Here is a 72,089-nt window from a genome sequence, read left to right on the forward strand (position 1 = left end):
CAAGCTGCATCTGTGACCTACACCACAGCTCACAGCAACACCAGATCCTTAACCCACTGAGCAAGGCCAGGGATCAAACCCACAACTTCATGGATCCTAGTCAGGTTTATTAACCGCTGAGCCACAAAGGGAACTCCCTCAGCCACCATTTCAATCACTTCATACACAATGTCACATTGTCTCACTAAATGCTTTCAATAAGCTGTAAGATAGCTCTTTTAAAAGCTGAAGAAACTGGCTTTGGTTTTTCAAAACCGTACAGCTAACGCATGGCAGAGGTAGACGTGAACCCAGATTTATCTCATGCTCCTAACTACTTCTCTGTGTTGTTCCTAGAGAGACTAAAATCATGCTAATTTGCATGTTTCACAAGTGCTGGGCTAAAACAACCGGACCTAGATTATTGACAGATTTACCTAAAGATGCTCAAGCCACAGCTTATAGGGAAGCAACAGTACCCAGGGAAGGCTGAATATGGATAACGGAGAACCACATACCTGGTTCAAAGCAGCGTAATAGAGCTTAGATCGTGCTTTGACAGAAGGACACGTTGGAGTGTGTCTTGAGATAGGATGACTCTGAGCAGAAAGCATTTTGACAGCTACTAGTGCAAAGGAGCAGAACAAAGTGACAAGTGACAGGCAGAAGTTGGCATGGCTGCTTATCAAGGATGTGGTGCAGGGAGGTCAGATGCTGCACTCTTAGCCTTGGGCGCTATCAGCACTCAGAGAAGTAACAGCACCCTAAAATGTCAACTTCTAATTGAGTTCATACATGCTATACATGCATTTGGAGCAGTGATTGTTGTTCACTAGGACAGGTGGCTGTATAGAACACAGAATAACCAAATTTTATTATTTTTCATAAAATAATTTCTGCATGCTTACGTTAGATTCAATGTAATTCAACCACTGGCTTCTGTCTCTAAAGACTAAATCTTGAGTTCCCACTGTGGTACAGTGGGTTAAGGATCTGATAGCAGCAGCTTGGGTTAAACAGAAGTAGGGGTGTGCGTTCTATCCCCAGCCTGGCACAGTGGGTTAAGGATCCGGTGTTGCTGGAGCTGTGGTGTACGTCGCAGCTGTGGCTCATGTTTGATCCCTGGCCTGGGAACTTCCATGTGCCATAAGTGCAGGAAAAAAAAAAAAAAGACTATAGAATCTAGCGGGGAGTTAGGCGCATAATCAGCTACTGGGGTTAGAGTATTGTAGTTGAATTTTTTTAGAATCACTTTCTTAAGTTGTGGTTGACATTGAAATAGCTGTACATATTTATTGGATACAATCTGGAGATTTTAGATTTGGGTGTACACCCACGAAACCATCATCACAATTTATGCAGTAAAGCTATCTCTCTATCTCACAAAGGTTCTCCAAAGACTTGGAATAATAAGTATGTATTGATAACCTGGGGCGAGGATTTATTATTGTGTGACACAAGGTACCAAGCATAGCCCAGTTGCATTTTTTCAGCCAGTATGTATTTCTCAACCCTCTATTAAATGTCAGATACTATGTTTGTCACTGGCATAGCCTTACAGTCAACATAGAGTGGCAGGGAACAGACATTTCAAAAGTCTCTGTTTAATTATAGACATGATTAGTGCTGCAAAGGAGACGTTCAGGTTGCTATGGGAGTGCAGTGTAGGCATTCTACAGCAGGCTGAATTGTGTGTCATGTAAATCAAGACTTGGATGACAATGTAGCATTTATTCTGTAAGAAAGAAGGTGAGAATAGTCCAGGCAGAGGAATAGAATATGCCAAGTCCCTGAAGGAGAAAGTTGAGACTTCTGATGAGTGGAAATAGGGCTGGAGTAAGAACAGAGCGAAAGAAAAGGGGTGCCAAATGAAGCTGGACAGATGGGTCATGGAAGACCTTGTCAACCATAGAATAAGCTAAGGGCTTTATTCTAAGGGCACTGAAAAGTCACAGGAAGGATTCTAAGCTGAGGTGTGACAAGCCAGGAATGTTTCTAAGCACTGTACATATGTTAACCTACAACCGCACTAGGCAGAAATTTGATCATCCTTCTTGACAGGTGAGGAAACTCAGCTTTAGAAAATGTCAATCACTGGAGTTACCCTTGTGGTGCAGCAGAAACGAACCTGACTAGGAACCATAAGGTTGCGGGTTGGATCCCTGGCCTTGCTCAGTGGGTTGAGGATCCAGCGTTACCATGAGCTGTGGTGTAGGTTGCAGCCGTGACTTGGATCCTGCATTGCTGTGGCTGTGGTGTAGGCCGGCAGCTATAGCTCCGATTAGACCCCTAGCCTGGGAAACTCCATATGCCACGTGTGCAGCCCTAAAAAGACAAAAGACAAAAAGAAAAAAAAAAAGAAAAGAAAAGAAAAGAAAGAAAATGTCAACCACTGGTGTCAGGCAGCCAACACAAACTTGAACTTAGATTCACACCTGGGCAGTCTGGCTCCAGAATCCAGCTGAGTGGTTATCTGATACTGCCTCTGATGATTAGCTTTGTGTTTCAGAAGAGAATCCATTCATTGGTAAGAATGTTACATACATCAGTCATATCCATTGGATACATGAGTAAATAAGAGTAGACTAAGATCTCAAAAAGGAATCACTGGTCATCTATCTGCCATGGGAGCTTCACCTGGAGGAGGCCTTTTGACAAATGTGACCATCACTGGTAGAAGTAATTTCTGCACCTATAGGACATTTTGCACTTAAGAGGCTCTGCAAAAAATGGGAGGTAGTTTACATTACAACAACTTCCATTAAGCTGTCATATACCTTCCTTGCATTTCCTGCCTTATAGCAAAAAAAAAGAGGGATTAATAAGACCTTTTTTATTCTATAAAGACACATAATTATATGTAAAAAAGAAAAACGAAGTCAAACATTAGTTGGAAGTTAATGGTATGTATGTGGGAAGTGGATGGGGAGAGTTAGGGATTTCCATTATTAGACAGACTATAGACTGTTAAACAAGTAAATGCCTAACTAGAGATTGTGTTGGGTTACAAACAAAATACGAGATTATAGATGCAGACTTCACACAAATTTAAGTCCGGGGATGTTGTGTGTAAGAGTGAGATTTAAGCTAAAGATTGAAAAACATGGAGAGATGGGGACATACCATGCCCGAGGCCCTAAGGCTGGAAATGGCTCAAATTTTTCAAGAAAATGAACAGACCATTTGGTTGGAACATGTCATCAGTTGGAAAATGATAGCACGTTGAAACTAGAAATGCAAACAGGAGACACATTGTGTGGTGTGTGTTGAAGATTCTGGATTTTATTCAAAATATATTTGAAAGTTATTAAAAGTTTTAGATCACTTTATCCACAATCAGCATTAGTAGTGAAATAGGAAGCAAGTGAAAAGGATCATTATTTTATAAACTCCAACTACTGCTCTTTCCAGGGACTTTTTTAGGAGGGGGGAATCTTCCCTTGCTTCTTCCAAGATTCTGGTGGTTGCTGGCAATTGTTGACATTCTTTGGCTTAGAGACATATCCCTACAACCTCTGCTTCCTCCCCACATGATGTTTTCTTTGGATAAGATCTTCTTTACTTAGTGAGAGTTCTCCCCTCTCACCTACCCAACCATCCTGCATCCTGCCATCACCATCTAACCATTTTAAAGTGAGATGCACAAGGTCAAACCCATTTCTTGGGTCCTTGGGTGATTGGGAACCATTTAGCAACTACAGCCGATCTTTAATGATGACTAGAAAGTACTGCAAGTTTTAAGCTTTTCTCTTCCCCAAATGACCTGGGCAATAAAGCAGTAATAATCACTCTCATAAGCAAATATGCCTTTTCTGAAATTTCAGATAAAACTCGGCCCTACCCAATGTCTGAGTGCAAGAGACAAGGTGAATACTGTAGAAAAGCCTCATCATTTAATTTTGGCTTTGTATGTTTGTGTATGGAAAATTCAGAGACTCTAGATGTAAGTGTATTTTAACTAAGCACTTCAAGCTATTGAGAGCGACTAGTTTTCAAAGTTAATTTTCTTTTCCTTTGGCAACTTTTATTCAAAATTTTAAGCATTTCAAAGTCATATGAAAAATATTAAAATGTTCATGTGATTGAAGTTGAAATGTTTATTTGCATTTTATATTGCATTACATGAATTACATTCATGTAATTGAAGTTGAAAAATATAAAGCATTCATGTAATTGAAGTTGAAATGTTAATTTGCTTTTTAAAAAATTTTTATTTTGCTTTTGCTCACAGTATCTGGAAGTTCCTGGCCAGGGACCAAACCCATGCCACAGCAGTGAGAATGCAAGGTCCTTAACCTGCTATGCCACCAGGGAACTCCTATTGGCTTTTTGTTTTCTTTCTTTCTTTTTATTACTCAAATGAATTTATTACATCTGTAGTTGTATAATGATCATAACAATCTGATTTCACAGAATTTCCATCCCACAGCCCACGCACATCCCCCACCCCCAAACTGTCCCCTCAAGTTTTTCAATGTCTGTGAGTCAGCATCTGTTCTGCAAAGAAGTTCAGTCTGTCCTTTTCAAAGTTAATTTTTTTTTTGTCTTTTTGCTATTTCTTGGGCCGCTCCTGCGGCATATGGAGGTTCCCAGGCTAGGGGTTGAATCGGAGCTGTAGCCACCAGCCTACACCAGAGCCACAGCAACCTGGGATCCGAGCCGCGTCTGCAACCTACACCACAGCTCACGGCAACGCTGGATCATTAACCCACTGAGCAAGGGCAGGGACCGAACCCAAAACCTCATGGTTCGTAGTCGGATTCATTAACCACTGCGCCGTGATGGGAACTCCTCAAAGTTAATTTTTTAAAATAAGTAATATAGTCACATAAACACAATTTTCCACCCATTTCACTTTACATGTATACAAATATATATATATGTATATACAAATGCACATAAACAAAATTCTAGCTCTTCATTCTTTAAGTAGAAAAAATAAGGCATGTTCAGGACCAATAAGTTTCTTTGGCTGTCATTGTTTTTAGGACATTGTATTTGTAATTCCATAGCTAATGAACCTTGATAATATTTTGAGCATTTTTCAACAGCTGAGAAAATTTTCTCTCAAGCTTTGCAAGTCATGATCATCATTGTAATGATGAGTATAATTGCCTTTCTCAAATGAAGCAAAATTCACTGCTCCTCAGGGTGATGGTTTCAGGAGACAGAAAGAAAAAAAAAAAAAAAACGAAAAACAACAACAAAAAACAAATAGCATTACTTCACTTTCTTCACTTCTGGTCTGCTCATTCCAGCCCCCATCACATCACCTCGCCAAGAAATTTTGCTCCTTTGGTTCCTAATAAAGGAATTGAAGACCCCCTCTTGACCCTTAAGCCATTTTTTCATAAGGTATAGCCATAAAGAGCTGGGGAAGGAGTATAGAGCAACGTTAGAGACCATGTGCTTTGGAATGTCACAGACTTGGGTCTGAATCTTAGTTCTATTATGTGTTTGCTTTGGGAAAGTCAAGCCCTCTGAGCTGTTTCTCACCCGTAACATGGAAGTTTGAGGGTCAAATAAGAAAATGTATTTAATTTCTCAACCCAGGACCTGACACCTTGCCAGGCACTATTAATGATATCATCAGTATTGTATCAACAGTATATCACTATCGTGATTGTCCTTTTTAATGAGCAGAAGATTGGACCTTCTTTTCTCCCTCCAGCACTCAATCCAGTATCTCCTGTCCCCTATCCAAGACTTTTGAAGGGATATGCTAACTTTGGGCTGTTTGTTGCTATTTTGATTATTTAATATTCACTGAGCCCTGAGATGGTGCAGCATCTGTGGGGCACAGAAGGTGGTGGGGGGCAGCCTCTTGTGCTCTGACTTGGGCTGGGAGCATAAAGCTGGCTGGAGTGTGGCTTAGAGTAGCACAGCCAAAAAAGACCATCTGGACCAGTGCAGTCAGGGGTCCCAGGAAACATGGGGGGAGCTTCTGACTAAACCAAGTTATTTGGCTTCTAATCAACCTGACATTAAAATCCTCCAAGTCTTCCTGTCTAAGATGCTAATTCCTCCTAAAGAGGTGTGTGATATATAGAAGTCTATGTCAATCAGGCTGCTTATTTTTCTTCTGCCTCATCTCACTCCTGTCAGCTGGATTGATTCACTGCAATACAAAAAACTTTTCCTTTGTAATAAAGCAAAACCCTCATTTGAATAAACAGCACTGCCAAACCCTCACTTTAAGAGGCCTGAACACATTTGGGGGTTTATGGCTTTGTCACTCCAATAATACTTCTTCTGGAATAGATGCCAGCTTCCCTTTCTTGTTAGGAAGGTGAGCAAGCTTTTTGAACCAATTGAGGTTCTAGAACCAGGCAGCCTTTGATTTCCAACCCTTCTAAAAACTGCCTGAAGGCCAAGGGTGTGCTGAATTCCATCATGAGACTAGAACAGAAGCTGTGTCCCCCAACATGTTAATTAGTGACAGGATTCTATTCTAAGTCACAAAATGCATCCTGTAATTGCTTTCTTTACTTCATTACCTGCTTCAGCCAGGTAAATGGCATTCAGAAAAGTCTAACTGTGTCAACATTTCCACAACAAGTTAAGCAAGACCTTCCTATTAAAACTCTGTATTATAAAGTTGTTGTGGGCGTGGGGGGGACTTGAGATCAGACACTGCCTCATTTTCCATTGAATTACCTTGAGTTCCCCAGATACGGTGCCAGACATATAAAGGTGCTCAGTCTGTGTTTGCTGAAATGAGAACAAGAGTTACTGCTGGAAGAATTATTTCTCAGTCTCCATGGATTTGTGTTTGCAACCTCATGGTCAAGTAGTCTTACAAAAAGTCCTCCATAAGCAATTCTCCACCATTTAGACAAGCAAATAGTCAGTGTGTATGTGAGGGTGTGTGTTTAAGGTATGCTGAAGGTTGGGGAGGGGAGGTAGCTATACTCTCGTGATAAGAGGCAAATCTGTTACGTAATTCTACAATATAGTGTCAATGCAGCATCCGCTGGAGTTAACAGCAGTAGTAGTCCTGTCTGCTGATTATATGATGATTCCAGTTCACCAAGTGCTCCACAAGGTATCCCATCTGGTCTCCATAACAACTGAAGGGAGTAAGAAGGGTCAAGATTCTAAATCCTATTTTATTTGTGTCAAGACAAGAGCTCTAGAGTCAGCTGTGAATAATTTACAACGACAGAATTGATTCTATTGACGTCTTTCCAGTGACACTTCCTATCACTTATTTCCATCTGCTCCCTACACTCCATTTTCTTAAGAGCTTGATCAGAGATCCTGAGCTATAAGTTGTTTACAAGTTGATACAGTCCATAATTATTCATTCCACACACTATCCCAGGATGACCTAGATGCTAGGTACAATGATGGTTTCTAGGGTAGGACAATAAGCAACAGGGTCCTACTGTACAGCACAGGAACTCTGTCCAATCTCTTCTTGGATTGGAACACGACGGAAGATAGTGTGAAAAAGAAGGTACATATATATGTGTGACTGGGTCACTTTGCTGTACAACAGAAATTGAAGAAACATTGTAACTCAACTACAATTTTTTCAAAAGCTAAGTAAAATAAGGGACTCTGAATCTAATTGGGAAGATCAAGGTTATAAATAAATTTTTTGTGTGTGGAATGTGGTAAGTGCCTACCAAGTGTCAAATGAGCAAGGAAGATGGAGGAACTAACTCTTGTGAGAGAGGAAAGCAGAGAAACTTCAGAGTCTATCTTTGGCAAGACTGAAGGGTGAATAGGAGTTTTTGCTACTTTGATGTTCTTCCATTTTTATTGAGATATACTGACATCCAATATTTTATAACTTTAAGGTATATACCGTAATGATTTGATATATGTTCAGATTTTAAAATTATTACCACAATAAGTCTAGTTAACGTCAATCACCTCACACAGTCACTTTTTTTTTTTTTCTTGCAATGAGAACTTTTATGATCTACTCCCTGAGCGGCTTTCAAGTGTACACAGCAGTATTGTTAACTAGTCACTCTGCTGTGCATTATATCTCCTGAACTTATTTGTCTTATAACTGGAAATCTGTAGAATATGAGTTGTTGTTGTTGTTGTTTTGGAGGAGAAAGGAAGAGAGGATATCTCAGAAAAGGAAATGAGCCAGGAACCTGATGACCTGCTTGTGAGCAGGTGAGACACTCAGGGTGTCCCAAGCGGAGGACACTTGCAAAAAGTTGACAATAGAGGAAACCGGAAGTTGAAATCAAGCCAGATGACCTCAGTTTTAACACTGTGTATAACGCATATGTTCAGAATATGTGTTCAAAAGGCAACAAGGTTTGTAAATAATAAACTTCAAAATTCCTTCTCTGGGAGTTCCCGTCATGGCTCAGTGGTTAACGAATCCGACTAAGAACCATGAGATTGTGGGTTCGATCCCTGGCCTCGCTCAGTGGGTTAAGGATCCGGCATTGCCGTGAGCTGTGGTGTAGGTTGCAGATGCGGCTCAGATCCCGCATTGCTGTGGCTCTGGCGTAGGCTGGTGGCTACAGCTCTGATTGGACCCCTAGCCTGGGAACCTCCATTTGCCGCAGGAGCAGCCCAAGAAATGGCAAAAAGAAAAAATAAAATAAAATAAAATTCCTTCTCCGGAGAAAGGGCAAGACCATCCCAGATCAGATACCGATATGATATGGGCCTTGATGTCAGTGGTGCAGATTGGGTACCATGGCTTTTCCTTGGTGGCTGCATGGAGAAGACCAGCCCCTACAGGCCCAGAGGAAGAATTCTTGCCTTTCAAAGCCCAAATAAAATGAAACAAAGAAAAAAAGAAAACTAAGTCTGCATTTATTTTATTATGATCTTGTTTAAATGTTGATCATGGAAGACAGGAGAAAAGCTCCAAAGGAGAGATGCACCTCAGGAGCATGAAGTTGATGGGTCACCTGGTCATCTCCTGGCACAGATCGTGGGGTGTATTTCCCTGAGCGTAGTGTTTTGCTTTCTCTGTTTCTCTCTTTCTCACTCTCTCTCTCTCTGTATGAGCATTTTTGTATATGTGTTTGTTTGTTTGTTTTTAAATGAAGCATTTCTTTACAAGTGTATAGTCAATTTACAATGCTGTGTTAATTTCTGCTGTATGGCAAAGTGAGTCATACACACACACACACAAATTCTTTTTTTGTATTCTTTTCCGTTGTGGTTTATCTCAGGATATTGAATATAGTTCCCCATGCTATACAGTAGGACCTTTTTGTTTATCCTTTCCACATATAATAGTTTGCATCTGCTAACCCCAAACTTTCATTCCCTCCTTCCCCCATTCACACACCCCCTTGGTAACTACAAGTCTGTTCTCTATGTCTGTAAGTCTGTTTCTATTTTGTAGATAGGGTCATGTGTGGTATATTTTAGATTCCATACATAAATGATGTATGGTTTTGTCTTTTTCTGATTTACTTCACTTACTATGATAATTTTTAGGTCTATTCAAGTTGCTGCAAATGGCATTATTTCATTCCTTTTTATGGCTGAGTAGTATTCCATTGCATATATGGAATCTTACATGAAATCTTTTACGTATCTTCTTTATCCATTCATCTCTTGATGGACATTTAGGGTGTATCCATATCTTGGCTATTGTGAATAGTACTGCAATGAACATAGGTGCACATTTATCTTTTTGAGTTATAGTTTTATGTGGATATATGCCCAAAGTGGGATTGTTAGGTCATATGATAATTCTATTTTTAGTTTTTTCAGTAACTTTCATACAGTTCTCCATACTGGCTGCACAAACTTACATTCCCAACAAAAGTGTAGGAGGGGTCTACAAGGGATTTTTTGATACTTGGTAAATCTTTGATGAATTTATTTGAAAATCTATTTTGCCCAAACAATGCAAAGCTACAGAATTGTAACAGACCAAATTTCTACTGTCATTCCCCCTTCCATCCAGTAGCACTCTTTGCATTTACTAAAATCCCAACTTTTTACCTAGCCAAACCCAGCCTGTCCCTCTTCCCATGGCCTTGTCCACAGAACATGCCAAGTTCTTCCTGCCTTGGGCCTTTGCACATGCTGCCCTCCCTTCCCCTCCACCCCGCTGCAAGGCTGGTTCCTTCCTAACATCTAGGCTGAGCCCAAATGTCATCAGAAAGGCCCTATGGGATCACCTTGTATAGATAGCTGTCCCCTTCTATCCCACACCAGTCATTACCATAACATTTGCTTTCATTTTCTTCTTACCACTTCCCACTGTCTGCAAGTGTCTTATTTAGGTTTATATTTATTTCTTCAGTGTCCGTATCCCCCACTCGAATGTAAGTGTCATCACCACTCCTGGACCCCCAGGCCTACCACAGAGCCTGGCACATATTAATCATGAAAGTCTCATTAAATAAACCAGTGGCTGAAAAAGCAAAGGCAACTTTACAGTAACTTAACTTCTGCCACCATTGGCATTAGTATTGAAAATACCCCAGTTTGTATCTGACTTTGCCAAATTTGGAGGGAAATGGCCATCTATTATTACCCTTGTATCTCATTCTTTAATATCCTCTATCCAAGATAAGCATATTAAAGAACAGATATGCATATTAAAGAAGGATATTAAAGAATGTGATATAAGGATGATAATGGATGGCTGTTTCCCCTCCAAATTTGGCAAAGTCAGATACATATTGGGGTGTTTTCAATACTAATGCCAATAGTGGTAGAAGTTAACTTATGAATCAGTTGTCCTCTATTTTCCTCAACTTCCTACCCCTCTCTCTACTGCATCCCATTCTGCACCTCATGGCACCACCTTCCCTGTTTATTCTATTTCTGTGCACAATAGAAAAGGAATTTACATTTATCTTATTATCTGGGCTAGTGCCCTTGCAAACCAGGCACTATGCTAAGCATTTTATATGCATTATCTCAATGCAATTTACCATAAACACCTTTCAAATATGATCAGTTCCCATACATTTGCATTATAACTTCTTTGGGGGTTATATCCAAAAAAAAAAAAAGCCAATATCAAGCTTGTCCCTATGTTTTCTTCAAGTAGCTTTAGAGTTTCCGGTCTTACCTCTAAGTCTTTAATCCATTTTGAGTTGATTTTTGTATGTAGTGTGAGACAAAGTCCAATTTCATTTTTCTGCTTATGGATCTCCAGTTTTCCCCTTTATTTAAGAGACTATCCTTTCAAACTGTGTGTTCTTGCTACCTTACCAAAGATCAGTTGACTATAAATGCATGGATTTATTTTGGGGATCTCTATTCTATTACATTGGCCTATATGTTTATTTTTATGCAATACTATACTGTTAATTATTGCAGCTTTGTGATAATAGTTTGAAATCAGGAGATACAATGCCTATAGCTTAATTTGGCTTTTTGGGGTCTTTTGTGGTTCCATATGAATTTTAGGATTGTTTTTTCAACGTCTTTGATAAGTGTCCAATCAAATTTTGGTAGGAATTACATTGAATCTGTAGATAACTTTGGGTAGCATAGGTATTTTAATAGTATTAATTCTTCCAATCTATGAACACATACTATCTTTCCATTTATTTGTCTTCATCAAAGTCTGTTGGTTTTCAACATACAAATGTGTTCAGCTCCTTGGTTCAGTTTATTCCTAAGTATTTCATTCTTATCTCTTCCAGCACTAACATTCCAAGCCTATCTTACCCTCAAGTCATTGGCCAATAATCTCTATTGTACAATGAGTGGTACTGATAGCTCAGTAATTTGGGAAAGAAGTGAAGTGAAATACATCACCCATTTCTAAAATCATCAGTAAAATTTCATTAGAAAAATGTGACTAATTTCATGATTTGACTGCACCTGAGCAACACCTTTATAAGATACATTTTTTCAAGGGAGAAGCAACACAGGTGTGTTTACTTCTCAGAGTTGATGTCTAGCATGTGAGTATTAGGATTTTTTTTCAGGACCTCTAGGGTTTAGTTATTCAGTCATTTCTTAATCCTTGGTATACACAGAAGACTTCTAAACTAATATAAATGTATCTAAAGCAATATTGGACTCCCTTACCCTGTGCCTGACATGTAGTTGATTAATAAATGGTAGTAAAATCAGTTGAAAATGAATCATGTGAGTTAATGAATTAATGAAAAATTTCAGGGTAGGGAATTTAAAGTTTTTTTTTTTTTAATCTATAAACTGAAATATATATTGTGCAAATGTTTATACCAAGGTAAAACATCTTCCATAGTAGGGGTGTAAGTGGTAAACTCTAGGGTGTTTAAAAACTATCAAGGAGTTCCCTTGACACGCTGTGGCTTGGTGGGTTAAGAACCCGACATAGTGTCCATGTGGATGCAGGTTTGATCCCTGGCCTTCCTCAGCGGGTTAAGGATACAGCACTGTCACAAACTGTAGCAGAGGCTGCAGATGTGGCTTAGATCCAGTGTTGCTGTGGCTGTGCCATAGGCCGGCAGCTGCAGATGCTGCCTGGGCACTTCCATATGCTGCAGGTATGGCTGTAAAAAAAAGCTATCAAAATAATATTAATTATGATAATCATCATCAGAAGAAGAATAGTTGCATGGCCTCATCAGCTATGCTTGATCACAGTGCCTTCCTCTAAATTTTCTCTTTAGTCAACATTAAAGATGATCTTGCCTAAGATCCTGAAAAATCTTCTCCATGGTTTTCTGTCTATAAAGGATTGGAGATTGAAGGGAAAGGGAATCTACTTCTTGTTTATGAATTCAGGGCTTTCTGAGCCAAGGAAATCAGAACTGTCCTTTCCCTATCCAAATTCAAATAAAGTGCTAAACTCTATGAGAAAGTGGAAACCCAGCAAAGGAGGCTTCATCTTTCTGGGCTATTAATTATTCATAGAATGTATTGCTCTAATGAAATGTCAACACAGGGTACTCATATTTTCTGGTTGTGGATTCCATCATGTCGGAGACACATTTGGAGTAGAGAAGGGGACAATAACAGAAGTTTTTGTTGATAAATCCCAGGTACATGCCAAATAAAACCCCCATTCATCTCTGTAAAAAATAGGAGGAGGGGGATGGAAAAGAAACAGGGCATTAGTTTGTGAAGTTCCTACTGAATCCCATGTGAAGAATGCAGTTCAACTTCAAACAAGACCCCAAAGTCACATCTGATGCTGGCTCTACTGTACAGGTTAACTCACCGTGGTTTACAATATCTTCAGTACAGCCGGTGCCCTTTCTTGTTTTGTAGCACCCCCAAACACCCCTAAACTCTACAGACCTAGGGAAATCATATTTGACAGTACCTTGGATTGGGTACAACAACCATATGGTTTTAATGGTGGCCAATAGGACAATTACATTTTCAGCAAACAGGTACCCCTTGGAAGATAGGAAATATAGGGCAATTATATTGATACATTGTCTCCCGGGGCTTCTTGACCCACCTGAAAGGGGTGCAATTCAGCTTGACATCTCTCATTACTTCCTGGCCTTTATGGTCGAAGAAGCACAAGTCTGTTTGATATTTTACAACTGTTGAGACTGTCGAGGGCTCCCACAGCCCCTGACTACCACTCTCTTCCTTACTGGGGTTTCCTAGTAATGACCAGGATGATTTCAAAAGTGCCTCTGATTCTTAGATCACCTTTGATCTCTGACCGATCTCCTCCGCAAATGGGTTCTTCCCTCTAATAAAAGACTGAGGGTGGACCTGTGTCTTCTCATTACAGTCGTGATGGGTGGCATGAGAAACATTTTCTGCCATGATTCTAGTGATCTAAAGATAATGACTGAACCCAAACTCTTTTTCCTGACTTTGTGTTAAACATATATTAACATTTTAAAATAGACTCTAAACAGGTGCTCGGGAACAGAATGGCAAACGTTAAGTGTGAAATCTGCGAGTTAGGAAACTGAACCACATATGGTCACCTTGTTTTTTTTTCCCCTTAATATCCGCCTGCGCCGGACTGTTAAGTGGTTTCATCACTGTCACGCCAAGCCGGACTTGTAAAAGTGGGGATGTGGCTATTCAAAGACGACATTTGCTAGGTGCCTTTAATAATTTCTGTAAGTAGTCGTTTAAGCAGACTGCCCTGTAATCCAAAATGGGGGATCAGGGAGATGAGCTGAGAAAACCATTTCCTGAAGGTACTTGAAAGCTAATTGCAGAAAACGAGGGAAAACCATTTCCTGAAGGTACTTGAAAGCTAATTGCAGAAAATGAGGTCTGTCTCTTTGCGGGGTTCTCTGGCTCCTGTTTCCTTGGGAGAGGATGGCACTGGAAAGCAACATTTTCCAAGAATCTATAAAATGTGTACACCCAGAAGCACTTTTTTTTTTTTTTTTTTTGACACCAAAGTGCTAAAGGCCTTTGTTGGCTTGCAAAATTTAGCAAGTCACTAAATGATCCAAATATGGCAATGGCAGTTTAGAGACCAGCAAAAGACAATGCACCTGGTCAGAGCAAGTTCCCACTATAGCAGAGAAAGAGACACCAAGAAATCAAGGAGGTGATACTTCACAGGAACAGGGTAGAGGTGGGGGAAGTTCCATGATGCTGCCTTTGTTAAACTGGGCATACACATTTTGCTAATGAACGTGCTTGGAGTGACTCATTCAGCTTTTACCATGAAGATAAAAGCAGAAATTTTCAGAGCATGTCAGAAAGGGACTTGACTATTTTAATGAATCTAGGACTCCCTTACTTGGTAACTCTCAGATAAACGCCTTTATCTCAGTAAGCCTATGTTGTTGTGTGTGAGAGAAAGGGCTGTTAAGTCTCACCAATAATTTGCCACTCTCTTGTAGGAGTGTGTTGATGACTCAAAACCTTTTATAAGTGGGCATGGGGTAAATCTTTTTGGGCACATATACATACATGCTCTCTTTGTACATAACGATAAATAACAGTTAATATTCACTGAGTGCTAATTACCTCCAATGCACAAGTCCAACCCCTCTAAGTGTCCTTATTTATTAAATTCTCATGCATCTGAATAGGGAGGTTTTACTGATCAGGAAAGAGGGACAGAGCATTTAAGTAACTAGCTCGAGGGCATAGAGCCAATAAAGTGAAGAACTAAGATTCAAATTCAGGCAATCAACTGATGTGCAAAGTGTAAACAGTCTTCCCTTCATGTCCTTCAGCATTCCCATTTCCCATCTGTAACCAAACATATGGAACACATAAATTTCTTTTATGGGCCCTAACCTCACCACAGAGCCCTAGATCAATCTCGACTGGGTGCTGGATGACAGAAAAGCATATTAAAGATTGAGGGTAGTGGCAAAGTTGACCTGATTTTAGTATTCTGAAGAATAAAGCATGTTGCTTTGAAAGACAGAAGGATCATTAATGTGTCAATAGCCAGAAAGAATACAATGCCACAAAGTAAAGAATTCTGCTACACTATTCCAGTAACTTCAGTGGCCCAGAGTTCTGACCATGCCAAGGAGGCAGGAATGGGAAAGGCTTCAACACTGATACCTGGCACACGAGGTCTTTGATGGCAGCTGCTCTTTCATTTCAAATCCTTAAACTCCCCATTGTAGGCTGTCTTGACTTGTACCCCAAAATATCTGCCACTCAGAGTTTTCACTCTAGTCGACTAAAGAAGTATAATTTCAAGGAAATAGCAGAAATGGCTTAGAGCCATGGGGCCATTCCTTTGGTTAACCTACAAGCCTGTCTCTCCTATGATGACTTGGCATTCAATGGGTTTTGGGCATAAAATCGAAGATTAACATGATTTCCCAAAGAAAACAGAGCAGGTGGTGACCCTAGACCTTGTACGTCTGCTGGGTCATCTGGCCTTCAGAACTCTGTCCTGCACAAAATGCAGAAATGCAGAACCACATAGCAGCCCTTGAGATGGGGAAATGAGTTGGCATGAACCGTCCCTTCTGTTCTGAGAGCCAGCAGAGGCCAGAGCTGCTGGGAAGCTGAGCGGCTCTCATTCCGGTTGCCTAAACATGCTTTCTAAGACGGGGGACACGTCTGTTTGTCTCCACTGAGCAGGGCGAGCTGTCCGCAGAATGCTAAGTAGCTCTTTCAGCGGCGCTGACTGATTTGCCAAGATGGCACAGATGTGACCTCCTCCTTCAAAGTCAATGTTTCCTTGGCCCTCGCAATTTCAGAAAAATACAAATGTAAATGAAAAATAATGACAAGGCCCACCTAGAGCCCCAGAGTCATTGCTTCAGCAATTATTAATGCCGGCACGGTTTCCAGCGCCCTATTAGATGCTGACAAGGACATCAACAGCATCAAAGACGGAGCCCTTGGTCTCCTCCGTATTCATAATGATAAAATAGCCAGAGCTACATCATCTTAAACTTTACAGAGTTGAATGTTTTCTCTGCCACATAGCTTCTGCTTTTCAAATTAGAAGCCAGCAGATAAACACAAGCACGACCTACACAGTCTTCCCTTTGTGTAGAAAGCTCTTCTATTCATCTGCCTGGGGAAGCGCCACATGTCATTCAAAGTCCAGCATGCTCTCCGCTCAATGACATGAAGCCTCGATGGCCATGCCCACCCTGCAGTCCTTTTCTCTCCCTCCCTTCATATCCCATCCGCATGCCTGCAACTTAAGATATTATTGTAGGTATCTGTGTTATGTGTCTGAATTCCCTGGTTGAAGTTCTTCTAGATTCTGGCTGGTCTTTAGAATCATCTCTGGGTATGTTAAAAATATATACATAGAAGACCAAAGCAGACCCATTGAGGCTTGCACACCTTGAAATGCTTTTAACCTCCACAGATGAGAGCCGTACAAAGAATAATTGCTCAAGACAAATCAAAATGCCATATCTTTAATATCTAAGTCAGGATCCAATAACCCAGCAAAATGACGGTTTAGAACACACTGCTTCAGCTGGAGACTGAAGTCAGCCTCTCATTTCCTTTCCACTCTTTAAATCTAAATCTTGAGACCAGCACATTCCATTCTCCCTGTGCGAAGAGGGAGGGATTGGGTGAGATCGATGGTCTGATCTGCAGAGAAGGCCTTGGTCTAATTTATCCACTCAGCTCTCTGTTCAGAGGAGTTAGAAAAGCAAAGGAGAGAATCATGCCCAGCCTGGATCAAGGAGACACACTCTGCCTGGGTTTATTTACCAAGGAGGCAAGGAGAGAAAACATGAGATCATTTGTCCCTGGCTGGAAAGACACAGTAACCCTTCTAGGAGTGAACCACAGCCAAAGAATATCCTAGTCTCAGACAAATCATATTAAATATTCTTGCTCCCTTGCTGGAGGATCTGGAAAGTGAGCAGACATGGGGCTGGCATGTGAGGAGCAGCTTCAGATGATTTCCTCTTATCCCACTGGCCTCTTGTCGAAAGTCAGCCCTCCTAGTGCCAAGAGCTCCATGCCCCCAATCAACTGCCATTTAGCCTGTGGGCATGTGGTTGTTACAACTGGGAGTGGTGACTGGTACTGGTAGCTGGGGGGGTAGAGCCCAGGAATGCTGCTAAGCATCCTCTGATAGACAGGAACAACTTTCTGTTGTTGTGTTGGAACAATTCCTCAACAACAAAGAGTGACCCAGCCCCAAATATCAATAATGCCAAGACTGAGAAACCCTGGATTAGAACAAATACGTCTTGAGCACTCACTTTTTACCACACAGAGAACCTTGTTCTTGACACTTGCTCTCCCGTGTAATTCTAACAGAAACCTGTCGATGAAAACACAATCCCCATTTTCAGATGAATCTAAAGCTCAGAGAAAGTGAGGACCAGTTGAAGGTCACAGATCTGGAAGGGAGCAGAAAGGGCCTGGCGCTATGGTTTCTAATTCCCTCTCATGTTCATTCCTCTGCCACAGGGTCCCCTATTGCCACCATGTCTCTGCCATCTCCCTTTCACGTCCCCATTGTTATTGGCATAACTCAGGGTCAACGTCTTTAGGTAGCTCAGCCCACAACCACTTCCATGAGTTTTGATTTCCTCTTTCTTTAGCCAGACTTTTGTGTAGAGACAGTACAAACTTAGGGCTGCCTAGGATAGGACTCACAACAGAAGCACTGTCAGACCTTTCTTGTTTTTTCTTTTTTTTCTTTCTTTTTTTTTTTTTTTTTTTTTTTAGGGCCGCACCTGCAGCACATGGAGGTTCCCAGGCTAGGGGTCTAATCAGAGCTACAGCTGCCGGCCTATGCCAGAGCCACAGAATTGCCAGATCCGAGCTGTGTCTGCGACCTACACCACAGCTCATGGCAACGCCGGATCCTTAACCCCCTGACTGAGACAGGGGATCGAACCTGCAACCTCATGGTTCCTAGTTGGATTCGTTTCCGCTGCACCACGACGGGAACTCAAGGCCTTTACTTTTAAACTCAGCAATTTATTCATCCTATTCCTTTGGGAAACATAGGTCCTGTCTTTTGCATGCACTTTGGAAATAATGGCTGACTGTCAATGCAGATTACTTGGTCAAAAAGAAACAGCTAAAAAAATAAAAGGTGTTCAAAGAGAAAGGGTAGATGTGATTTTGGACAAAACAGATCTGGTTCAGCTGCTTTCTCACTTAGACTTGCTTGTTTTTCCGGCTTTGTGTTCTTCACATTCTTTAACTCACCCTTCACTTCGTTGTTCCAGCCACAAGGACCTTTCTCAATTCCTCAGACGCACCCAGTTCTTTCATCAGGATGTCCACACATCCTCTTGCTTCTTCTAGAATGTGCCTCCTTCTACAGTGCTTTGTCTATTACCTACCTTTTTGTTTAAGTCCCAACTTGGGTGCCATTTCTTCTTAGAGGCCCTCCATTGACCCTGCTGGTCTAAATCAGCCTCTCTTCTCTCATATCACTTGCTGCTATTCATAGTGCATTGTTGGTGGTGTTTATTAGTAAAATGCCTTTGTCTTCCCTCAAAGGCAAAAGAGTCCTATGAGGGCAAAAGCCACATCAGCTTAGTTTACCAATGCTCAGCCTATTGCCTGCCTCAAAAAATATTTTTAAATGAATGAATAAATGACATTGGGTAAGTTACTTGACTGTGAGCCTTATGCTCTCAACTATATGATGAGGGTATTAGTTCCAACTTCCGTAGTTATCATTACAATGAAATAAGGGGACATATCTTAAGAACCCAGTATAAGATAAGAGCCAACTTAAACCATGGTTGGTGATCTATAAATATTATTCAAGACCTGGGAGCTCTTATCTTAGTTCTTTGACTAAATTATTTTCCATGTGACTCTGGATACTCTGCCTTTTGGTGCCAGCTTGTTTTATTTTATTATTAGGCCACACCATCTGAAAACACTCAAAAAGCAACAGTGTCATCATTTTTCATTTGTACAGGCCCTTTATACTGAGAAGTAAAATATGATTCAATCATTTCAGATATATCACAACATAATGTGCAAGCAAGATGAAGAGAGGGAGGAGTTCGCATCATGGCTCAGCAGGTTAAGATCCCGACGTAGTGTCGGTGAGGATGCGAGTTCCATTCCTGGCCTTGGTCAGTGGGTTAAGGACCCCGTGTCGCCACAAGCTGTGGTGTAGGTTGCAGATGCGGCTCAGGTCTGGTGTTACTGTGGTATAGGCCGGAAACTGCAGCTCCGATTCGACCCCTAGCCTGGGAAACTCCATATTTGCCAGGTGCATCCTTAAAAAGGAAAAAAAGAAAAAAGATGAAAAGAGGGATTTCTGTCCTATTTAATGAATGGTGATGTTGATAGGGAGTCAAAAGGTGACTCCCCAAATCATGTCCCAGCTTAGGGGGAAAGTCAAGTTCTAATGGAGTATTAGGCTTCTTAGTTGTCTTCGACCCCTGACTTGGTTATTCTTATTTTTGCTTTTCATGTTTTCAAAAAATGTTGTGACTCCTTATCCCTGATAAGACTTTCCTGAGTTCAGTTTTGCCCTCTCAGCCTTGGGATGTATTATTGAAGGCAGACAAACTTTTTATTACCTGTGGTTACAGACAGCTGCTGTTTCAGCCCCAGTCAGGAATAATCTATACACACATTCCTGGAACCAAACACAGCTAGTGATGGGTTGATAATCCAATTGGTCGATGAATTTAAATGCCTTTTCATTCATGGTGGATGGAGCTCCATAAAGAAGGATAAGATGTGCATTGTACTGCATCATGAATTTCTCAAACTTCTTCCTTTGGTTTCTTAGAAACTGCAGAGCAGCATGTAGTGGACTGTCAAACTTGAGGAGCGGACAGTGTGACTGAGCTAGTCCCGGGGGTCTTCACAGAAAAGGCAGTCAGAGTCCTGGTCGGCTGGAGACTCCATCTGAATGGTGAGTGAGTGCACAGGAAAGCTACTGCTGAGGGCTTTCGCAATTTCTCTGCGGACAACCTGGCTGTCCCAGCTGGCTGCTGTTGGTAAAGAACCACAGTGAGATTGGCACTGATTGCACACACGGCAGGGGGGGATGGCTCATCTCCAAGCTTCAAGCACTTTGTCTTTGACCTGGTGGGGTGCCATGTTGAAAGGGGCCCCGTTGTCTGATAATCAGCTGCATTCACACAGACAAGGAGGGGAGCACTCTAGTGCAGCACAGCACCCATCACTATGGGAACTCTTTCTGCCCACAGTCCTCTCTGGGGTCTGAGACTCCTAGGAGCTGAGTTTGCAAGGTAAGATAAGCCATGGAAAAAGCTAAGACAGAACAATTTCTTCCTAGGATTCTCTGGCTTGTCACCCTGGTATCCAATCAGACTTTATAACAAGGATAATGATGAGAACCAGGAAGCATTCAGAGCTCCCCACAGACCTTTCTGAGAGCAGCAACCCTCACTGCCAAATTTTCTCTTGTCCCAAAGGATATCGAAGGCTGTAAAGTTCCCTCCATAGTAACCTGATTGTTTACTAGACTCTTCCATTTGCAGTGAAATATGGGTGCAGTGGAGACTGTAAATTCTCTGTAGCCAGATCCAGGCCACTCAGCAAAGATGAGGCTGTCTGAAAAAGCACAGTCCTAAATGGCTCTTCCTCAACCCTGCCTCTAAGTAACTTCTTGAGTTATTTCTCAGCAGCCTAATGTATCGTCTGTCTCCTGAGGCAGTGCCTGTTTTCTCAGCCCTTGAGCATATCATGAACAAAATCACCTTCTACTTGAAAACATAGTTTTTTTAAAGAATAAACACCGCATCCACAGAGTTATCTTACATGGTTTACAGAATTTAATGATACAGTAAAGGAACCACCATTAATTCTGATGGGTACATCTTTTAACTTTTTGGAACCTTAAGGAGGGGACCTGTGTCTCTTTTATCTTTTTCTTTGGTGACATGCAAAGCACCTTACACACCAGATACTCAGTGGAGATTTCTGGTTAAATTCATTCCTATTATTTAAATGATAGGACCCCAAGTCAAACAGACTTTAAGGCCTTGGAGTTTGGGTGGCATTTTAGCCTTTTATTCTACTCTCTAACCCTCTGCAGCTGGCCTCAGGGATTGTCTGACATCTCACTGTTGCCATGGCGACATTGACAAAGGGGATGGTTTTCAAAGGCCCTTGGTCACACAAAACACTTTACAGCTGTTTTTGATGGGTGGCAGGCGCCAAGGGCTGCTCTCCAAAAAGAAGGGAAACTACTGAGTTTACAGGACAAGGACTCAATTTTTGTCCAGGGTGTTTACGAAACTCACTGACCTGCAGCAACATGAGCTGAGAGAATCACTTGGTTCATTGTTAGCGACCAGATGTGCAAGCTGTGCACAGACACCACTCCATCCACCGCTAAGATAAGCTCTTTCACGCCATCGTAACTCAGGTTCTTTGGCACACCTGCCACGAGGAAAGAAGAGCGGGAGGCTGTTATTCCATTAAATACAACTCACGGCAATGGCTAATGGGAGCTGCAAAGTCCTTCCTAAAATATTAGCTTGCCCTCTCCATTTGTGGTTTCTTATTTCAAATGTTTACAAAGCATGTTCAGTCTGACTCTTTTGAAGGTTTTACCATCAATCAAAGGCTCACAAAGAATATTTGCAGATTATACAATACCATCATCAACAACAGTAATCCTTCTTCATTTTTGGTATTATTTCCCACAGTTATCTTTGCAATTATCTGGAATGCAAAATGAAATCACATGGGTTTTGATATCAAATTATCCTGGGTTGGCATTCTGACTACAACAGTTGTGAATTTACCCAGTGCTTGGAAGTTCTCTAATCCTCAGTGCATGTGTAGTAAAACAGAGATAAGAACAATATATAGTTAACAGAGTCCTTTGGGGAGCAAATCAGAAAATAGCCGTCCTTTGCAATCTCTGGTGCTATACAAACGTTAGCTATCCAGCAGGTCACTTAGTAAACTGTGTTAACAGGGGACACAGTTAACGGGGGGACATTATAATGTCCTAACATTGTATTACCATCTCATTCAGTCCTTAGAATTTCCATTATTTTAGGTACCTTCGTGAGGGTTTAATATCCAGGTCATGGAATGTCATAGTTTGACTGTCATTCTTGTTTCTGAAGGAAGTATGGGGGCACAGAGGAAGGTGGGGAGTCTGGAGGCCAATCAGCTATTCTTTGGGGCTGAAGGAACTGGGATGTCTCTAGCCTGGAGAAAGGAAGGCTGAGAGAAGGAGGATCACTTTTTTTCAAACATTGCAAGGAATGTCATATAGACAATGAAATGAAAGCATAAGGGAGCTTGCTTTGGCTGACTACACAGAGAGAAACCAAGGCAGTGGTTGGTTAAGAATCTTAAAAGATACCAGTCTGATACAAGATTTAAAAAAAAAAAATCAACTCCACTAGCACAACCGTGGTAAAGCCTTTTGATGCAGTAGGTGAATCTCTGTTAATTAAAGATGACCCAGCGAAGATGCTATAGAAGAAATTTCTAAGGATGAACATTTTTTAGTTTCTACTTCCATTATGTACATACAACACAAACACCTGGTGTAATTTGTTAAGAAATAAATATGCCTTGGCTCCATTAAGATTCTCAGGAAGAAAATTTCTCTGGATGAGGTTCTGAAATCTACGTGCTTTCAGAGTGGCTCTCAAGCTTGAACGCACATTAACGTCACCAGGGATTTTAGAAATCCTGATGAATAGTTTATGCCCAAAACCTATTAAATGGAATTATCTGGGGATAAGACCTAGCATCAGCATTTTCGTAGCTCATTTGTTGATTCTAACACAGCCAAGGTAGAGAACTGTTGCACTAATATTTACCAGCCACTGGGCAGCTCTACCTTGCAGTGGTTCTCAAGCTTGGCTGCATGTTTAAAAAAACATCAAAGCCAACCCTTCTTAGATAAGAATCTCTAGGTCTAGGGCCTGGGCATAAGATTTTTTAAAAGCTTCCCAGGTGATTGTAATAAGCAGCTAGTCAGGAACCACTTAAAGGGAATAGGAGACACTTAACCCTCCTTTTTGCAGGATTTACAATCCTTGCTCCTGGGGACTTTCCTCAAACTCAAACAGTTTGAGTTTGGTTTAGTCCAGTTTCATATTGTTTCAAAGACCAAGGAGCTGGTCAACATGATATTTTGCTCTATGAGATGCACAAAGCTCAGGGTACTAGAAACAAATTGAGGAAGTTCTTATCTCAGATTAGCCGTAGAATGTGCATGGAGTCAAGGGTAAAAATGTTATACAATAATAACAATAACACACCTTTATTGAGAACTTACTGTATGACAAGGTTTGTGCCAAGCCCTTTATTTACAGTGATTATCTTGTTTAATAGTTATAAGAACTTTAAGAGCTTGTTAATGAGAGTTACAACTCCAGTTTGACTGCAGAAGAAATTGGGAGTCACAGAGGTTAAGAATTGCTAAGACAGAGTTCCCATCGTGGCGCAGTAGAAACAAATCCGACTAGGAATATGAAGTTGCAGGTTCAATCCCTGGCCTCGCTCAGTGGGTTAAGGATCTGGTATTGCTGTGAGCTGTGGTATAGGTCGCAGACTCGGCTTGGATCTGGTGTTGCTGTGCCTGTGGCATAGGTCAGCAGCTGCAGCTCCAGTTTGACTCCTAGCCTGGGAGCCTCCATATACTGCGGGGCGGCCCTAAAAAGACAAAAGAAAGAAAAAAAAAAAAGAATTGCTAAGGCCATTGTGTAAGTGGGATGTCCGATTCTAAGGTACATGCTCTGGTTGTGGATGTACTCTGCTAGACCCCACAGACTGTAGCCCAAAGTCGACTATTATGCCTAATGTGTCATTTCCGAAGATGAAACCTGCTATCATTCATCTAGGACCCTTGAGATGAAGTCACGATCCCACTACCTCTTTTTCTCTTGCCTCCTTTATCATTTTACTTTTATGGAGAACGTAAGACCACTCTTACTTATTTTACTCTATGAAATAAGATTGCCAAGCAAGAGGATATGTTCTCATTGGCCTTGAAGTTCTATAACACCCTAGAAACTTTTTTCTTTCTGAAGGAGAGCCTGCAAAAATATTAATGTGTCCAGGAAAAGTCCCAAATTAGTGTTCAAAAAATAATTGCCTAGGCTAATAAGTACTGTAAAAAAAAATCATTCAATATTCTTCAAAATTAAAGACTTGCATATGGAATCAATAAGCTATAATATTCACCTGTCAGACTAGAGAAGAATAATATCCATTGGTGGTGAGGATGTGAGGAAATGAGCACTCTCATACTCCATTGGTGGGAAAGAAATTGATATGGTATCTTTGGTAGACATGACAATATGTACCAAGTTTTAAAATGTATTCTGAAACAGCAATACACTGTAAGGATTATTCCACAGATACACAAGTGCTAAAAATATAATTGCAGCATTATCTGTAATGTCCATCAATGAGTAGGTACATGCTTAGAGTCGAATACTCTGTGTCTATGAAAAAGAATGAGGTGTAGCTGTGTATGTACTAAAATAGAAAGATCTTAGTAAAAAAAGTAGGTTGGAAAAAGCAAGATGCAGAACAAAATATGTATGTAATCACATTTGTATGAAAAAAGGCATACATATGCATATATATACATATATATATATATACACACTTACATATGTATATTACATGTACTTATATGTGTAAATGCTTAGATATTTTTGGAAAGTTAGATGTCAGCTTATTAGTAAATGTTACCCCTGGAGAATGGAACTGAAAACTCAAAGGTAGAAAAATGGATAGGCTTTTTCCTATCACTTTATACCTTTCCATATATATTTTTAAAATTTTACCAACTACAAGTATTATTTTATGCTAACCTAATTTGAAAACCTGGTTTAAAAATTAAGCATCTTCCAGATAGATGTTACCTGCCAGTTTCAATAATTACCTACACTTTTCCTTAAACAAGAACCGATAATCACTAGAGAAGAACTGAACTGAGAGAGAGAAAAAAAGTGGAATATAATCATCTCGAATTGTACTCCCGTTTGTCTTTTCTCTGCCTTGAAGTCAATAAGTTCTATAAAGGCAGAAACAGCTGCAGCTTAGCACTCAGGAAAGGAAAGAGATGCATCTGTGACTCGACAAATCAAGTAGGGTCGCCTTCTGAGCAAGGATGTTCACTTGTTATTTGGTGACATTTGAGTCCATTTTCTCTTTCACTGTGGTCAATACGAACATCCACCAACAGTTATAGTTCCCACTGAGAACAAAACCCTTATGTGTGTATGCAGCAGTGAATGCTAAGCTAGGGAAGGGTGAGCTGTTGTGAAGGCAACTACATGCTGGTACTTTATCTGCCTTCTATCAAAATATGCTGGACAAAAAGGAGAAGTTCAGCCAATGTCTGGATATTTTTGGTTCATCTGAATGTTTGATGTGATGCAAACTTCTAGTTGTGACTAAATTCTTTTTATTGGAGTATAGTTGTCTTAAACAATATTGTGTTAGCTTCAGTGTACAGCAAAGTAAATCAGTTATACATATCCTTATATCCATTCTTTTTCAGATTCTTTTCCCATATAGGCCACCAGAAAGTACTGAATAGATTTCCCTGTGCTACACAGTAGGTCCTTGTTACTAATCGATTTTATCTATAGCAGTGTGTACATATGCCAATCTCAAACTCCCAATCTATCCCTACCCTCAACGTTTCCCCTTTGGTAACCATAAGTTTCATTTTGAAATCTTCGAGTCTGTTTCTGTTTTGTGAATAAGTTATTTTGTATCATTTTCATTATTTTCTACCTAATAGTAATCTCATATGATATTTGTCTTTGACTTACTTCACTTAGTATGATAATGTCTAGGTCCACCTATGTTGTTGCAAAAGGTATTATTTTTGTCCTTTTTTATGGATGAGTAATATTCCATTGTATATATGTACCACTTCTTTAGTCCTCTGTTGATGGACATTTAGGTTACTTCTATGTCTTGGCTACTGTGAATAGTGCTGCAGGGAACATTGAGGTGCATGCATCTTTTCAAATTACAGTTTTCCCTGGATGTATACCCAGGAGTGGGATTGCTGGATCATAGGGCAGTTCTGTTTTTAGTTTTTTAAGGAACCTCCATACCATTCTCCTTGGTCATTGAATTTTCCAAGGGACGTTCGCAGCGCCCTCATGAAAGAATCCTTTCAGTGGGATGAAAAAACTAGTCCAGTGGTTCTCAAAACATGGTCACTGGTCCTTCAGCATCAACATCTTGTTAAAAATTCAAAACGGGGGGCCCCATCCCAGGTCTACCATCTCAGGGACTGTCAGGTGGGCTCAGCAATCTGTGTTTTAATAGACCCTCCCAGTGAGTCTGATGCCATGAATGTCTGAGAACTGCCGGCGTAGTCTAACAAGCATTTTAGGCAAGTCTTTCATAATAGTTACAATGCTGCCTGAGGGGTAGATTTATGCAATTCTTCTTAGGTCTTTTCCATTTCTTTAAAGATAAATGTGTATTTTTGCTCTATCTCCCTCACTTTCTCTAGTGTTTGAATGTATCTTTTTAATATTATGCCATACCATTTAACAGTTGCTGGAGAAAACACTGGGGCCAATTCTTTTTATTAATTCCCACATGAATAAAAATCACAATATTCATTTTCACAAAAAATTCCTTAGAAGCTTATACTTTCCCTACGATGCAAACTCACAGTGAGCATGCCTTGAGGCCCTTTTGTGATTAGAGGGAAGAAAAAGCAATGATGCTGGAAGTAATAATAAAAGCACTCCTACCTTCCATGAGTAAGATGGAGAAGTCCTTTAAGAGGGTGATGGTGCTGGACAAAACCAGGACAGAAAAGACAAATGTGCAGATTGGGTCGGCCATTTTATAGTCTGGCTAGAAAACATAAGGATTTCAGTTCTTTGAATTCAGGTCTCCTGTGCAGAAAGTCTGATCGATAAAATAAGTCAACCTCCGTGCTTCCTTCCCTCCCTATCCATTCACTCTGCTGACACTTCACACCCAACTCAGAGGCAAGACTTCCTGAATACTTAATCCTTCTTCTAAGCTTTAAACTCTCCGTGACTGCAGGAAAAGAGACCATAGGACGTGCTCTCCCCATAATTTAAGAAGTAAAGGAAAAGATATCCTTGAGTGTTCTCTCACAGAGTCTGATTTAACCTCTCTCAAACTAATAGAAGCATAGAGTATGTGATGATACTATGCACATAGCTGCACAACATTCAATGACATTTCAGTCTTAATTATGATGCAAAGAAAGGGCATCATCTGCTCAGAGGTTTCATGTGACCCAAGTACAGCTGGAGCTTGGTCTCGGCAAACTGGCTTAGTTTATTTCTTTCACTCTTAAGTATGACATATACTGGAGGCAGGCATCTTTGATGTGATCCAAAGAGTATGCACTGAGCCTTCATTCCCTCACTGTCTCACCACTGGAGCCCTTAGCCCCAGGGTAAAACACCTGCTATTCTGCCTTTGATGAAGTTTTGTGCCACAGAAAACCCCATGCCTTATTACTTCTAAGAAACTTGGCAAGAATAACAACCTTGGTAAGAGTACTCTCAAACACCACTAACCTGTACAATTTTAAACTATTTTGCCTTAAGCTTTAAGCCTTTGGTGAGGATTTGTGCAGACATGTCTTTATCATTATTACTTACATGTTTTCATTTTTAGTAAAAAAAAAAAAAAATAGTAAGGATAACCTGACCCCCTTGCTGTACAGTGGGGAAAAAAAAAATAGTAATGATAATAGAGTTCCTGCTAACTGGACAATCAGGATGTGAACAGTCAGAGCTAAATGCCCTTCTCCTCCATCACTACCCTACCTCCACCCTCACCCACCTCTGTTCTTGAATTCTCACCTCAAGTAGAGGTCTGTAGTAAATATCTCTTTAGGGTCAGAGGCTCCCCAGGATCTGTTCTAAGTTTCCATGAACACCCTGACTTTTGGGAAAGAAGTCACCTCTCTTCCATTGTGGGACAGTCAATCAGGTGCTCTACCCTCCCCAGCCAAGCAGCAGACACAAGACCCAACCTCAGTCAGCAAGGCTCCCTTTCTCAGAAATATGAATCTTTAGCAGAGTGACAAGAATAGGAAAAAAAATTTGAGTCACGTTCTTTTCAGCATGTTCCCTGGGACAGAATTTGGATAGTTTCTAAAATCTCAATGTAAAAATTGCCCTTTTTCTACCTTGATTTCTGCAGAGGAGCTCAGCCAATAAATTTATGGTTGCTTAAGTAAGCTAGATGGAAATCTTAGCCTAAGTTATCCACAGTTCCATTGCTGCCCATCTTAACCCCATGACAAAAAGAACTACTTTCTTGAAAGACTGGGTAGCTCTACAGTTAAATACACAGCATTTAGGAATTTGGGAAGTCTAAGATTTCAGCCTTTGAAAATTTGTTTAAATGTTATAAAGTAGTTCCTGAGGCAAACAGGCTGTCTGCCTTCATTTAAGTCATTATTGGAGGGTCAGCTTCTGTACTTCCTAATCTGCAAAATCACTAGGACAGTAAGTAAACATAAATATCTCACCTTAAAGTAGATAATAAGTGCACTGGTTAACACACTGATGCTCTGAAATAGATCTCCAAGGGCATGTACAAAAGCAGCTCTGACACTGGCATTAGCTTGCACTTCCTTGTGATTGTGTCCAGGACATCTCTGGTGCAAAATCACACTTAATCTGGAAGAGAAAACAATGCTCTGGGCACACATGAGATTAAACTTTAAAAACTATGCTGCATAATGGAGTTGACGACAGCACGCATCATCCAAAATAGTAAAGAGTTGAAACATTAATGCTCTATAATGGACTACTTTGGACTAATTTTGAGCACAATGGTATAATAGAATTTTAAATTTTTCACACAAGGAATGGAGATTCACACATTTTCCATGTAATTAATGCTACTCTATTTCACATTAAACCACATCACCTCTTTGGTAAATGGCAAGTATTTGACAATGAGGAGGGAAATACCATTTATTGAGGATCTGCTGAATGACTGGTACTAAGCTAGGCTTAAAGCTGAGCTCTGGTGGGTGCTTAATTAAATATACTGGTTTCCAATGCAAAAAGCCGCAGAAATCAATAAAACAAAATAAGTAGTGAGTATCAAGGTTGCATTTTTTAATCTTTTATTTTAATTTTGTACATTTCCATGAGAATTTGAAATCTGAATAATTTCCTAATGGCCAATGATGAGAGTACTATACTTATGTATATGTAGCTATTTATCAAGAGGTTGAAAAATGTGACTGTGTTATCATGTATATAAATGTTACATGTGTATATAACATATTGCAAAATTTAGCATCTCCAATCCAAGTCAAAGAGATTAATAGTAGGCCCTACGTATTATATATCTGATTCTATTTATCTACAACTTTAGGAGCTTATGTTTTGACTAGAAACGCTTTTTGTACATTTCAGAACAAAGATTTTAAAGAATCATTTTTTAGTACCCTGTATCCTAGTCTGTTTGCAGGTAATGTGTCTGATAAATCTCAGGTCAGGACCACAAGGTAGAGTGACTGCTCTCCATTAAGTTTTGATCATTACATAATTGACAGTTTTTAGATGGTCAGTGTTTGGGCAGAAATTCACCCTCAATTAGGAATTACCATTTAAAGTCCTTCAGACAGTTTAATACGCCTGGCTTAAAAGACTTTTTTTCTAGGTCTGCCATGTATGCTCATCACATTGTCATTCCTTCTTTTACTCACTTTCTATAAAAACAAACAAACAAACAAAAAACACCTTACTTAGGCATTCCTATATGCCAGGCACTGTTAAATGCTTAGGGCATAAAGGTGAAAACAGATGTAGTCCCTCTCCATTGTAGCTTTAAGTATGATGGAGATGGCAGAGGTTTTAAAAGGACACACATAAGCGGAAAAATTCTAATTATGCTAAGTCTATTAAGAACTGGTGCTGCGGACTGTACAACAGGGAAGTCTGATTTCATTAGACAGGCAGAGCAATTGAGTTGGATTTGAAAGGTAATGATAGAGTTCAATGGGCGAGGAGAGGAGGGAATGTTTCAGGCAGAGAAAACTTAGCCTTAGGGCTTTGTCAATAATCTGCATCCCAGAATCCCTTATTCACTTCTACTAGAACTCTTTGCTCTGATCTTAGGTTCCCAAGGAATAGATTTATTCCCAAATTATGGTCCTGATATCTCTGTAGTCAGACAATATAGCATCCAGCAGCCCATGAAACCCAAAATCCCAGTTCTGGGAGAAAACATTTTAGTCACTCAGGATCCGTATCCATAAATAACTACCTCCTCGAATGGGAAAGTCAGCGCATTTCCATGCCCTGGTCTTCATATTCCCTCGTAAATGTGAAAAGCACCTGCAATATTTGGGTTGAAGTTTGAAAGCAGTTGCCATAAAAAAGAACATTTGGATGGTATCTATTTAGAAAGTCACAATCATCAGTGTTTATGGGGTAGTTAACTGGGTGCATCCTTCAGCTTCATGCAGCAGTGACACAACCTGTGAGACATATGACTTTTGAGAAATTCTTAATATTTTTATTGTTCCTGGGGACATACTGTTCTTCTTATGCAAAGACGATGTTATTGACCCCCCATCAGCAGGACATGTGCTCTGGCTGATTTTTCTCCTGGTGGGGATAGATGTGCACTGATCTTCCCATGTTTTTTCTCCCAATGCTGACGTGAAACACATTTTCAGGGTAACTGGGTAGAAATAGGGATCTAGTCTGTGACAGCAGAACAAATACCACTTCTGTCATTGTTTAGCTCAGAGATGTGGAGCAGGGGGTCACAAACTAAGAGGGAAGGAACTGGGGCAGGTACAAAGTAAGGACATGAGAGGGACTGGAGGACCTTATTCAAAGTGCACGTGCTTGTAGAAAACAGACAGTGAGGTAGAGCAAAATGCTTGCCATGCTGGGCTTCTGAGTGATTTTATTACCCTCCTTTATACTTTTTGTACTTCTCAAATTTTCTATAATAAGCATGTGGTATTTTCTAATCAGAAAAAACAATGTTATAAAATATGACAAAAGTATGGCTTCTACTTTGGACATGATCTTTTTGTTGTTGCTTGGACATGGTCTGACACCCTAAAACTGTCTATCCTTCCTGGGTAATCAAATAGCCACAGGTTTCATAACACCTTCCTTCCTTCCCTACTTCCTTCTTTCCTTCCTTCCTTCTTTCTTTCACAAAAAATTGCACATGCTCAGACTGTCCTCAAATTCCAGAAATTCCTTTGTGCACTTTCTTAAAAAAAAAAAAAATACAACTGTTTAAAATGCCATTTGTCTGTCAGTCTTCTTCACTTGCATATGTAAACCTACCTCCACTGCAAGCATCCCATTGCATTTACAAGACAGATAGATGGCATAAGGATGGTGTTTGTCCCCTCTTGGTGCTGTAAAAAATGATCGCAAAGCCTTTGTGGCTTAGCACAACATAAAATTATGATCTTATAGTCCTGGAGGGCAGAAGTCTAAGGTGAGTGTGCAGGACTGCATTCTTTCTGGAGGGCCTAGGGGAGAATTCATTTTCTTACCTTTTCCAGCTTCTAGAGGTCACCTACATTCTTTGGTGCCAGGCCTATTCTGCCACCTTCAAAGCCAGAAATGCAGCATCTTCTCTCCCCTCTGACCTCACACGTCCCTCTTAAGGGAAGCACTTTTGTGGTTACATCGGGCTTATCTGGATAATGCAAAATAATCTCCCTTTCTCAAGATTCATCCTTAATTTAGTCACATTTGCAAAGATCCTCTTACCATGTAAACTGACATCTTCAGAAGTTCTAAGGATTAGAATGTAGAAATCTTTGAGGGGCCATTTTTTCTGTATATGATAGATAGATAGATAGATAGATAGATAGATAGATAGATAGATAGATAGATAGATAGATAGATACATAGATAGATACATAGATAGATACATAGATAGATACATAGATACATAGATAGATAGAGTTTTAAGTAAGGTTGCCCAAAATCACAATATCAAATGGGAAAGGGCAAATCAACCAAAAAGGATCAAGGTCCTGGCCTCAAATCCCCATTGTCATAAGCAATCAAGTAACTCACTTGAAAAGACCAGATCAATGGGCAGTGATCACACATCCAGCAGGACATGATCACATGTCCTATGAGAGTGATTCACAACTGCCTGAGTAAGAGAATGAACCAACAGATGGAAACTAAAGAGAGAGTTTAGCTAACACGCTCAAGAGAGAATTTTCATGCAGTCATAATAATGCAAAGATAAGACAGACGGCTTTAGAGAGAAATAAATTCCCTGTTATTCTATTAAAATATGTGAGACTGATGACCATTTTATGGGAGCATTGCAAAAGATAATAAAAAGTAGGAAGGGAACTGAAGTAAATAAAATTTAAGATCCCTTCCAATCCAGGTCTCTGAGAACCCATAATGTATTCATGCAACAAAACCAGAATACAACTAAGGCACATCCCACATGGAACTGTCAGTTTGCATGAGAGAGTAGAATGGCCAGAAGCTCAATTCTGGGTCTGGAGGGTCTGGATTCAAATCCTGCTCTGTAGTATCTCATTGGCAATTTATTTAACCTCACTGAGCTTTGGTTTCCTAATCTGTAAATATGGGTGTTGTGAACATTGAGCTTGATAATGTAGATCAAAAGATTTTGGCATAGTCTCTGGCACATAGGAAGCACTCAAAATGGTAGCTATTAGAAACTAATACACACACACACACACACACACACACACATATATATATGTATATTTTGCTTTTTAGGGCCCCACCTATGGCATATGGAGGTTCCTAGGCTAGGGGTCAAATCAGAGCTGTACCTGCTGGCCTATGCTAAAGCCACAGCAACGTCAGACCCAAGCCACATCTGCAGCCTACACCACAGCTCATGGCAATGCCAGATCCTTAAACCACTGAGTAAGGCCAGGGATCAAACCTGTGTCCTCATGGGTCCTAGTCAGACTCGTTTCCACTGAGCCATGATGGGAACTACAGAAACTGATATTAAAACACACCAGGGAGTTTCCGTTGTGGCTCAGCAGGTTAAGAACTTGACACAGTATCCATGAGGATGCAGGTTTGAGCCTTCGCCTCTCTCAGTGGATTAAGGATCTGGCATTGCTGCAAGCTGTGGAGTAGGTCACAGATGTGGCTTGGATCTGGCACTGCTATGACTGTGGTGTAGGCTGGCAACTGCAGCTCTGATTTGACCCTTATGCTGGGAGCTTCCATTTGTCATAGATGTGGTCATAAAAAGAAGAAGAAAAAAAAAAGACACACTTAAACTGGCACAGGCAGCCTTATTTTCCTTCTTTGAGCCATTCGAACACTCTGTCAGGTTTCTACCATCCTCACACGTGGAAGAACAAAAAACAAACAACAGCAATAACAAAGCCCCTCCACAAATCTGTGTCTGGATGAGCTTCCCGGGCAGCATGCAAGGTGACTTACATCACATTGGCTGCCACTGCGCAGCTTGAAACGATGATCATCACGGTGGCTTGGATCTGGTAATCTGGGTACAGCAGGCGTTCACAAGCCAGATATACCAACACACCAGTCACCACCCAGATGCAAAGGATGGACAGTAAAGCACCAAGGATCTCTAGGGATTCAAGCACACAGACACCCATAAACAGAGAATTTGTGAATCACCTTAACCTCCCCAAGAGTCATAAGACATTAACACTCCCCCCAAAAGAGGCTTCACATTAGTTCCCTCCATGACTCACAAAGCAAAAGTGTGGATGGATTTTAGCACTAAGATGAGACACTTTAATGTTACATTCATAAAACGCTGGTGTCTGAGTTCATTATGCTCCATATTACTAAGTAATTTTCAGCAAATTTTTAAAGCATATTAATTGCTGCCTGCCCTTGCTGTTTTCCTGCGGGATTTTAATTTAAACAGGTGCTAAAATGATGGAAACTTATTAGGAGATGAAATAATGAGATACAAAGAGTAAAATGTGTTTAGAAACTCTTAATTTGGCCATAAAACATTTACAACTTGCCAGCACTAGTACCTCCTGTGGAATAAAAATAGTAAAATGGGAAGGCTTCAGAGGTTTAATGAAAATGAGTTTCAATTGCCAACCCAACATATTATAAACACAGAGTAAAGGGTATACCAATACTCTAACTGCACTTTATGAGCAAGAGTAAGGAAACGAAATATCAGAATGGAGACATTTAAGTGAATATTTAAGGATAAGGTTGTGTTCCGTTTCCACTGAGTTAAGTATGTTTGCTCACCTAGAAATTCCTTATATCTCACTTGATCTTTCACTCAACCTTGTAGATAAGTTCTAAAAGCCTACAAGGGTCCAAAAACATTCTATGAGTCAGTGGCCAGGCACATTCCATAACTTCAATCGTCCCCTTTTAAAGCAGAGTCATGGAACATATTATCACTCCATGAAAGAACCAGGCCTAAGAAAAGAGAAGTAAGCTTTCGTTTCCTCCTCCTCCTCTTCCTTCTTTTCTTGTTGTTGATGGTTGATGGAGCAAGATATCCAGCTGAGCCATTCACTGAATGGCTAGGTGTTGTGTGAGCAGGAGAGTCCATATTCCATTCCTAACCCTCCATGAGAAGTTCTTCAATCGCTCCAACTCTCCTGGGCTCTCTGTGCTTTGCTTTGCAAAATGGAAGAAGCTTTACCCACCCTCTCTCCCGGATACAGAGCAATTTAATGAATAATATGATGGCTGTTTCCACACTGAGATTCTTGGGCTGGGGTGATAGCTAAAGTGATATATGTGTTCCTTGTGGCCCATTGGAGTAGAGGTAACACCATTAATCTGGCTGTTAGCTGAATTAGCATTGAGAACATACATTCCCACAAACACATCTATTTTACTCTGTGTACCAGAGATGTCCCTCTAAGGGGTTTTCATCAAGACTGTGCTGTGTCCCTTGCGTTTTTGTCCCTGGGTTGATTCTGCAGCCCTACTCTGTGTCAGAGCTCAATTGATGCTGCTCTGTACCTGCTCGGTGCCATCCAAATGTTAGCCTCTTGGAGGGGGGTTTTGATGACAACCACAAGGAGAAGAGACTGAGCAGGAAACTGGTCAGGTCAATGAAGAGGTGGGCAGCATCTGTGATGACAGCAAGACTCCCAGCAATATGCCCACCTAGGGGATGCAAAAGAGTACATGGGGTTAGTGCCCTGGAGTGATGCATCCTATCAAGAGGTGATGAAGGCGCTGCAGACTCACAGAACTGAAGACAAAGGGTCTTAAGGTTGATTTAATTCCACCTTTTTTTTTTTTCCCAGTTTGACAAATCAAGAAACTTGAGATCCAGAGAGTGGGTAGGATTTGAACATGTAGAAATGAATTGCACAAGAGAGGCCATTCCTGGGAGAGCTAAGGTACAGAAGTTAGAATGTGTGGGAGAACATCTGAAGAACATCCCAGTTCGGCCGGGTCATCAGGATTCCAAAAGGGAAATACAAAAAAAGCTGAGGCCAGAGAGGAGCAGGCCAGACTGAAAGACTCTCCAGACTGAGGACCTGCATTTTTGTCTGGTCCACTGAGGTGGGGTTGTTCGCTTGGAATCTAACCATCTTCTTGACCACTTCCTTCTGCTCCACTAACTTGTATTTTTCACCCGGGTTGGGAGATGTCTGTTATGAATAGCAGGGAGGAGTAAGAAGAAAGGGCAGGCACCTTGCACTTAGCTTCTTGAATATGACAACAGTCCAGTAAAGCTGAGGAAGAGACCCCAAGCCATAGGACACCTGCCTTGTTCTTCTCTCCCTTTGGTGTGCCCCCGTGCTTACATCTAGTTCTCCTTTGAGAAAAGACCTCCAACCTCCAAAATAGAAGTCAAAGGACAAGGTTGTCTTTTCCTTCCCTATCAGGGCTTGTTGTCTGAGTGCAATAACCTTTATTGCTCTTCTTACACCTTCCCAGCAAAGAGCTCTTGCTGACCGATTAGCCCTCCCAGAAGCTGTTTCTTGCCCTGTGTACTACAAAGCAACGGAGACTGTCAGTCACCAGGCCCTCCATCATCAGACTCACCTTGTCTCAACTAATGATTTTTAAAAATTACATATAAGGTTCCTAACTGCAATAATACCCACAGATCGCTGGCTCTCACTGTAGTTAATGACTGGTTTGTCAAAGTGTAATGGGCTGGAGCAAAGTTGTCTTCAAGCTTGTTACTGAGCTGTCAGAGCAAACACCGGAATGATTCATTAACCAAAAAGCAACATTTTGCTAACAAATCAGCTGTCCTTCCAATTATCCTCTAATGTTGCTCTGTCTGCCAAACTTGGGCCTGATAATAAAGCTGTGTTAATAATGTATTATTTCTTGCCCGGGGAATGACTCCACACAGATAAGCAGCGTGCTGCAACCTTAGCAATGAGTGATGCTGATGATGATTCTGGATGCGGGGCTGAAATTGTAGCTTAAGTCAAGGGAATGAAATCTTATAGAGGTTCTTCCACAGGCCCAGCTGAGTCAGGAGGTAACTGGGAAAGAAAAAGGGCTTGCTTTGGAAGAAGCATATTTCTACGGAAACCCAGGAGCCAAGAACCATTTTGCAGCCATCCGAGCTACTTAGAAGAATAATCCAGAACACTGGGCAATCATGTGGAATCTCATAGAGCAAATTGTTTATAAGAGGTAGTTTGTGACTGAACTTGCATTTGCTTCTGAAAGCGTGGGGTATTATTGACAATTAATTCAATCATCCAGCTGGGACGTATCGAGCCCTTCCTGGGCCTGGGCCAGGGATAGGGTTTACAAAGATAAACAAAGGTAAACAAAATGCAATCTCTCTCTTCAAGGACCTCATTGTCTAACACTCATTGTACTGAAAATACATGAGATGGGAGAAGGGATCAGAAAGCCACTCTCACTGGGAACCCTGCAGAACTTTCCACAGGAGGCAAGGAGAAGAATTAGTCAGAAAAGAAGGGTTTTTCAGGAAGAGATAAGAGCAGGAAAAAAAAAGCAGAAATGAGAGACCATGGCAGCTGTGTGGAAAAGCAGGAAGAGTGGCATATTGGAGGAATAATGGGAAATGGGACTGGAAGGGTGGCCTGGGGACCCTTGTGTCATGTATCATGTGCTGTGCGAAAGGATTTTGATGTTATCCTGTAGGATAAAGGGATCTTTTTATGATTTTGAGACAACGTTGTGACATGCTCAGATCTGTATTTAAGAGCGAGATCTTTGCCAGCCCTAGGGTGGATAAAGGGGGGAGAAACTGGAGGTCAAGAAACAGCAGGAATAGCCAACCGAAACTGCCATAAAGGCATGGGGTAGGGAGGCAGTAACAGCCGTATTCCTGGGTTATGTGGCAAAGTGGAGGAAGCAGTGCCCTGAGAACAAGCAAGGAGAGGCACTAAGGACTGAGTCCCAGATACAGACTCTTCTCAGGGGCCATGGGGGAAAATGACAGTAGGAAAGCAGGGCAGCCACTGGGCCTGGGTCTCATTCAACCCAGCTTTAAAGGGTTTGTGTTAAGTACACGTGACATTTTCTGTGGAGAACAGAGACATGCTGACGGGACTGAGAGGAGTAAATGTTCATCTGACAGCAATGGTCCCCTATGTCTCATTCCCAGATAACGCCAGTGTCTGCTATGTATTCATATTTTAAAGATTCTCTACTTGTCTTATGAATAGCATTATTATACTCCATACCATGTTATGTCAAAAACTTGTACGGTCAGAGTTCCCATTGTGGCTCAGAAGTAATGAACCCGTCTATTATCCATGAGGAAGCTGGTTTGATCCCCGGCCTTGCTCAGTGGGTTAAGGATCCAGTGATGCCATGAGCTGTGGTATAGGTTGCAGATGCAGCCCTGATCTGACATTGCTAGTGGCTGAGGTGTAGGCCGGCAGCTGCAGCTCTAGTTTGACTCTTAGCCTGGGAATTTCCATATGCCACAGGTGTGGCCCTAAAAAGGAAAAAACAAAACTCGTGGAGTCACTGTTTAACAAGTGTTTAAAGAGTTCCCGTCATGGCACAGCAGATATGAATCCGACTAGGAACCACGAGGTTGAGGGTTCGATCCCTGGCCTCGCTCAGTGGGTTAAGGATCCAGCGTTGCCATGAGCTGTGGTGTAGGTCACAGATGTGGCTTGGATCTGGCATTGCTGTGGCTGTGGCTGTGGCCGGCAGCTGTAGCTCCAATTAGACCCCTAGCCTGGGAACTTCCATTTGCTGCAAGTGCGGCCTTAAAAAAGCAAAAAAAAAAAAAAAATCAAGTATTTAAAACGTCACAGTTTGCACAGACTTGTCTTGACGTCTCTTAAATGTTCAATGCCTGGAACCTCAAAAATTGTAAGTGGCTTAAGCCCCTGAGATATCCTGGCTCTAGTCTGAAATAAGTGCCGTTATCAGTATGGCTTGTGGTTGTCATCTCCCCGCTATAGCTTCTTCTAAGAGAGAATTTTTTTTTTTTGCTCCGAGATACTTACCATCTTGCCCAGCCTGCTCCCTGCTCTGTATTCCTATCCAGCAAACTCGTGCTCCCTCCATCCTTGCTTAACTCTAAATAGTCCTGCTTCCAGATGTCTTTGCCTGACCACTCTCATTTTCTTCCAGAAATGGCCACATTTGAGCTTATTTTTGTGAGTTCTTGGTGTCCATGTGTCTGTCTTCTTAAATAGGGATGCCCATTTACATATGCAATGTAACTCCTCCTTATGGCCTTTCTACAACTAGAAATTTTCACAAGCAACCAGAAAGTATCCCACTGCAGTAGGTTAAAAGCCCCATTAACTGTGGACCCAGTGATGCTTAGAGCCTTCTTGAATGCCGAATGCCTTCTTCCTACCTGCTCTGCACCCTGTGGCCAGTTTTTGCTCTACACAGAGTTCTATGACCAGGTTCTCCCCTGTTCTAAATGTCAGTTGCTCCCCAAGGCCTGCAGAATAAGTCCAGATTCCCCAGCCAGGCCTCGCAGCCTTCTAGAACCCTCATCCACCATTCTAGTTTTATCCTCCACGAACTGTATTTTTCCCTATACCACTGCCTTAAGTTCTTTCAGGGCTAAGTCATAAATGCCCAACTCAAACTTGCTTAGCAACAAAATGATAATTCAGGAGTTCCCACTGTGGTGCAGCAGTAATGAACACAACTAGTTTCCATGAGAATGAGGGTTCAATTCCTGGCCTTGCTCAGTGCATTAAGGTTCTGGTGTTGCTGTTGAGCTGTGGTATATGTTGCAGACATGGCTTGGATCCCAAGTTGCTGTGGCTGAGATGTAGGTTGCCAGCTGCAGCTCTGATCTGACCCCTAGCCTGGAAACTTCGATTTGCTGCACCTGTGGCCCTAAAAAAAGCAAAGAAAAACAAACAAAAAAGAATTCACTGCTCAAATAACTGAGAGCAAATCTGGGTGGGATTGGGTCAGATACAGCACAATCATAAGGTTCAAAAAATTTTGGGGAATCTCTCTCCAACTATTGCTGTTTACTGTCCTGCTGAAAGTAGACTTCCTCGCCCTCAGCAAAAAAGGTGGGCCTCTGGAAGCTCCAGGTTTATAGGGTTTCTGCGTGGTATTTTAGAGGAGAGAGAGAGCTTTTTCTCCAGCTTCCCTTTATAAAGACCTGGAGACTTTGATTAACCCAGCTGTGTCTATGAACTTAGGTCCTTGGGCCAGAAGGACCAGCGCTTCAAGGGCACAGTGAATATGAGAAAACTTGGAGCTCCTGTCCTGGTGCAGCGGAAATGAATCTGACTAGGAACCAAGAGGTTGCAGGTTCAATCCCTGGCCTCGCTCAGTGAGTTAAGGATCCAGCATTGCCTTGAGCTGTGGTGTAGTTCACAAATGTGGCTCGGATCTGGCATTGCTGTGACTGTGGCATAGGCCGGCAGCTACAGCTCCAGTTAGACACCCCCTTAGCCTGGGAACCTCCATATGCTGTGGGTTCGGCCCTAAAAAGACAAAAGACAAAAAAAGAAGGAAGGAAGGAAGGAAAGAAGGAAGGAAAGAAGGAAAGGAAAACTTGCTAAACAGGCAGTGCCAGTCCCCACTGCAAAGAGTAGCACCCAAATATGGCTGTACATCTCCTGAATTGCTTTCCAAGAATCCAGACTTCCTGTCTTGTTACAGACCTACCCACTCAACATCGTTTCAGGAAAGACTGACATTTATGACCTCCTGGACCACATTCAAGCCCTTCCATCTAAAAGGCCCTTCTCACCTCCTTCTTAGTGACCTCTCCTTTCCTACTCTTCCTTCAAGGCTTTGTTCAAATCCCATATCCTGCAGGAGGGCCTCCCAGATTCCCCAAAGTGATCTGAGAATAATAAGTGCTCTGACTATGTCTGCTTTCTCTGACATGGTCAGAAACACCTTTAAGAAGGAGATGAGCTGAGGGGTTGGGGTCTTGAATGATGTTCAGAGTTTTGAGGAGCATGGGAGTGAGAGGGCTTTTCGTTATAAATCTAAAGCATGAGCAAAAGCTACAGAGACTTTAAGGTGCAATGGTTATTTTGCATAGAATGAATAAATAGCTGAAACAGAAGAAGAACCAAGTAGGGAAGTAGTAAAAGAAAAAGCCTGATAGTTTGGCAGCCAGATGATGGAAAAACTTATGGCAGCTGAGCAGGGCCTAGCCCAGAGAGAACCCCTGAACCAGCCTCTTTCTGCTACCAGTATAGTTTACCCCTGTGTTCAGTGAAATTTCCTATGTTTGCCATGATGAGAAAAAGGTTGAAAAGCACTGAACTAGGCAAAGGTGAACTAGTGAAGAATTTTGAAAACAGAACTAACAAGATGAAAGCATTGTTTTAGGAAAATTAGCTCAATATCAATACAACTCAAATTCCCAGTGATTTTCTGTCAGATTCCATTTAATTCCTTTACTGACAACATTACTGTCTTCTGACTCTACAGTCAGAGTCAAACTCCTAGACTAATTATGAGGAATGAGATGGAGTGGAGGAGATTTGGTTTGCTCACTCTGAATGAATAGCTTCCCATTTCCCCTGTAAAAATATGAAACAAAATGAAAGGGCAGAAGGAAAGGTACAAGGAGAAAACTGAGTTTTGTGAATGGGAGACCATCTCCTTTGAGAATATTAATTAGACATCACCTGGAGAGAAGATGCGTCTATTCTCAGCATCCACTTGGATTCAGGGAAAAGTAAAAAAAAAGAAAGTTTGGAGGAAACAAGTTTATACATCCTCCTGATCTGTGTTTGCATGGAAGTGGTGCCAGGAAATTTACTCATGAGGCTATGAATTTCCAGAACATCACCTTTTCAAATCATGTGTCAAATGCATTCTATTTTTTAGATTTTCCATTTTGTTGATCTCTTACATGAGCAAGTGACTATTGTCCCTAATCTTGAGGATTTCAATAATAAAAAGAGAATGCCCCTCTGACATAGATGTCAATGGATTTTCAGAGGCAGTGTTTCCCGACTGGAGCTGTGAAAAGTAAATTCTTTGCAACTCTATCAAGCTGTAAGTCATTCATTCAAAAGACTTAACCTGGCTCTATAAATTGTATAGTATCAATTTTTAAAAAAATTTTGACTGGAAAGTTATTTACCAACTCTGGATCCATCTTGGATGATGAGATTAGGTCTAGCTGTTTTCTAGTTTTCAAAAGCTGTAAAAATCTAAGTATAGAGATCAGAAGACCCCATAGCTTGAAGAAACCAATTAATTCTAATTGCTTGCTATTATAGTGCAAAAAAATGGCTTAGCAAATTTGCCTCCAGTCTCAGACTATTAATGTGTCACTCTTTTAGGGAAATTAAAAGAAAGTGAAGCAAATATTGTTAAAGGAGTATAACAAGTGACAGTAGTAAGAGTGACTAGCTTATGGTACTATATGCCAAGTAGCTTATACTGCTCTTTTTTATTTTTTGGTAAAAAATTATAAATAAGATAACACTACATACCAAAATCTTAAGAGACTGTTCAGAGCTGTATATAGCTTTATTAGTCATACAAAGAGAGGATAGAAATATATTAAATAAGGAAATAACAAGGTATTTCAATATGTGATAAGATGATAACTCTGACAAAAGAAAGATGAAGTAAAAATATTTTAAAGCCAAAATGACGATTAGAAAAACAGAAGGAAAAGTTAAATAATGATATATTCAAGAAAATATATACATATATCAATAAAATAAATAGATATCTATAAGTTAAATCAACAAAAAGACACAAAAACATAAGCAATACTAAAATGAGAAAGGAGTTGAATAAAAGACTATCAATATTAGACTATCTTGTTCCATTATACAATAATAAATTTGACAATTTCTGTGAGATAAATGACTTTGGAAATGTATAAATAACCAAAATTTTCTCAAGAAGTCAAAATTTTGCATATGTTCATGAATGAGGAAGTTAAAATATATCAAAAAATTATCTCCAAGAATGTGTCTGAAGCCAGACAATTTATCAGGGAGTTCTTTAAAAGAAAGAGTAATTACAAGATGTATAAAACCACTTGAGTTTTTTTTTAACAAAAAAGAAATAAAACTAAAGTTTTCATTTTAATATGCAACACTCATATTCAAAAGCCTACAAAAATAGCTCTAAAGCAGAAAACTATAGTTAAATTTCGATGATCAAAAAAGGTATAAAAGTACTAACAGAAATGTTAATGACTCAGATTGAGCAATGCATTGAAAGAATGGTCCACCCTGTCAAGTTGAGAGGCACCATAGTGAGAGCCTAAGAACATGAGCTCTGGAATGCAGACTGTCCACTTACAGGTATGTCACTAAGGTAGAATATTTCACTCTTTGTGATGTGGTTTCTGGTCTATAAAGTGTGATTTGTAATAGGACCTACTTCTCAGGAATTTCATCAGCATTAAGTTAGGTAATGTATGGAAAGCACTCATCCCAGTTCCTGTCTCATAGTAGGCATTAAATAAATATTAGCTGTTGTCATCATTAGGTCAGAGAGGTGCCATAATCTCTTAATATAATATACATCAACAATGGGTCAAAAAGTTTTTAATTAATGAATTTAAAAGGAAAAGTTTTGGATAAAAGTCAACACTCATCCTTGGTTATTTGCTAACTATTAAAAAAACTAGGACAAGGAGAACACTTCATTAACATAGTAAAAACATCTAACCCCCTCAGGAAACATTTCACTTAACAGCTAAATAGCTGAACATATGATTTGATTTAACATATCATTTAACATGGTAAAAATATGAAACATACAAACACCACATAATTATTGAAAGCAAGGAGAAATATATTTTTTTGCACAAGGCAGGGTTATCTCCTGGGATGGGGGGAAGGGATGAGAGAAGAACTAGGAAAATTAACTGAGATACATTTAGAATGACAGTAGTTCAAACACAGTATTGAATACAAAATGAATATACAAAATGAAAACTTTTCAAAATACAAAGAGCAACCATCTAGAAAATAGAGCATAAGAAAAGGAAGACCACACTCATCTCTGGAAAGAACAAACTAAACACATAAAATACCTATAAATAACTCTAGCAAGAAATAGGTTGTTCCTGTGTTAAAACACACTAAAAACACAAAACCTTGATGAGAGATGTAGAGTATTTGGATAAATGGAGAAACATACCTTATTCCTGGAGGGGAAGACTGAGTATTTTAATATTTGTGTTCCCAAATGAATGTACATACCAATAAAATCATAATTAGATTTTAGAGGAAACTGAACAAGATGATTTTCATGTTTAATTAGAATAGTAAACAGGAATGAACAGCCATTACTTTTTTCTGTTAAACAAAGGGTAATGAGAAAAGGACCACAGATACTATAACACATAAATCTACATCAATTAAATGTTACTATTGACAGAAATTGGCAACACAGATCAATAAAACACCTTAGAACCTAAATCTATTACTTACAAAAATTTGATAAATGATAAAAGTAATATGGAGAAAAATCAAGGGAGGATCTGATTAATTATTCCATAAATGATGCTGAAATCTTTGTTACCTATTTAGAAAGAGAATTTTCAATGCTTAGAGCATATATAATTTCACATTGATTTAAAATCAAATGCAAAAAATTGAGCAACAGCAAAGTGATATTTATCTTCTTAGTAGATAGGAAAAGCTTACTAATCACTAAAACAGTGAAGAAGTAGCAAAAGAAATCAGCTCAAAATGAAACATTTGCTATAATTACCTGTATAAAAGTTAAAACTTCTCTAAGTCAAATAAAAAATTAAACAAAAACTAAAAAGTAAACAACAAACTAGAATAGTACTTGTAACAAATATAGCAAAAGTTTAATATCCTAACTATATAAAGAGCTCCCAGAGATCAACATAGAGCATTACAAATGATCTTTAAAAAAAAAAAGTGAGGAACAGATATTGAGACAAACAGGAAATGCATTAATAGGGGGAAATACAGATCACTAATAAACATGGAAATAATATTAGCAGCAACAATTAAAGGGATGCATAATAAAGCATATTCATCTATACATTAACAAAGACCTCTAAAAGATTAATATAAGCTCTGGTAAATATTTGGAGAGAATCATTCTCATGTAAAGCTGGCTGATATAGGAATTGTTTCAAGCTCCCTGAACAGCAGTTTGGCAATGTGCATAAAAAAGTAAAAAAAAAAATATTCATGTCTTTTCAACCAAATATTTCCTCTTTTAGGAATCTCTTTGAAGGGATTAACCAGAAAACAGGCAGAGTTTTATTCAAGATCTTTCATTGCAGATATCATCCATAAGTAGGAAAAACTCTCTACATTTCTAACAATAAATGGTTATGTAAATCAAAGTGGAGCATATTATAATATATTTTTGAGGCATAAAAATGCTTTTGAAGAGTATTTGATGGCATGGCCAAAAGCATTCAGTGTGCTGTTAGTTATAATTGTGCTCACAAAAATTTGTGAGCTATGAATAGAAAATAAATTGTACGAAAATACTCCATAATGTTATTGGAGATTATCAAGCAACATAGGGATTGTAAAGAATTTTATTTGCTTTCCTTTCTATTTTCCACCTTATCTACAATGAGCATATTGTACACAATAAAGTCTTCAGTCTTTTTTAACAAGAACTTAGGCAACCCTCCCCATAATGATGTGGTTTTATTTGTTTGCTTGTTGAACCTGAGAATTCTTGAGAAGTACTTACCCACGATCTCTGCAATCATGAAAACGAAGCATATTCCTGAAGCAGCACAGAGTTTCCACTTGGCATAGACTTGCTCCTTTGCCCTGTTCTCTGTGGCCTTGGAGTGGCTGTGGCAGTGATTGATGGCTCCTGACTCAAGCTCCTCTGGCTTCTCTCCAGGACATAGATCTTTATTCAAGGGTTTCTGCTGGAGTTCCACGCTATGGATGAGTTTGACAGAAGAAGTGAGAACTCCCAAGGTGCTGATGAAATGAGCGTGGTTGCAAACAAACTTCTCACTGACAGCCCTACCCATTCTCAGTACTGCTGCGAGGACATTTGCTGACTAGCTAGCAACTTATAATTCACCACTCTTTCTACAAGACATTTCCAGTATTAGGTACAAGCAGACATTTCCTTATGAATTCTCAACTACCAACAAGTTTTGCTTTTATTTAGTCAAGCTCTTATTGAGTCTGTACTACCAGTGATGAAGAGATGACAAAGGAAAGGGAGAAGGGAAGCAGATGTACTGTGGTGCATTTTCTTCCCGGTTCCTTCATTTTGAAGAGATTTGGGACACTGTGCTATCAATTTAAAAAGAGGCAATAATGAAGTTATTATTATTAATGAGCAATGTGTGTATGAGCCAGCCTGGTGGTTCAGATATCCCCTATTGCATGCTGTCACTCTCCTTTTCTTCTCCACAGCAACATTGTTAATAGATCATAGCACTTTTTCTGGCTGAGCCCGTATGGACCCTTAGAATCCTTCTTAACCCAGCTTTGCAGCAATCTCTACCAACCTAGCAAAGTTGTAATGAGAGTGAAACCTACTTATACTTCTAAAAGCAGGCCAGGCCGTGCACATCAGTTCTGTTCAAATATAAAGCCTTATTAGAGCCATTTATAGAAATATGGAATTTCACAGATGCAAAGAATGTAGATAATATTTAATCTAATCCAACACTTTCTTACCTGAAGTAATTAAGGTTCAGAAAGGTTAAGTAATTGCCTGAGGCCAAATAGCCAGGAAATGGCAGAGCTGGGATTCCAAGGCTAGTATTTTTTTTCCACCATGTCCACACTGCCTCTCTCCCTGAACATCAGTGCACCTAAATCCAGTTTTTGCTGATGAAATGATCGTGAACTAAATAAATTTGATTTTTAATAAACCCATTATAAAACATTAATAAGATTCTTAGAATTAAGAACTTTACATTGGGAGTTCCCATTGTGGCTCAGCGGGTTAAGAATACAACTAATATCCATGAGGATGTGGGTTTAACCCCTGGTCTCGGCATAGGTAACAGATGAGGCTTGGATCCTGTGTTGCTGTGGCTGTGGTGTAGGCCAGCAGTTGCAGCTCTAATTGGACCCGCTAGCCTAGAAACTTCCATATGCCACAGGTGCAGCCCTAAAAAGAGAAAGAAAAAAAAAAAAACTTTGCATTCATGGTTTTCAATGGTATAAAAGAGCAGAAATAAATTCTTTTCCTCCACTTGAGAAATTATTTCATGTTATCACCATCCAGAAAAAGATCTGATAGTTTTGGCTTAAATTACCACCATATTGGCTTAAATTGGGTTAAATTATCAATATATTGGGGTTTTCTGAAAAAGTAATATACATATTCATTATAGAAAGACTAGAATTACAGAAAAACACAGAGGAAAGACTCTCTAATAAACTTAGCTCCAAGAGATAATTGTTATTGATTATTGATTGTTTTGTTTAGCTTTGCAATCTATAAATACATTTTTTACTTGGAGTCCATAATAATTGAGATGATTTTGATTTTTTTTTTTTTGTATTTTTAGGGCCACACCTGCGGCACATGGAAATTCCCAGGCTAGGGATTGAATCAGAGCTGCAGCTGCCAGCCTATGCCACAGCCACAGCAATGCCAGATCAGAGCCTCATCTGTGACCTACACCACAGCTCATGGCAACACTGGATCCTTCACCCACTGAGTGACGCCCGGCATCAAACCCACATCGTCATGGATACTAGTCAGGTTGATTACTGCCGAGCCATGATGAGAACTCCCAAGGTGTTTTTGATTTCAAGTACAGAAAAAAAAAAAAAAAGCCCATGCTAGATTATTAATAAATGGAAATTATTGGTGCTGCAACTGAAAACATCTGGAGATATCAGGCTTCAGCCTGACTTAATAAAAACTCTAGATCCACTGCTCTCCAGTTCTCAACTACTCTTCAGCCTCAGGCTGGTTTTGCTCATGCAGTGGAATGGTTATCCAAGATAATCAGCACTATGTACTTGCTTTTACTTTTTTTAATTTATTTTTATTTTATTGCAGTATAGTTGACTTACAATGCAAGAGTTTCAGGTATACAACAAAGTAAATTAGTTGTATATAAATTGTATATACACACACATATATATATATGTACTTTTTTCCCATACAGGTTATTAAACCTATTGTGCTATACAATAGGTTCTTGTTAATTACCTATTTTATACAGTAGTGATTCCCATCCTCTTAATTCCTCCCTCCCTCCGTGGTAACCATAAGATTGGTTTGGAAATCAGTGATTTTGTTTCTATTCTATAATTCAGCTCTTTTGTATCATTCTTATTAGATTCCGCATATAAGTGATATCATATGGTATTTGTCTTTCTCAGTTTGACTTACTTCACTCAGTGTGATAATCTCAAGGTCCATCCATGTTGACGCAATTTTTTCTTACCCAGGGAGAGTGTTCATTCTCCCGACTGCTGAACAAGAGAGTCCTGAGTTGCATGCTGATTTGGCCAACCTCTAGAGCCAGTGGAACATGGATGGGCTAATTGGCTTAGACTTTGTTACAGCCAGAAGATTGGCTAAACCCAATGATGGTGACTCCTGGAGCTGAGAATGGGGTAAATGCTACCCAAGTCACATGACTATAACTCAGTGGGGATGGGCTGGAATAGACAGTGCATAAAATGACAGTGTCATAATAGGATTCCACCAAAGATACAGCTTTGGAACCTAATTTTTAGCTGTTTATATTGTTAATGTTTTATCATTTTATTAAATATTCTACATCATTATTTCAGCATACAAGAAAGCATTATATTTATCTCTGTTACAATATAATTATTTTCCATTATTGAACAATTGACTATTTTCCAATTATTTGTTCCTAAAGCACCACTATAATTCATATCATTATAGTTCATCTTTGCTCAATATATTATCACCATAAAATGTAATCCTGGCATGATGAAGGATAATGTGAGGAAAAGAATGTATATGTGTATACTGGGTCACTTTGCAATATAGTAGAAAATTGACAGAACACTGTAAACCAGTTATAATGGAAAAAATAAAAATCTTAAAAAAAAATGTAATCCTGGAGTTCCCATCATGGCTCAGCAGAAACGAATATGACTAGTATCCATGAGGACTCAGGTTCAATCCTTGACCTCGCTCAGTGGGTTAAGGATCTGGCATTGCTGCAAGCTGTGGCGTAGGTCACAGACACAGCTCGGATCCTTCATTGCTGTGGCTGTGGTGTAGACTGGTGGCAACAGCTCCAGTTCAACCCCTAGCCTGGGAACCTCCATGTGCTATGGGTACAGCCCTAAAAAAGATAGGGAAAAAAGATGTAATCCTGAAAAGGGAATTACTTGGTTAAAAGGTATCTACCTCTTTAAGGATCTTGATTACATTGACAAATTGGCTTCAGAATGTTTTTACCGATGATGTTAATAGCACTCAGGATTTTGAGCAGTTGCAAATAATATTCATATTGGAATAAAAACAATTTGGCGAGAAGCACCTGTAATACTTATATGTATCAGTTTTCACCTTTGTAACGGAATTATCATACACTCGTAATAAACAACCATATAAGGAATTAGTGTTGGTCATCAATGGTCGTTGGCTCAGAGGAGCCAGAGAATTCATAGGAAAACACGGTGGAGATTTCCCTTTTCCTTGTGCTGAGAAGGCAGCATGAGCAGTTCAGGGCCCCCAAACATTCTGGCATTTTTTCATGTGACCACTTGGTTTACTGTGGTCAGATGAAGCTTTACTTTATTTTCTATTTTTCGAGAATCATGTGGGCAGAGAAAAGCAGGTTTTAAGTGAGCAGGAGAAAGAACTTATCCTGGAGCAGTTCAGAAGGCAGATCAAGGCAGGAATCCTACCAGGGGCACAGCCTGTGGGCAATGCCACGAGAGGAAAGTGCGAGAAACCTGGACAGTTTTTCCTTTTAAATACTGCTACCTTGTCCTAGACCGAAGAGTAACCAATACAGATACACTTTGAGCTGAGATTTTTTTCTTGAAGCACTAAGCCAGAAATCCAAAAGCCCGCTGAAGTTGGATACAATGTGTTCATATGTGTATGTGTGTGTTTTATGGGGCGGAGTCAGGAGCCCACCATTGTCACTGGGCCCCCAAAAGGGTCTATGATTCCAAAAGAAATTAAAAACTGAAATTCAAACATATTCCTCATCATCTCATGAGAGCGAAGTGGTCTAAGTAGTATCTCTAGGGGCAGTACAGGCTCTTAATCTGAAAAGTGATGCAAATTCGAAGAAGAATTTTAAAACAGAGTTTCCAAAAAGAAAATCTAGAATGCATCAAAAAATGATATGCGAAGTTACTGTCAAAACATAAATCCCCAGTAATTCCCACGTGTTCAAATATGGACAAGGCTTTGTGACCAGGAACAATAGGCCATCGCAAAGAAACTTACTGAAGCATCAAAAAGGAGAAAAAAAGAGAGAGAGAAACAGAGAAGAAAAACAGGGAAATACTAGGAAATTTGATGCCAATAGCCTGGAACTTTGAGTTCATCTCTTAAAATAGGAATTAGAAAATGGAGCTTTAATTTGTGATCTTGGGGAGGATTTGTTTTATCTTTATATTGTATCTGATTTTTGTTTGGTGGTAGAAGTCAAGCCCCTTTATTTCTCTAGCTCTAAAGCAGAGCATTTTCACCCTCTTATTTCACATGTTGACTACGTAAAATCATTTTGTTTTTGAACTTTCACATTGCTTCTCCCAAGAACCTTAAGTCACTATTCCTGTTGGGAGAGGAGATAAAGGCTTATAGAATTTCAAGACTCTGTGTATTCATTTGCTCAACAAATGTAACACACGCCTATCTAGTGCTTGCTCATCAAAGGTGCTCGTGATCCCATGCCTTTGAGACTACCAGATTCCCGACCTAAGAAGCTTACATCCTAACACAGCAAACCAGCAGACAGTAACAGAGGCTGTGTAGTATCACAGGCAGTGCCTGGGAGAGGAAAGGTGAGGCTACCTTTAATAGAGGGTAAGGAAGGCACCTCTGTAGAGATGCTATCTTAGCAGTGATGTAAAGGATAACGATGGCAAAACATTCCAATAACTGGAACTGATAGTGAAAAGTCCAAAGGCAAGAAAGACCTTGTCTTGTTTAAGAGCCTCTCGTAAAGAGAAAGGGAGCTTCTCTTTGGTGGCTGTGGCAGGAAGCACAAGTGAAATTGGATGAAGTCAAAGAAGTAGGCAGAAATCAGACCACACAGAATTCTGCAGGCCAGTGTAAAGTGTTTCATTTTTTTTTCAAGTGTAGGAGGAGCAAGTTGGAAAGTTTTGAACAGGGAAGTAACATTAAGTGGTTCACCTTTCTGAAATGATCATTTTGGGTGCTGCTTGGAAGCCTAGAATATGGTGGGGCGAAACATAGAGGCCGTTTATTTGATTAAATGCTTATGAAATAAATGAGTGATATGGAAGACGTGTTTTGAGGGGAGGAAGCTGGAGGGAGTGGAAAATAGAAATGTTCACCTAACCAGATGTAATTTCTTGTCCCAGACTAGGTATCCAATGTCCCCATCTTTTTTTAAACAGCTTTATTAAGATATAATTTATATTCCACAAAAATGATCCATTTAATGTAAACAGTTGAGTTTTAGCATATTTACAAAGTTATAAACTCATCACCACAGCCTAATTTAGTACATTATCATCAGCCCAAAAAGAAATTCCATACCCCGTAAATCCCCAGCCTCCCTACACACAATCCTACCTCAGGAAACCACTAATCCATTTTCTGTCTCTATAAATTTGCCTCTTCTGGATATTCTCTATAAATGGAATCATACATTATGCAGTTTTTGTCACCAGCTTCTTTCACTTAGCATAATGTTTTCAAGTTCATCTGTGTTATAGCAAATATCAATATATCACTATTTTACTGCTTTTTAATTCTAAATAATGCTCCATTGTGTGGGTATACAATATCCAATGGCCATTTAGGTTGTTTACATTTTTTCAGCTGTTATGAATTCTCCTGCTTTGAAAATTTGTATATAAGGTTTTGTGGAAGTATAGTTTCACTTCTGCTGCATGTTTTCATTTCTATTGCTTTTCTGTCTGTGGAATAGTGAGCTCATAAAATAAGTTGGAAGGATTTTATTTTTTTGGAAGAATTGATATTACTTCTATTTTTATGTTTAATAGAAATCATCTTCTGGACTTGAGACATCTGGGCTTGAGATTTTCTTTGTGTGAAGTTTTTTGATTGCTAATTCTATCTCCTGTTATACGTCTACTCAGAGTTTCTATTTCCTCTTGAATTTGGTAGTTGATATCTTTCTATGAATTTTTTTCATTTCGTCTAAGCTCACATGCATTTGAATTTATGCAATCTTTCAGTCAGTTAACAGGAGAAAGGAGAGTAAATATTATTTTATAATTATCTATATAATTACCTTTACTAATGCTATTTTTGTATCCTTGTGTTGATTCCAGTTAATGTCTGGTGTCGTTTTTTTTTAAGACTGAAGAATTTCCTTTGCTATTATTCGTAAGGTGAGTCAGCTAGCAAAAAGTTCTCTCAGTTTTTGTTCATTAAAGAAATTTTTATTTTTTTCTTTTTTGGCCACACCCGCAGCATATGGAAGTTCCCGGGCCAGGGGTCAAACCTGAGCTGGAGCATCAACTTTTGCCACAGCTGCAGCAATGCTTATCCTTAACCCACTGTGCCAGGCCAGGGATCAAACCCAAGACTCCACAGAGAGAATCTGGATCATTAACCACAGCAGTAATTCCAAGAATTTCTTCATTTAACTTTCATTCTAGAAAGATATTTTTTACTGGATAAAAGTTGATTGGTTGGCCAGGCTGGTTTGTTTTTTCTTTTAGCACTGAATATGTCATCCTTCTGCCTTCCAGCCTCCTTTGTTGCTGATAGAAGTCAGCTGTCTATCTTACTGAAAACCTCTTGCTCTTGATGAATCTTTTTTTCTCTCTTACTCCTTTCAAGATTTTCTCTGTGTGTTGGGTTTGCTTTCAGTATTTTGGATATGTGTTAGGGTATAGATCCTTTGCCTTGATTCTTCTTAGAGTTTGTTGACTATTGCAAATGTGTAAATTAATATTTTCACCAAATTTTGGAAATTTTTAGCCATTATTCCTTTGAATATTTTTCTGCTCCTTTTCTCCTTCCTCTATTTCTGGTACTCCCATTATGTATGTGTTAGTACATTTAACTATATACCATGTTTCTCTGAGGCTCTGTTCATTTTTATTCATTTCTTTTTATCTCTGTTCTTTAAGCTATATGATAACTATTGATTTGTCTTCACATCCACTGATTCTTTCTCCTACCAGCTCATACTACTGCTGAGTCCCTTTGTTCCACTTATTGTACTTTTCAACTTCAGAATTTGGTTTTGTTTTTATAATTTCTGTCTATTTTTACTGATATGCTCTACTCGATGAGGTATGGTTATGATGCCTATCTTTAATTCTTTACCATGATTTTTTAAAAAATTCTTTAAACACATTTATAATAGCTGCTTTAAAAATCTTTGAATGCTAAATTCAACATCAGGGCCCACTCAAAGGCTGTTCTTATTACCTGCTCTTTTTACTGTTTTTAGATTATTCTTTCCTATTTCTTTGCAGGTCTGGTCATATTTTACTGGAAAGAGGATGTTTTAGATAATGTGACAGTTCTGAACACTGATACCCAATGGGCTTGTCATTGTTGCTGCTTGCTTGTGTGCGTTTTTGATCAGTGCATTGGCCTGTCCAGTTCAGTGGAATATTTTCCTTGACTTTCCATGTTTGTGCAGCCTCTATTGCTAATCCTCAGAGAATGCAGCCTTGGGCAGTTGCACAGTCATCCTTACCCCACCCCAACTCCCTTGCCCAGGGACGGTGGCCATTTTCATCATGTTTGCTTTGACTGTCTCTTTCCTTGGTATCACTGTTAAGCTTTTGGCTGCTCTGCCTGTATTGATATCACACCCAACTCTTCTCTTCCTAAATCACTTACTGATCCCTCTAATGTTTTCAACAGTACCCTGAGGCATAAATGGCTCTAAAATCTTATACAATTTAAGTTGGTCCCTGTGTTGGTCTGATCAAGCTTCTATAATAAAATACTACAGACTGGGTAGCTCAAACAACAGAAATTTATTTTTTCGTAGTTCTGTAGGCTAGAAATCCATGATTAAGCTGCTGGAAATTTTGGTATCTGGTAAGCTTTCTCTTCCTGCTTGTAGATGACTGTCTTCTTGCTGTGTCCTCACACAGTAGAGAGAGAGAGAGCTCCAGGATCTCTTCCTCTTTTATGCAAATATCAGTTCTATCATACCAGGGCTTCACCCTAATGACAGCTTTTAACCTTAATCACCGCCTTTAAGGCCTATCTCCAATATAATAACATGGAAGTTACGGCTTTACAAATGAATTATGGCCCTCCTTACAGGGGTAGTATTTGAGGCCAGTCTTTGTGACTTGTGCCAACTCCAGGAGGGCTCTTTTTACCTCTGTCTTTCCCTAGCTGTTTCTATTAAAATTGTAACTGATCTATACCATTCAACTTGTTTCTCTGATGAAGCAACCAGCCTAATCGTAATTGATCAGCAGCAAAATCTTCATTGTCTTTGACCTTATGCTTCAAATATCCCATGCTCTATTCCAAATTTTTAGCTGATGTATCTTCAAGCCTGTAAGGGGAAGACGTAGAGCTCTCTGTTCTTTTAGACTGCTTCTCCCATGAGTAGAACATCAGTGTCACTGCACCAAAACTGAGAGCAGGCATAGTGACCCACTTATCCTGGAGGGACACCTCTGCTTCCTAAATGGTGCTAAAGAACCTCACCCTATATGAGCCAGGGCAGGGATGTTCAGCACCTTGCTGCTCCTGGACTATGAGTAGGGATTGAGTGAAAGAAGGGGGCCACAGTCCTCTTGGTCATGTCTGCCTTGAATAAAGGTTCTGCAATATGGAGCTGGGGCAATGAGACAATCTAGCAGTCTTTTGCTCTGCAGGTGAATTGTAACCCCTAGTTGGAGGCTGGGAGGAAAGGGAGCCCTGTCTTTTGGCCACACCCAACCAGAATAGAACTTCCATCACAATAAGAGTGGAGGGGAAGGAGGCTAGTGGAGCAGACCATGTCTCAAATGCCATAGACTCTTGTTTCTTACTGAGATTGAGTGGATTTACTTGAATAAATAGTTCTCAATTTGCTGCATGCCCTTTAGATGCTCTCCAAGGACTTTTTTTCTTCTCAATGATTTTTTAAATGTTTTATTTCTTATTTTATTGTATTTTTTAAATGATTTTTATTTGTTCCATTACAGTTGGTTTACCATGTTCTGTCAATTTCTACTCCAGGGACTTTAAATTGTTGAGGTTCTTTTAAAAAATATCTTGGTAGAAAGCTGATGAAAAGCAGGGAAAAAGAGAAGGAAGGAGAAAAAAGGAGCTTCAGGAGACAAAGTTATCTATAAAACAGAGATAGAACACAATCAGATAGAGATAGAACACAATGAGAAAGAAAGTTACAATAGAACAAAATGAGAAAGAAAATTGGGGGAGGTGAGGAAAAGAAGTAAGTTAGTGAAAGAATCAAGGTTCCTATGAGCTCTGGAGGAAATAGATTAAGGACCTAAGAGGTCACGTGGTAAAAGTGTGTCTGTTGGGGGCAGGGGCGGGGGACAAAATTCACAAACTGGAGGCATGGGTCTGTATCCCAGCTCTGCCATAATTAGACATCCAACCTCAAGAACGGCATTTACTCTCTGGAATTCAGTTTCCTAATGGGTAAAAGGAGGGATCAAGATATATAATCTCACCTAGTTTTAATTATTTTTATTCAAAAAGAAAATTAAAATGAGTTTGACAGTTTTTATCATCCCTATATCCTAAAAACCATACCCATTTATGAGGTGAATGAGATCCTATAACCATAAATCGTTGGCTTTATTTGCATAACAGAGTGCTAACAATCTGTTTTAATGAGAAGGGAAATACTGTTATTTCAGTGTCCATCGTGTTAACAGTTTGTTGTCCAAAATTTCCACCTGACCTAGCATGGGGCTTTGTTGTTCATGATGTCAATAAATCCCATCTCATATTATTTTCTAGGAAAAATAATTTTGTTGTTGTTGTTTTGTCTTTTTTTAGGGCTGCACCTGCAGCATATGGAGGTTCCTAGGCTAGGGGTCCATTCAGAGCCTCCGGCCCAGCCACAGCCACAGCAAGGTGGGATCCGAGCCTCAACTGCGACCTACACCACAGTTCATGGCAACATCAAATCCTTAACCCAATGAGCAAGGCCAGTGATCAAACCTGCATCCTCATGGATGCTAGTCAGGTTCGTTAACAGCTGAGCCACTATGGAACTCCAAGAAAAACAATTCTTAGCATGTGAGATAATAGATGTGCTAGAGTCTTTGTCATGTATTTTTTAAGCAAAGTTATAAATATCCTAATAAAAATCCTCTTTGCAGTTGCTCAAACATTTGATGCTATCAAATGCAATGCCACTAGTTTTGGAATTAATTTGGTTTCATGAAACAAAATCATTACACATGTTATTAATGGATATGTATTTTCTTACATTCTGTCCCCAACATGAATTTACTTCAGATTCTCATTCATTTATCTATGTATTCTGAGTGTGTTTCTCTTTGCTCCCTATTTGGACTGAATTCTCCTAATGCACCAAAATCTCATTCTCATTTGTCTGTGTCTTTACCAGGAAATTATCTTGATCAAGAAAACTTTCCCTCACTCTATTTCCCATGTAGGATTTTCCTAACCTTACCCTAACTCCTTCCCATTTTTCATTTCTCAGCCTATCATTTCTGGAAAGTTTTCTCTGACTCCCAAAGTCTAACTAAAACCTAGGTTCCCTTGAGTTATAGGATTTTTATGGACTCCTCCAGAATAACATACAAGCTATTTTATAATTGCCTATTTCCTTTCTTTTTTTTTTTTTTTTAGGGCCATACCCACAGCCTATGGAAGTTCCCAGGCTAGGGGTCAAATCTGAACAGCAGCTGCCGGCCTACACCACAGCCACAGCAACACCAGATCCAAGCTGTAACTGTAACCTATACCACAGCTCATGGCAACACCTGATCCCCAACCCACTGAGCGAGGCCAGGGATCGAACCCACATCCTCATGGATACTAATCGGATTTCCACTGCACCACAATGGGAACTCCTGTAATTGCCTATTTCTTATTTGCATTTCACATTAGAATTAGGATTTCAAGAGGACAGAGATTTGGGACTAGGAATGTTTTTATCTCCATTATATATCCAAGTGTGTCCAATCAATAATTGCTAAAGAAGGAGGAAATAAATGAATATATTGCACATAGCACTATGAGAAATAGTTAAAAAAACAGAGCTATGTGGAGCATTAAACTTGACTATACTATTATAGGTGTGTGTATTTGATAATATATGATTAATAAAATAGCAATTAACTTAAGATCAACGTAACCACAATTTGCCACATAGTTGAAAAGCCTTATTTCTCTTAAAATATAATTTAATTTAGTAAAATTTACTATCCATCTTAGAAGTGAGAATAATTGAGGAAAAGAAAAGGAAACACATTAGATGAATGTCTTTTTTAGAAGAAAATCTACAGATGAAAAATATATTAATAAAAGAGGCCCATCGTATACTTGGGATATTTAAGGAATCAAATCAACTCTACAGAGTATTACATTTTTCAGGATTTGAATTATATAAATTGGTCAAGAGTTTATAAAAATTTACAAAATTCCCCCAGGTTACAACAATGAAAATTTCCAATTCTGAAGCAGCAGGATTGAGGGACTTACTGAATATTCAAGACAGAAAATCATGAAGCACAATCAGATGTCTATTACCTGTCTAGTGTGAAGGCATACATCTTGGTGGCTTTGTCATTCACAAGATAAGTTCTTTCCAGAAATTCCATGGTAGCCAGGATCAAAGCTTGTGCGGTCGCTGTTGCTGTCCTGGTGGTGGTGGTGGTGGCAGCGGCAGCTGCTGCTCTTTAGCTCACTGTCCAGTTCTGGAAACAACACAGCATTGCAATGATTCACACACTCTCCAAAGAAAAAAAAAATGAAAAGTCTTCTGGGATTACAATAACAAGCCTCCTACATCAATGTTCTTGATAGATCTGCTGAAATTACAGTCTGTTTGGAATATCACCTGGCCTTGTTTTCTCACCCACAGAAACTCCTTTCTTGTAGGTAGGATCATATGAAATGTGTGTGTGTGCATGCACACATGCGTGTGTGTGTGTGCACACATGCTGATGCCGTTGTGCTTTCTACAAGGTGCAGGAGCTCAAAGGTTACCTACTAATTGCTGAGGTAGGGGTTTGGTCTTCAGAGCACACCTGGGTGAGCTGCAAACAGCTACCTTTCTGAAGACTACTATTTTTTCTTCTTTTCCTTTTTGTTGTTGTTGTTGTGGACAGCGGGAAGTTCTCTCTCAACCCAAAAGCAGTTCTCCTGGGATTTAGTTCTGAAATGACCCCCTAAGCAGCTGTCAAGATTTCCTTCTCTTCCCCTAGGACCATTTGGGGATTTCACTACTGAAGAGAGGACAGGGGTCATTAGTTACTGAAATCTGTAATCTGAAACAGCTCCTGGTGTGGCAGCTTCGAAACCCTTCTGACAGACTAGAGAAGGGTAGTCTCAGCTTCTAAACAAATAACCGTCCTCGGTCACACAAGAACCAGAATGATCTGTGTTCTCCCTGACCAGGGTACTCTCTCTGAGGATAAAAGGCCAACCCAAGGACTCCCCACCAAGCCAGCCCATCACAGCTCCTAGAAATGGAGGCTTCTGAGTTGACCCGAGAGACCTTCAAGCCCGCACTCCCATGGATGGACATTTTATTCCGTTATGAGGAACATTCCTTTCCAAATAAGAGAAAGGATTATGGCCCAAGGATAACAGCCTGGTCACACGTCAGACATTTCTGTGTGGGCCACAGAGCATCTATACGCATGCTTGCGGGGAAGGGCGACTGGAAAATGGGGAAGAGAGCATATACCCTCCACCACTGAGCCCTCATTTCCTTCTCTCTTGGTCAACACTAACTTCCAAGTGAGAGAGAACAGCATAGTATAGTCCTGGAACAGCCAAGTGCCCCAGCACCTTGGGAATTTGCCCATGCTGCTGAGCTGAGATTTCCCGCGATGACCCAATACAGTAAATATCGTCTCCTGAAAGGGGAGTGGGATGCAATGGCAAATGCTGCAAGCAGTGAGGGAAGAAGCTGCCTTTGGCTGAGAGTGAGAATGCCAGGGGTCCTATCACATCTGTCTTCTTTACTTTAAAATTCCAAATGCTCTTATTGCTCACCTAAATTCTCAGGTCTTTTCCTATGACCCCATGGCCTACCTGATCATTAACTTTGCTCTGACAGGTGGAAGCTGGAGCAATGGCTCTGGGAGGCCGTTTTTCTTTGCAGGAGAAATTCTGCGTTGGCTGTTAAAATACTTCCTTCTCTCACATCCTTACTCTTAACTTTGCAAAATAATAGGTGGTTCTGTGGAGGCAAAAGTAAGAAACCAGAAGCGAATCATTAATCCATCCTGTGACGTGTTGCCATACTTTACAGCTTGACTCATTGGTGAGTAGTTTCTAGTACATGTGAGAGAAATAGAATTCAAGTGAATGAGTGTCAAAGGTGGAGAAACAACTTAAAATCATTTTACGTTGTTAAGGATAAGTCCAAAGAAGAGGAGACAAGTAATATTCAAAGGCAGGAAGGAGAATATTTAGCTATAGATTTCAACTGGGAAAAAGCGATAGGGAAGGTTGAGGTTCCAAATCGTGAGTTTTATAACTAGCACGTATATAGACACACAGACGTATTTGTACCTATTTATTATGGTTCTGTGAGTATGGAGATATGTGCTAGTTGCTCATGTGAATTGCCTGCGAGGTGAGTGTAGAGTGAGAATGTATAAGAAGGGTGGGGTAGGCTGATATATACAGGGTAAGATGGAGATGAGTCCAAAAATATGTGTTTGGAAAGCAATGCAGATCAAAAAAGAAAATCCCCTATCTTGCTGACAGTTGGTTTTGGTGGGCATTTTGCTGCTCATCCCAGTTTCCTAGGCAACCAGCTTCCAAACCATCCTGAATTACAGGTTGTCCTCTCCACCCACTCTCCATCACAAGCTTGTAGCAACTGAAGGGGCAACATGCAATTTATAATAGTTACCTCTGGGAATAAATATTCTGTCAGCCACTAGAACATAACTGACAAACAACCAAAGATCTGGTTCCGCTTCCCAGTGCTATATGTTGTCAGCAGTAGCTAGTACCTGTGCAAAAAAAAAAAAAAAAAATTGCACAACTATCTTACACATGGTTTGCTGTTTCACTTGCAGAGAGGATGTGTGTATTTATGCAAAACCATTGTTATAATGCTAAAAGTACTAGGTTCTCATGATTTGCATTCCCCAAATTTAAGCTCTTATTTCAGGAATATTTCATGTTGTCATTTTTTGTATGTAACTATTCTTTAAAAGAACATAAGAAAATGTGCTCTTTTTAAAATAATAAATGTGCATTTTTTTCTTTTTTTGTCTTTTTGTCTTTTCTAGGGCCGCTTCCCATGGCATATGGAGGTTCCCAGGCTAGGGGTCTAATCAAAGCTGTGCCACTGGCCTACACCACAGCCACAGCAACGCAGGATCCGAGCCACATCTGCAACCTACACCACAGCTCACGGCAGCGCCAGATCCTTAACCCACTGAGCAAGGCCAGGGATCGAACCCGCAACCTCATGGTTCCTAGTCAGATTCGTTAACCCACTGCACCACGACAGGAACTCTCTTAAAATAATGTGCTTTTTGATCCTGTTTGTATCTTTCTTGTTTGTGTGTAGAGGCAGTGGAGTGGAGTGGTTTAATGTATGGACTTTCAAATGCATAGACAGACTTAGTTTCAGTTTCTGGTTTGACCATTTTCTTAGATGTGTGACCTTGAACAAGTACCTGACCTCTGTGATTTTCAATTTCTCATCTGTAGCGTGGGGACATTAATAGAATCTATCTTACAGAATTCTTGTGAAGAGTCAAAGAGACAATGTGTATAAAAATTTTCAGCATGGCATCTGCCGCATAACCACTTTTTTGTAGGTGTAAGTTGCTGTGCATTTGACTGTCCAAGTAAAATACTTTGACTGTCCCTGAGACATTGGCCCCAGTCTTCGTAGAGGCTAAGAATTACTCAAGAAATGGAAGCAGAGTTTTTTTGGAAAGAAGACCTGAGAACTTAACCTGCCATCCACTGTATGACTTTGAGTAGGTGCCTCAAATTCTCTGGGCTCAGCTTTCTTGAATAATAGATTTGTGCCTGCCTTCTCCTACCCACTTAGAGCGGAGTGCCATTCAGAATATGTCCTCAATAAAGAGGACACAACAGGAGAGTAAATGCACGCTCAATCAGTATAATCACCTACTAAAGATGCTGGACTTACATATTCCCACACAGACTATAAAGATATTATTTCTAAGTTGGGTAGCATTTTCTTAGCAAGGTGGTTTTATGGTTATTACTGCAGCATGAGTTTTTCAAAAGTTCCATCCAGGAACTTGTAAACAAAGACATTGGAAATTTAATTGGATTGTATTTTAAAGAACATTATGAAAATTTCATTTTAATCTAAAGTGAATGTGTATGAAACACAAACCGTCTCCTGATACTTCATACTTCACTTGAAAATGAACTGAAAGTCATTTGAATTTTCTTTTCTTCTTGATAAAATGGAACTACATAACTTTTTTTTGGGGGGGGAGCAATTTTATTTTTAAAGAGATCATTGGAACTTGCATTTGTTGACAAAAGAAAGGCTTGATAAAATATTGATACTAAAACAATAAAAGAAATATTTTATTAAGCCTGATAGATGCAAATAAATAATACATGTATAATCGAGCAATGTTCTGGTGAGGAGAAATATTGGGACTAGGTAGTTAAAATGTTTATAAAGTATATATTTTCTTGATTAGCCTCTACCTCTCATGCTTCCTTTTCCAAGCATTTTGCAAATTAAACTAACCCTTAAAATGCATCTTCCCAGGTAGATATGGTTGACTGTGTCTCGCAAACTCCAAAGCAGTTTTCTGCTAGCTTTATATTTTCATCAGAGTATACGTCTCTATTCTTTATTTTATTTACATTGGCAAGCAAGAGGAAGTTCAAGGACCTAACCCATGATTTTAATACATTACCAAAAGAGAGGCAGACAAAAACATCCTTCCTAATATTTCAACTCCTTGATCTATAAATGTTCAGAATCATTGAAAACCAAAGCACTGAATGCCTGAATTTAAAAAGAGAGAGAGAAGAGACCCCTCTTGTCATTATCTAGAATGCCACCATTTAATTTTCTTGAGTACAGTTTACTTCCTTTAGTAAAAGTCTTGAGGGGCTGATAATTTGTCTTAGGAGAAGGATTTTCACAGCAAGTCCCTAGATAAATGCCAGAAGAGCAAAGGCATAGCTCATCTCCTCCTCCGAATCTCAAAGCCTGGATTTATTTGACTCAAGGCTGACAAGCCTGACTCTCAGGAGATAGTCCAGGAGACAAGACAAAAGCTGCCTCGAAGCTTTTCCCTGAAAGACAGAGCCATCGCTTTTTACGTCAAACCCAAGGTGCATCCGGGGACGGCAGCTGGGTTTTCTGCTTGGAAGCACAACCACAAGGCATTGCAACTAATCCATCGCTTCTTTTGGTATTAGTGAATTTGCATCCATCTAGTCCACATTTTAAAATGCTGCTAATCCAATTGTAGCAAATCTCACCACCACCACCAGAGGATGAGTTCTTTGAACTTGCATCCAGCAAACAAGTCAGGCATATTACCTTTTGCACCCCAAGACCCTCTACTTAAGCACCCAGATATTGGTATAATGACAAGATGGTAGGAATTTCCATTTCCTTCACAATCAGCTAACTCTGAAGGAGAAGGAAAATATTTATTTAATTATAACAAGTGAACACATAACACATCATTGAAAATAGCATATTTGACAACAGATTTCTTTACCTGCCTAAGATAATATTCCCCTTTACTCTTTGAAATCAAAATCTAAGATTTGTATGAGTATTCACTAGAATTATCATGCTTCATCATTCACTGAATAAACATTTCACTTTAAACATTCTAAGTGTTCAGATAAAACTGCTGCAAAAATGATATCCAACACGCAGAGATGATCAACGTCCTGTATATTTTCAGTATTATCGCTGCAGCAAAAATCAATATGGCGAAACAGTCTGAATGGTTTTTGACAGAAGTTAGTTAGAATGAAATTTGTCATAACCTGCATTTCCTAGTCACAAGTTAGTTTCTAAGAAAGCTGGTAAAATAATAAACTCAGATGCCCCTTGGCCATTTTCTACTGAAGGAAACAGAAGGAGAAATCAATTCTATGATTAACAAATGCCCCAATGAGTACTAATTCTCCGTCACTTCTTAGAATCACCACTATTATGGATGTTGCCATTAGCAAATGGGGAATGGTTCTTTTTTTAAACATGTTTTTAATTGAAGTAACATTCGTTTATGACATTATATGTCTCATGTGTACAATGTTATGTTATTATTTCTATATACCCTACAGCATGCTCACCACTAAAAATGTAGTTTTTATGTGTCACCATATAGTCAATTCTCCTTTACCTATTCCCCCCTCTTCCCCTCTGGTAACCACTACACTGTTCTCTGTATTTACATGTTTGTTTCTGTTTGGTTTGGTTTGTTCATTTATTTTGTTTGTTTGCTTGTTTTTTATATTCCACATGAATAAAATCATATAATATTTGTTTTTCTCTTAGTTTGTTATTTCCATCCATGTTGCCACAAATGGCAAGATTTCATCTTTTTGTGGCTGAGTAGTATTCCATTGTGTATATCTACAACCTCTTCTTCATCTATTCATCAACCGACGACAAACACGTAGGTGGTTTCCACATCCTGGCTATTGCAACAATGCTACAATAAATACAATGCTGAAATCATAAAACTCCTAGGAGAAAGCATAGGCAGTATACTCTTTGATATTAGTCTTAGCAATATCTTTCTAGCTATGCCTCCTCAGGCAGGGGAAACAAAAGCAAAAAAATAAACAAATGAGACTACATCAAATTAAAAAACTTTTGCATGGCAAAGTGAACCATCCACAAAATGAAAAGACAACCTCCGAATGGGAGAAGATATTTGCAAGTGATATATCCAATACAGGACTCCTATCCAAAATATATGATGAGGAGTTCCTGTGGTGGCCCAGTGGAAACAAATCTGACTAGTATCCATGAGGGTGCAGGTTCAGTCCCTGGCCTCACTCAGTGGGTCAGGGATCTGGCGTTGCCTTGAGCTGTGGCGTAGGTTGAAGATTCGGCTCAAATCCCATGTTTCTGTGGCTGTGGTGCAGGCCAGCAGCTGTAGCTCTGATTTGACCCCTAGCCAGGGAACTTCCATATGCCACGGGTGCAGCCCTAAAATACATATGAGGCATAGTTCTTTGTAATCCGCTTTCTACTACATAGTCATTTCTCCTTTTTAATAAAGACCAGGTCCTCAACTAAAGTGAGGTATACAAGTTAGTCCTAAGATGTGAATACAAGGATTCATGGGCTGCTCAAATACACCCTTTCCACTGTTGGCTGACCAGATTCCAGGCCTCACGCATTCCACTCTACTCCACATGGTCATTTGCCTCTAATGCAAATGCTTTGCTAGGAAGATGCAATTATTTAATTTCTATCTAGTGGCTTGGCTTAGACAGTATGATATACTTCCCTGCATTAAACTTCTCTGAGGCTATTGCTCCTCAGGGCTAACTTGTTTAATACCTGAATCCAGCCCAGCCACTCATTTTAACTGATTCTGCTGCTGTACTGACCATGCTATCATGCTAAATGCACCCAGATTATAAATGTGGGGCTGCAAATTCTAGTTCTGTCCTTTTTACAAATGTTCAGTGTGTCAGTGAATATGTTTGCTTCTTTCTGCTTCAATTCCCTAACCAGAAAATGTTGAATGACTGTAGTGAGCCACTTCTGAAGATTCTTGTGAGTAAAAATAATCCCCTTGCTCCTTCAGAGATAAAAAAACATTCCCCAAGTATTGAGTGTTGTTGAATATATTAAATATTGAGAAATCATTTACGAATACAATCAATACAACATACCAGAAAGTAAATACCACCTACATAAAAATTTTTAACATATTTTTCATTTAAAAAGTAACATATACACAGAAAAAATATCTTTAAAATTCCAGAAAGAAGACAATGGACAGGAAGTCTTCCTACTAAGACACTAGGCTAAGATACAGGGAATAAGTCAATTTTAAGAATATCCAGGGGAGTTCCCATCATGGCTCAGCAGGAAACAAATCTGACCAGCATCCATGAGGATGCAGGTTCGACCCCTGGCTTTACACTTCACTCAGTGGGTTAAGGATCTGGCGTCGCCATGAGCTGTGGTGAAGGTCACAGACACGACTCGGAACTGGCATTGCTATGGCTGTGGTTTAGGCCAGCAGCTGTAGCTCCGATTGGACCCCTAGTCTGGGATCCTCCGTATGATGTGGGTGTGGCCTTGAAACGACAAAAAAAAAAAAAAAGAAAAGAAAAGAAAAGAATATCCTGAACATCTTCAGGGAACTCTTTGTGCATTTATGGGCACACATACACAAACTTTTTTGCAGTCCAACTTAATGTGTATTTTAACAATGACGTATAAGCCTGTCAACAGTTAATCATTTCCATGTAATTTCTTACTTATTAATAGACTTTCCTTTATGCCACAATTTCAGTTTCACAAAGAAATTGAGTGGACTATACAGATTTCTATAAACCTCCTGCACCCACACATGTAGCCTCCCCATTATCAACATTCCCCACAAGAGTGATACATTTGTTACAGTTAATGAATTTACACAGGCACAACTTTACACACAAAGCCCACAGTTTACATTAGGGTTCACTCCTGGTGTTTTACATTCTATAAGTTTGGACAAAATGTGTCTAGCATTATAGTAACACACAGTTTCACTGACCTAAAAATTCTTTGACAGACACCTTTTTTAAACCAAATTTGTCTGATTTTTATGAGGCTGCTATCAATGAATCCTAAGGTAGCATCAATAATAAAGCTGTTTTCTTTCCTTTTGCTCTTGCTGGGAGAATCCCAGGCCTGTCCTCTACCTACTGGACCAAGATGATTTGATGGTTGTGGCTGTTGTCCCATAACCCCCACAGGCCAGCACATACAGTCCCATGTCCCATCTCACGTCTTGTTTACCAGCAAATTGAACAGGCTAAAGTTCACAGAAGTTGCTTTTCATTGGAAGAAAAGTAAAAGAAGAAAGCAAGAAGCCCTCAGAGACAAACTCAGCTCTTTGTTCAACCCAACAGTTGGCACATCCACCTCTTCCCCACCTCCTCCCAAGCCTTGATGAAATTCCTACTGATAATGGCTGAGATCTATGCTCATGCCAAGCTCTAGTAAATTAAACAGACACAATTCCTGCTCTCTGAGAATTTATAATCTTGGGGAGATCTGCCTTTGAAAAGCAATCCATTGGTCCTAGGTGACATACCATAGTCATCCCAAACTAGCAAATGTGTCCCATTATGGCCAAGATATTTATACTTGAAGTACATGACACTCATTCACAAAACCTGAACAGAGAGAATATTAAAGTAATTATCATCAGCCCCAGTCACCTTCCATGCCAACACTAAAAAAAATACAATCTCCTATCTTAGCTCCTTGGATGACTAGATCTGGCTCTGTCAATCAAAAACAGTATCACACATCATGCATCATCTTATAGTTGCTCACAGTTTTAAAAAGAAAATCTCACTCTCTAGAGCCTGAAATTATAGACACTGAAGCTTATGACATTGTTCTGAAGAGCTAGACAACTTGAAATGTTTACTTTGTCATATGAATCCAAATATTTTCCCATCTTTCAGGGAAATGTCACAAGAAGGTGACTTTCTTTTAGGTTTCAAAAATAAATGTGGTACACATAATAAATAGACTTGAGAGTTATCTAAAATGAACACCTGAATATGTCATGTTGGCCTTAATGTAACCAACAGAAACCAGAGGATATGTCCAGTTTTCTAGAAGTTTCTCTTCTAGAAAGCATGGTATAGAATTGATTGTGGATAATTTCCACTAAGGTAGTCCCCTTATATTTTTTAAACTGGCACTCAAAAGAGTAAGCTTCTGTTACCTGGAATTGGCCCTCTTAGACACCTGCCCAATACTGCCTCCTCTTCTTGGAACACTCCTCCTTCCAGCTGAGCACATGGATGCCACTTTCTCATCTTGAATGTCTCGGCTCATATAGCCCTTCTCAGATCCCCCTGTGAAAACAAGTGGGATTTCAGCCCTCTCCAGTTTCTCTCCTCCACAGCACCCTCTCCATTCCTTTCAGAGCCCTTATTACTATCTGTGTTAATCCTCCTTATCTTTTGTTCTGGTCTCATCTGCTCTTGCAAGAATGGAAGCTCTTGAGGGGCAGGGGTTTTGCTGTTTTACACTCTTGTATCCCCAATTCCTGGTACACAATATCTGGTATATCATGGGTGAATAGTACAATTTTTGGAAATCAGTGAAGGAAGCAATGAATGATGGATGGATGCACGCATGCATGCATGTAAGGATGAAGGGATGGATGGATGAAAGCTACTAGGAAGAAAGTATTACACTGCTAACTGGTATGTCTAAGCTATATCTATGCTTCCTTTGGGGGTAGGGGGAGACAGCAGAGAGAAGAACATGCAAGAACATGTGAAAGTAAAAAAAGATAACTCCATCATTTACTAGTTAAATTATTACATAGCTAGATCTATTTTAATTACTTTTCATCTTAAAATTCAGAAAATCATTGCTTATTTCTTTTAATAAAATTTGCAGAATATACTTTATTCCAGTGCTTATGTAAATGTCTTTTTTTTTTTTGCCTTTTCTTGAGCCGCTCCTGCAGCATACGGAGGTTCCCAGACTAGGGGTTGAATTGGAGCTGCAGCCGCAGGCCTACACCACCGCTCACGGCAACGCTGGATCCTTAACCCACTGAGCAAGGCCAGGGATCGAACCCCCAACCTCATGGTTCCTAGTCAGATTCGTTAACCACTGCACCACAATGGGAACTCCTCAATTTCTAAGTACATTTGGACAATATAGATGCATTTTTAAAATACACATGGAGAGAGCCAATTTTATTATGAGACGTGGGGAGTTCTGCATTATTTCTCATTGATGCGAAACTAATTGGCTTTACCCATTTGTTGCACAAATATTTGTTCTTCCACTGTATCATCCTTATAATTGCAGCTGAAATTAAAAGAGGGCACAACCACCTGGCAAAATCTGGAGCAGGAAGCTTCACATTTCCAAGTGCGCTGGCCACATTGGCTTTCCAAGCCTCAAGAGCCATTGCTGATAGACATTTCTCCCGATAATGCTACCCCACTGATGGCATCAGTTTTCCATGTGCATCTCCAATTACACCAGTATTTGGTGAATTTTTTTTTTTGAGCTGAAAAGAAATACCTAAAATATACAAGTTATCTAAGTTTCCAGAAGCAGAAATGAAAATTGGCAGCATTAACTCCTCATTCTTCATATTGACCACATTAGAGTGATAGAAATCGTGGTGGTGTCTCTTCATGTGAAATGGAGAAGGAATGATGAAAAGTATAAGAGAATGGAAAAATTCAAACATAAAGAACCAAAGCCCATAAGACAAAGCTACATTTCCAAATTTAGGTGCTAGATTCAAAAATTCAATAAATGCAACAAAGAACTTTCTGAAATACCCAAATTTCTTATCCTGATAAAATTCTCCATGTATGCCGCTGATATAACCAACTAGGGATCTCCTGGCTCCTCAAAAGATGTGGCTTTAACCTTAAATACCATGCATTATGGAAATCCAAAGTCTTCCTTGTATTTTGGCAACTTTCTTAGGGTGCTGAAAGGACGTAGAGAGTAGGAGAGTGTCTGTCTTCAGGTTCTGCTTCTATGTATTAATAATGTATTAAACCAGAAAAGAAACTGTCCTTCATTTTCACAGAAGAAATCTATGCACACAATGCACTGAGCAATGTAGCAGACTGACTGAAGATAAAAGGCAAAGATGAAGGAAGAAACTAAACTTCAACTATATAGAAAAATCTGAACTAGAACTGTAGTCATCCCTGTACTGAGAAGATACCTCAGTCGTCTTACTAAAGGGCTTAAAGTTTTCCATAATCTTTTATCCACCTTGTCTCAATGTTCCCATCTTGCTGAAATATATCTCTTTATTCTTTTTTCTATTCTTCTTTCCTCCTGGAATCATAGCACTGTCTTAAATTTATGACGGAGTAATTTGGGGATAATCTTCCATTGCCTGGTAGTCAATTCTCAACCCTCACGCTAGGATGCTGGTCAAAATATTTTCTCAAATGAGAAGAGTCTTCACACTGAATATAATTCTGATGCTAGAATTTTAATATCACAACATTTTCACCCTCATTTCATTGGATAGTGCAATATGGGTGGTCATCTTTGCTGCCATTCACTGATTTTTGGTTCTTTTCTCTTTCTGGACACAGAGAAGTATTTCTCAGCCCTCTTGAGATTGGATTGGACAAGGCATGTTGCTAATTCTGTCCAATGTGCTGAAGGTGGAAGTCACATGAATTACTTCCTCTTTGTGGCATTGAAATGCCACTGTGAGCTCCCCCAGTACTGATTTTGTCCTGCTGTGACAACCACAAAAACTTGAACTTGAGTGTGTAGAACTTGAGTCCATCTCAGCTTGGGTGCCTGAGTGACAATGATGAATCAGCAGAGCCTCCCTATTGACCTACACTGGACTTGTAACGTGAAGCAAAACAAATCTTTGCTGCTGTGAGCCTCTGGGAACTGTGGCTTATTTGTTCTTGCAGCATAATCTAGCCTCTTATGACTTATACAATATTCTTTTTTTCTTTTTCTAGTTTTTTAGAGCCACACCTGTGGCAAATGGAAGTTCCCAGGCTAGGGGTTGAATCAGAGCTACAGCTGCCAGTCTATGACACAGCCACAGCAATGCCAGATCTGAGCCATGCCTGTGACCTATACCACAGCTCATGGCAACAACGGATCCTTAACCCACTAAGTGAGGCCAGGGATCAAACCCGCAACCTCATGGTTCCCAGTAGGATTCATTTCCACTGTGCCACAATGGGAACTCCCTATAAGGTATTCTTATCACAAAGGCTTGACACAAATCTTGCTCATCTCTCCCTATGGTAAAGAGTACATCCCCTTAAACTAGATTTTATTCTTAGGGAAATGAGCACTTAAAACAGGTTCTGCATTTTGGAAGTGTTATCTCTGAGCCTCAAGGCCTTAAAGGCACACAATTTTTGGAGAATTTGCTCTTGGGAATGAGTTGATCTTTCTGCCCAACACTCTCTTCCCCAGCTTTGCCTTTGCTTCAGACATCGCCTATCAATTGCCTATCAAGTTACAACAACCAGGCACTTGCTACTCAAGTGTAAAGAGAAGGGAGGTTTCCCCACCATAAGTCAATATACAGTTTTTCTGGCCAATACCCAATGCAGGTTCTTTCATTGCCTTCATCAATAGCTCCCATTGTCTTTAGAGTCCTTTCTGAGGTCTAGTATCATCGCACCTGAAAGTGAATTGAGAAATTAAAGCAACTATCTTGTGTGTGAGGTATATTAAGAATGACATGTTGTGTTCTAAATTAGAAAGAAATAGTGTTGCATATAGGTGTAAATGTACTAAAAAGCCTTGAAGTATATACATAAAACAAATGGTAAATCATACCTCAAAAAAATCTGTTAAGGAGTTCCCGTCGTGGCGCAGTGATTAACGAATCTGACTAGGAACCATGAGGTTGCGGGTTCGGTCCCTGCCCTTGCTCAGTGGGTTAACGATCCGGCGTTGCCATGAGCTGTGGTGTAGGTTGCAGACGCAGCTCGGATCCCGCGTTGCTGTGGCTCTGGCATAGGCCAGTGGCTACAGCTCCGATTCGACCCCTAGCCTGGGAACCTCCGTATACTGTGAGAGTGGCCCAAAGAAATAGCAAAAAGACAAAAAAAAAAAGTTAAAAACAAAGTGAAATATATGATTGTTTTAAATAAGGTATAATTTTAAAAACCAAGTGTTGCCTTGTGTTATGAAATGTTCATATTACTCTATACACAAAAGATATCATAAACTTTCATTTCAGTATTTCAAGAAGTGTGCCCGTGTCCCCAGGGTATTAATGGCTAATAATGAAATTAGTTCAGGTTTCTAATTAATTTACATTTAAAGATGCCATCGTGTTATTTTAATATTGATGGCCTGTTTATGCAAATGTCATCATTAGTCTTATTCTGATGTCTGTTTATTCATGGAATAAAATTAAGTAGGTCACATTTTTAAAACATGAAGGGTCTGGTCAGGGGAATGGACCTTTAGTCTCTGTGTCATCTGAGTAAATGGGAAAGCTTAAATTCTGTCTATTGTCATGTATTAAAACTTAGGCCCAGGATAGGGGGTTACTTTCTCAGTGGCAGGAGAAAATAGTGAAGGTGAAAGAGGTAGAGCCTGGCCTGAGGCCTGCCCTCTAAGGTGAGATGGAAGATGCAAATCTTCCCTTGCAGTCATTCAGCAATATCTGCTGCATGGCTACTCGATGCCAAGCTCTGTGCTCACTGCTCATGCTATAATGTTGACCATGGCCAGCAGGTCCCTCTCCTATGGAGTGTGTTTTCTAATGGTGGAGAGGGATGCCTGGGACAGTATAAAAATCCATGGAAGGCTCAGTCAGGATTTAAGGAGCCATTGATTCAAGGATTTCCATACAGAGCAGAGGGGAATGGAGCCTGAGGTCCTCTGAGAAGTGAAGGCAGATTGTGAGCATCGACAAGGAGGCAAGGACACTGGCAGGCTCTGTGGCCCTCACCTGTCAGAAGGGACGCTAGGCTTCAGTGAGGGGTCCAGCAGTGCAGAGGTCTTCAAGGAACACACAGAGATTGAGTGTGGTGTGGAACTTAATCCCCAGACCTACTAAATGAGAGGTGAGACTCTTTAGAGGGCCTCAACTATGAGTTCCTCTGGGGCCCTCTGTGGAATGTGAGACCTCAGATGAGGAATCCTTAGAGGTGGTCAACCAGGCAGTGGATGCTGTGACGATATGGATGAGGAGGCGGTGGTTAATAGCGTGAGCCCTGGGAGTAGAAAACCTGGGTTTGAATCGCAGTTCTGCCGTTCATGAGCTAGGTAACTTTGAGCACGTGGTATAATCAGTTTATTTATCTGTAAAAATCAGTGACCATCATAGCACCTAATTTATTGGATTGTTATGATTATTAGATGAGATAATATAGGAACAGTGCTTAAAATATTGCCTAGCCCTTCACAAACCCTCAAGAAATGTTACTTATTATTTTTTTAATTTATTTTATTGAAATATAGCTGACTTACAGTGTTGT

General features: G+C 39.9%; 1 protein-coding gene across 1 annotated transcript; it reads right to left on the reverse strand.

The window, feature by feature from the left end:
• Positions 1-19,939: 19,939 nt before the first annotated feature.
• SLC30A8 (solute carrier family 30 member 8) lies at positions 19,940-57,526 on the reverse strand. The gene is made up of 8 exons (XM_047782925.1): positions 57,456-57,526; positions 45,330-45,529; positions 35,214-35,360; positions 33,678-33,831; positions 28,751-28,901; positions 26,982-27,087; positions 21,520-21,654; positions 19,940-20,237 (listed from the first exon to the last, which is right to left on the reverse strand). The coding sequence occupies exons 1-8, from the start codon at positions 57,524-57,526 to the stop codon at positions 20,092-20,094; spliced, it is 1,110 nt and encodes a 369-aa protein (XP_047638881.1). The 3' UTR covers positions 19,940-20,091.
• Between the last annotated feature and the right edge of the window lie 14,563 nt (positions 57,527-72,089).

Source organism: Phacochoerus africanus, chromosome 6 (assembly GCF_016906955.1).
Source record: "Phacochoerus africanus isolate WHEZ1 chromosome 6, ROS_Pafr_v1, whole genome shotgun sequence".
In the NCBI taxonomy this organism is placed as follows: Eukaryota; Metazoa; Chordata; class Mammalia; order Artiodactyla; family Suidae; genus Phacochoerus; species Phacochoerus africanus.

Bases quoted from the DNA above. Each gene is read 5' to 3' on its own strand.
- SLC30A8 (XM_047782925.1), bottom strand. From the start codon at position 57,526: ATGGAATTTCTGGAAAGAACTTATCTTGTGAATGACAAAGCCACCAAG. The intron at 45,530-57,455 runs GTAATAGACATC...ACTCATCCATAG, and splicing joins TATGCCTTCACACTAGACAG to CGTGGAACTCCAGCAGAAAC. The intron at 33,832-35,213 runs GTACAGAGCAGC...TTGAATCCCTAG, and splicing joins ATTTGGATGGCACCGAGCAG to AGATCCTTGGTGCTTTACTG.